The 72,089-nt window shown below is 41.3% G+C and overlaps 2 protein-coding genes across 3 annotated transcripts; both read left to right on the top strand.

Annotated features, from left to right (window-relative positions):
* Positions 1–15,004: 15,004 nt before the first annotated feature.
* On the top strand, positions 15,005–71,661 carry PIWIL4 (piwi like RNA-mediated gene silencing 4). 2 transcript variants are annotated; one of them, XM_043898123.1, is made up of 20 exons: positions 15,005–15,211; positions 16,753–16,831; positions 21,938–22,069; positions 27,389–27,603; positions 32,253–32,374; positions 34,657–34,737; positions 38,115–38,312; positions 40,065–40,176; positions 45,507–45,630; positions 46,919–47,036; positions 47,797–47,908; positions 54,081–54,265; positions 56,188–56,260; positions 60,585–60,785; positions 61,852–61,955; positions 63,777–63,847; positions 65,086–65,239; positions 70,341–70,466; positions 70,573–70,720; positions 71,402–71,661. In XM_043898123.1, exons 1-20 carry the CDS (start codon positions 15,152–15,154, stop codon positions 71,516–71,518), a joined length of 2,532 nt encoding a protein of 843 aa, XP_043754058.1. In that variant the 5' UTR covers positions 15,005–15,151; the 3' UTR covers positions 71,519–71,661. The 2 variants fall into 2 exon arrangements, with proteins under 2 accessions (XP_043754058.1, XP_043754052.1); XM_043898117.1 differs by having other exon boundaries at positions 15,005–15,238.
* On the top strand, positions 29,321–30,312 carry LOC122691551 (V-type proton ATPase subunit D-like). Its single transcript, XM_043898135.1, has one exon. The coding sequence runs from the start codon at positions 29,400–29,402 to the stop codon at positions 30,141–30,143; it is 744 nt and encodes a 247-aa protein (XP_043754070.1). The 5' UTR covers positions 29,321–29,399; the 3' UTR covers positions 30,144–30,312.
* Positions 71,662–72,089: the final 428 nt, after the last annotated feature.

Raw genomic sequence — 72,089 nt, 5'->3', positions numbered from 1 at the left:
GAAACAACTGATAAAGGATTAATTTCCAAAATATACAAGCAGCTCATACAACTCAATACCAGAAAAGCAAACAACCCAAGAAAAAAGTGGGAAAAAGATCTAACCAGACATTTCTACAAAGAAGACATACAGATGGCTAACAAATACATGAAAAGATGTCCAACATCACTCATTACTAGAGAAATGCAAATCAAAACTACAATGAGATGTCACCTCACACTGGTCAGAATGGGCGTCATCAAAAAGTCTACAAACAATAAACACTGGAGAGGCTGTGGAGAAAAGGACACGGTCTTACACTGTTGGTGGGAATGTAAATTGATATAGCCACTATGGAAGACAGTATGGAGATTCCTTAAAAAACTAGGAATAAAACCACCATATGACCCAGCAGAACTGGAAAAAGTCAGTTTTCATTCCAATCCCTAAGAAAGGCAATGCCAAAGAATGCTCAAACTATTGCATATTTGCACTCATCTCACACGCTAGTAAAGTAATGCTCAAAATTCTCCAAGCCAGGCTTCAACAATATGTGAACCATGAACTTCCAGCTGTTCAAGCTGGATTTAGAAAAGGCAGAGGAACCAGAGATCAAATTGCCAACATCCACTGGATCATCGAAAAAGCAAGAGAGTTCCAGAAAAACATATATTTCTGCTTTATTGACTATGTGAAAGACTTTGACTGTGTGGATCACAACAAACCGTGGAAAATTCTGAAAGAGATGGGAATACAAGATCACCTGACCTGCCTCCTGAGAAACCTCTATGCAGGTCAGAAAGCAACAGTTAGAACTGGACATGGAAAACACAGATGGGCTCCAAATAGGAAAAAGAGTACATCAAGGCTGTATATTGCCACCCTGCTTAGAGTACATCATGCAAAATGCCAGGCTGGATGAAGCACAAGCTGGAATCAAGGTTGCCGGGAGAAATATCAATAACCTCAGATGCAGATGACATCACCCTTATGGTAGAAAGCAAAGAATAAGTAAAGAGCCTCTTGATGAAAGTGAAAGAGGAGAGTGAAAAAGTTGGCTTAAAACTCAACATTCAGAAAACTAAGATTATGGCATCTGGTCCCACCACTTCACGGCAAATTGATGGGGAAACAATGGAAACAGTGAGAGACTTTATTTTTCTGGGCTCCAAAATCACTGCAGATGGTGACTGCAGCCATGAAATTAAAAGATGCTTGCTTCTTTGAAAAAAAGTTATGACCAACCTAGACAGCATATTAAAAAGCAGAGACATTACTTTGCTGACAAAGCTTTGTCTAGTCAAAGCTATAGTTTTTCCAGTACTCATGTACGGATGTGAGAATTGGACTATAAAGAAAGCTGAATGCCAAAGAACCGATGTTTTTGAACTGTGGTGTTGGAGAAGAGTCTTGAGAGTCCCTTGGACTGCAAGGAGATCCAACCAGTCAATCCTAAAGGAAATCAATCCTGAATATTCATGGAAGAACTGACACTGAAGTTGAAACTCCTATACTTTGGCCACCTGATGCGAAGAACTGACTCCTTGTTAAAGAACCTGATGCTAAGAAAGATTGAAGGAGAAGGGGACAACAGAGGATGAGATGATTGGATGGCATCACTGACTCAATGGATATGAGCTTGAGCAAGCTCCAGGATTTGGTGATGGACAGGGAAGCCTTGTGTGCTGCAGTCCTTGGGGTCGCAAAGAGTTGGACATGACTGAGTGACTAAAGTGAACTGATAAGACTGCTAAAAAAAAACTGAAGAAGCCACAGATGGGAAACATTCTGTGTTCATGGATCAGAGGAATTATAACTGTTAAAATGTCCATATTTCTCAGAGCCATCTATAGATTCTGGAGTAGGAAATGGCACCCCATTCCAATATTCTTGCCTGAAGAATTTCATGGACAGGAGAGCCTGTGGGCTACAGTCCGGAGGCTCACAAAGAGTTGAACACAACTGAGGTGACTTAGCAGCACATCTATAGATTCAACACAATCCCCATCAAAGTACCAATGGTATTTATCAGAGAGATAGAAAAAGCAATCCTAAAATTTGTATGGAACTACAAAAGACCTTGAATAACCAAAGCACTCTGGTGGAATGAAACAAAACCAGAGGTGTTACACTTCCTGATTTCAAGCAAAATTATCAAGCCATAGTAGTAAAAACTATGATACTGGTCCAAAAGAATATGGGACTACATCAAGTTAAAACATTTTGCATAGCAAAAGAAATAATTAACAAAATTAAAAGGCATCCATGGGAGATTCTTTGCAAAGCATATTCCAATAAGGAGTCAACATCCAAATAGATAAAAAAAAAAACTCATACAATTCAATAATTAAAAAAAGCAAACAATCTGATTTCAAAACGGGCAGAGGACATTTTTCCAAACAAGACACCCACATAATCAACGGGTACATGAAAAAAATGCTCAGCACCATAAATCATCAGAGAAATGCAAATCAAAACCACAAGGAGATATCACTTCATATCTGTTAAAATGGCTATCATCAAGAAGATAAGAGATAACAGATGCTGGTGAAGATATGGAGGAAAGGAAATGCTTGCACTTTGTTGGTGGAAACATAAATTGGTTCAGCCACTATGCAAAGCAATATTGAGGTTCCTCAAAAAGTTGAAAATAGACCTACCACATAATTCAGCAATTCCATTTCTGGGTATATAAACAAAGGAAATTTAAAACAAACAAGATATCAAATATATATATGCATTCCTATGTTTATTGCAACATTATTCACAATAGCTAAGATTTGGAAATAGTCTACTAGCCAATCAATGAGTGTATAGATACAAAATATGTGGTGTATGTGTAATAGTAGTAGCGTTAGTTGCTCAGTCATGTCCAACTCTTTGAGACCCCCATGGACTGTAGCCTGCCAGGCTCCTCTGTCCATGGAATTTTCTAGGCAAGAATACTGGAGTGGATTGCTATTTCCTCCTCCAGGGGTCTTCCAAACCCAGGAATAGAACCAACATCTCTTTCATCTCCTGAATTGACAGGTGGGCTCTTTACCACTGAGCCATCTGGGAAGACTTAAATATACACAGTGTTGCATGTTAAATATATTTCAATAAAAATATGTTAAAACCACAAAAAACACCCCAGAGAAAGTGTAGAAGACAAAGACAGTAACAAAGAATGAGTGCAATAAAAAGAAAACAGTAGATATAATATGGTGGATATTAATCCAACTCTGCCAATAATTACTTTGAACATCAATTATCTAAATGCATCAATTAAAAAGACTTTGAAAAGATTTTAAAAAACGAGATCCAACTATCTATATGTTGTCTTCAAGAAGCCCACTTTAAATATAAAGACACATATAGATTAAATGTTAAATGGTTGGAGGAAATTGTACCTTGCTAACATTAATTTCAAAAAGCAAGAGTAACTGTGTTAATTTCAGACAGTGAAGTGAAGTGAAGTGAAAGTCGCTCAGTCATGTCCGACTCTTTGCGACCCCATGGACTCTACTGTCCATGGAATTTTCCAGGCCAGAATACAGGAATGGATAGAATTTTCCTTCAGACAGAGCAGACTTCAAAGCAAGGAGAGTTATCAGGAATAAAGGAGCACATTACATAATGATAAAAAGGTCAGTTCTACAAGAAGACACAACAATCCTTAACATGTGTGCACCTAACAACAGACCATTAAATTACATGAGGCAAAAACTGATAGAACTGCAAAGAGAAATAAATGAATCCATTTTCATGGTGGGAGACTTCAACATCTATCTCTCAGAAATGGACAGACTGTAGGGAGAAAATTATAAGGCTATAGCTGAACTTAACAGCATTATCAATCAACTGGACATAATTGACATCTATAGACTACTTCATCCAATAACACAAAAATACACATTCTTCTCAAGTTCACTTGGAACATTCACCAAGATGGACCACTTTTTTGGCCATGAAACGCACTTAACACATTAAAAACAATAGAAGTCATACCATGTCTGCTCTCCAACCACAGTGGGAATAAAGAAGAAATCATTAGCAGAAAGATAATTGGAAAATCTCCAAATACATGTAGATTAAACAACACACTTCTAAATACATGGGTAAAGGAACAAATTTCAAGAGAAATTGAAAAATGTTTTGAACTAAATAAAAATGAAAACATAACTTATCAAAATTTGTAGGATGCAGTGAAAACAGTGCTGGAGAGAAATGTATGGCATTGAACACACACATTAGAAAGGAAAAAAGATCTTAAATCAATCACTTAAATTTCCTCCTTGGGAAACTAGAAAACAAATAGCAAATTATATACAAAAGAAGCAGAAGAAATTAGAGCAGAAATCAATGAAATCAAAAGCCAGAAATCAAAAGAGAAAATCAACAAAACTAAAGAGTTGCCATAATTAAAGAAAATAAGTGGACATACAGCTCACACAGAGGGGACTGCTGTAAAGGAAATCGGACCTGGAGGACTCACATCTGCCCTTGACTATTAATCTTTGGCCTGGGATCCACCCTCACCCACCTTCTGTGAACTTCTGGTGGGAAATGGGAGTCGGGGGCCATCCCTAACACTCTAGGGCCCATAATACTTTGGTGGGGGGAGTGCTTGAAAATGTTTCATTTCTTTTAAATTGGAAAAGGAAAAATTTGAGTTCCAAGAAAATATTCTATTATATAATGTTAATATATTCATCTTTATATCACCTAAGTTATAAGATATAATTTTAAATATCTTTTAAGTGAAAAAGGAGCCCACCAAGGTGAAGGTGCTTATAGCCAAGGAAAGTCAAAATGGTGCTCTGAAATCACTGGGGTGCAGTTTTTTGTTGGACGGATTTTCTCAACCAAAACGGGCTTTAGGTGCAGGAAGTCTACAAAGCCTATGGCTAGAGAACTAGGGTAGGAACTAGGGAATAGAGGAGCTCTCTACTGTAAACATTTTCCTTTTTTTTTTTACCTTGTACATGTATAAGTAACCTCAAATCCTTCCTGGAGCACCAGCGGGCACACAGAGATAAAAATACCTCTGCAGCATGGAACACTCAGTGCTAGTCAGTTCATGTCTCCAGAAGGAATTCACTGAATGCAGAGCATTCACTGCAGACCAAAAGGCAGATGAAATGGTTTGGAAAGATTCCCATCACAGTCGCTAAGCAGTTAACACACATAGTGGGAATTTTTCTTTCTCTGGATATTTTAGTAATGACAGTAGTGTATTTTTTACAATTTGCTGAGAGAGGGAGAGAGAGAGGCAGTTCACATCACAAATAAAAGACTGCGACAGGGACTTCCCTGGTGGTCCAGTGGTTAAGACTCCATGTTTCCAACACAAGGGACAAGGGTGGGTTCAATCCCTGGTTGGGGAACTAAGATCCCACATGCCACACGGGCTGGTTAAAAAATGACAATAAAAGGAAAAAACTGAGGCTCTGGAGAAGCAAAAAAAAAAATAAAGTTTTAAAGGACATTTGGGGAATATTGTCTAAATTAAGTATTGATGATACTTGGACAACAGTATTTTATCCATGTTACATTTTGGGATTGGATTGGTGGTTATACAAGAAAATTGGAAGATATTGTTATTCTTAACAAATGCACACTAAAATATGAGGGGGTCAAAGGGTATAATGTCTACAACTACTTTGTAAATGGGTCAGCAACACACACACACACTGATAATGAGCAGGGCCCTTTGGGGCTCCTGGGCACAAAGCTTTTCTGTGTTCCCCCATTTCTTTGATTACAGGAAGTAGTCTTCATTCAGCATGACCTTTCCTGAGTTCCAGTGGGTAGACAGAAGCAGTTGTAAATTAGGGAAGAAGAGGGGATGAGAGACAAAGGAAAAACAAAGTCAAGAGAAACAGTATTGCAGCCTTGGGACAAGGTCCTTGTTCCCCATCAAGGGACTCACACAACAAGATCTTCTGAGCCGTCTTGCAAATACTGAAACCCCTACTAGGTGGGAAAAGTTAATGGCTGAGGGACGGTATGCCGTAGACCCCAGACTGGTTGGAATCAGAAGGTTAATGATGCTGATTCCCACTCAGCTCACCACCAATCAATCAGAAGAATGTCCACCACCTGATCATGCTCTCTTTTTGAATCTTTACTGTGAAACTTCTCACTATCCCCTCCAAGTTGGGGAGACTCACAATTTTGAGGGCATTAGCTCACTGTAGCCCCCTTTGCCTGGCCAAGCACTAAAGCTATTCTTTCAGTTTTGAACTTCACCCAAAACTCTGCCTTCAAGATTTAATTTGACCTTGGAACACGGAGGCCAGATTTAGCTTCAACATGAAGAGAAAAGAATAAAACAAGTATGTCAGAATGTTAACTGGTGAATCTTGTGAAATGTTCTTTGGGCTAGTCTTGCAACTTTTCTGTAAATGTAATACATTTAAAAATAAAAAGTTAAAAAATGAAACTGTTTAAAATTAATCCAGTGTTAATTTTAAAGTGTTAAAATAAGGTCCAAAGATGACAACACCACTAATACACTAATTTCACAGGTATTCAACCATGTGCCTGCACTAGTAGGTTGTCATTGTTTGCAGGGTTTTCCTAATAAAAATCATTTCAAAAATTTAAGCTACAACCACTGGAATGAATAACTGAAAAACTGAAAAATAACTGAAAAACTTTACAGCTGATCTGCAGGATAAAATTCAGATACCAGTGTTTGTGTCCAGGGTGTGTGTGAAACATGTTTTAAATGAGTAAATACTACATTTGCTTTCTGAACGAGGCTAGCCTAGTTTGAATGAAAAAATGTTGCCTAAAAAAAGAGAAAGAAAGAAAAATGCTGCCTGATATATCAGTAAACAAAGACTGTTACAGTCATGAAGTCACTATGTGTGTTCCTTGCTCAGTCGTGTCCAACTCTTTGCAATCTGGTGGAGTCTGCCAGGCTCCTCTGTCCAAGGGATTTTTCCAGTCAAGGATACTGGGGTGTGTAGCCATTCCCTTCTCCAGGGGATATTCCCAACCTAGGGATGGAATCTGGGTGTCCTGCATCCCAGGTGGATTCTTTACTGTTTGAGCCACCAGTGAGGCCCAAAAAAACAGGATAGTGGCCCTAAATATTTGCGGTGCATATCAAAGGAATAGTTTCAATGAACCCAGGCTCTTGAAAAAGCTCACAGATAAAGCAAGAGAGTTCCAGAAAAACATCTATTTCTGCTTTATTGACTATGCCAACGCCTTTGTCTATGTGGATCACAACAAACTGGAAAATTCTTCAAGAGAGGAGACTGCCAGACCACCTTACCTGTCTCCTGAGAAATCTGTATGCAGGTTAAGAAGCAGAAGTTAGAAATAGACATGAAACAACAGACTGGTTCCAAATTGGGAAAGGAGTACGTCAAGCCTGTATATAGTCAACCTGCTTATTTAACTTGTATGCAGAGTACATCATGTGAAACGCTGGGCCAGATGAAGCACAGCTGGAATCAAGACTGCTGGGAGAAATATAACCTCAGATATGTGGATGACACCACCCTTAAGGTAGAAAGCAAAGTGGAATTGAAGAGATTCTTGATGAAAGTGAAAGGGGAGAGTGAAAAAACTGCCTTAAAACTCAACATTCAAAAGACTAAGATCATGGGATCTTGTCCCATCACTTCATGGCAACTAGATGGGGAAACAATGGAAACAGTGAGAGACTTTACTGTTCTGTGCTCCAAAATCACTGCAGATGGTGACTGCAGCCATGAAATTAAAAGACATTTGCTCCTTGGGAGAAAAGTGATGAACAACATGACAGTACATTAAAAAGCAGAGACATTACTTTGCCAACAACGGTTCAATTCAGTTCAGTTCAGTCGCTCAGTCGTGTCCGACTCTTTGTGACCCCATGAGTCGCAGCATGCCAGGCCTCCCTGTCCATCACCAACTCCCGGAGTTCACTTAAACTCATGTCCATTGAGTCAGTGATGCCATCCAGCCATCTCATCCTCTGTCGTCCCCTTCTCCTCCTGCCCCCAATCCCTCCCAGCATCAGGGTCTTTTCTAATGAGTCAACTCTTCGCATGAGGTGGCCAAAGTATTGGAGTTTCAGCTTCAGCATCAGTCCTTCCAATGAACACCCAGGACTGATCTCCTTCAGGATGGACTGGTTGGATCTCTTTGCAGTCCAAGGGACTCTCAAGAGTCTTCTCCAACACCACAGTTCAAAAGCATCAATTCTTCGGCACTCAGCTTTCTTCACAGTCCAACTCTCACATCCATACACGACCACTGGAAAAACCATAGCCTTGACTAGACGGACCTTTGTTGGCAAAGTAATGTTTCTGCTTTTTAATATGCTATCTAGGTTGGTCATAACTTTCCTTCCAAGGAGTAAGTATCTTTTAATTTCACGGCTGCAATCACCATCTGCAGTGATTTTGGAGCCCCCCAAAATAAAGTCAGCCACTGTTTTCACTGTGCTCCATCTATTTCCCATGAAGTGATGGGACCAGATGCCATGATCTTAGTTTTCTGAATGTTGAGCTTTAAGCCAACTTTTTCACTCTCCTCTTTCACTTTCATCAAGAGGCTTTTTAGTTCCTCTTCACTTTCTGCCATAAGGGTGGTGTCATCTGCCTATCTGAGGTTATTGATATTTCTCCCGGCAATCTTGATTCCAGCTTGTACTTCTTCCAGCCCGGCGTGTCTCATGATGTACTCTGCATATAAGTTAAATAAGCAGGGAGAAGGGAATGGCAAACCACTTCAGTATTCTTGCCTTGAGAATCCCATGAATAGTATGAAAGGCAAAATGATAGGATACTGAAAGAGGAATTCCCCAGGTCAGTAGGTGCCCAATATGCTACTGGAGATCAGTGGAGAAATAACTCCAGAAAGGATGAAGGGATGGAGCCAAAGCAAAAACAATACCCAGTTGTGGATATGACTGATGACAGAAGCAAGGTCCAATGCTGTAAGGAGCAATATTGCATAGGAACCTGGAATGTTAGGTCCATGAATCAAGGCAAATTGGAAGTGGTCAAACAGGAGATGGCAAGAGTGAATGTCGACATTCTAGGAATCAGCGAACTAAAATGGACTGGAATGGATGAGTTTAACTCAGATGACCATTATATCTACTACTGTGGGCAGGAATCCCTTAGAAGAAATGGAGTAGCCATCATGGTGAACAAAAGAGTCCGAAATGCAGTACTTGGATGCAATCTCAAAAACGACAGAATGATCTCTGTTGGTTTCCAAGGCAAACCATTCAATATCATGGTAATCCAAGCCTATGCCCCAACCAGTAATGCTGAAGAAGCTGAAGTTGCCAACAAAGGTACATCTAGTCAAAGCTATGGTTTTTCCAGTAATCATATCTGGATGTGAGAGTTGGACCATAAAGAAAGCTGAGCGCCAAAGAATTGATGCTTTTGAACTGTGGTATTAGAGAAGACTATTGAGTCCCTTGGACTGCAAAAAGATCAAATCCGTCAATCTTAAAGGAAATCAGTCCTGAGTATTCATTGGAAGTACTGATGCTAAAGGTTTGGCCACCTGATGTGAAGAACTGACTCATTTGAAAAGACCCTGATGCTGGGAAAGATTGAAGGAGAAGGAGAAGGGGATGACAGAGGATGAGATGGTTGGATGGCATCACTGACTCAGTGGCCATGAGTTTAAGCAAGCTCTGGGAGTTGGTGATGGACAAGGAAGCCTGGCGTGCTGCAGTCCATGGGGTCACGAAGAGTCAGAGATGACTGAGCAACTGAACTGAACTGAACTGAACAGACTCTTGATACATCTCTTAGGAGCAGTCCCTGCTGAGGGACTGCCTCCCAGGCCTGAAGTCCGCAGAAAGACCACTACATAAAACAAATTCTCCTTTAGATTGTACCTTTAGATTGTACCCCTGTTAGATTGCACTTTTTTTTTTGTTTCAACTGATACTAGGTTCCCTCCAAAATAGAACCTGAGATAAGGTTTGCATGCAAGTAGTCTGTTTTTGGGAAGTGATTGCAAGACGCAATAGAGAGGGAGAAGGAAGAGTGAAACAGGGACGATGAAGTCCACACAAGAGTGCATTACCAGGTGAGCACCACTGTGACATTTGATACTTGATCCCACTCGGACCCTCTGTGAAGCCATAGAGTGCACCACAAAGCAGTCTGCCCAATGGGTGGAGAAGGGAGTATTTATCCAGCATTTCCCATGACACACTGGCCAAGTTTAGTGTAAGATGTGAACTTCTTCACACTTCCAGGTTTGCTCCTCTATTGGAATGGCTGAGTGAGTTCCTACGGGTATCCTGCAGTAGCAGAGAAGCCCCAGGATGGAAGCTGGAGAGAGAGAGGTATGGTGCAGCCGAGGTTACACTGTGTGCAGCTGATCACCACAGCAAGGGCTGGAGGTAAAAGGTGGGCAGAGGACAATGTGAAGAGTTGTCCAGCACTAGGAACATTATGAGCCAGTATGTGCACATGAATGGGCTTGACACAAATATGAAACATGACAAAAATTATACTAAGTAAACTTTTGTAAAATGTGTTCATCACACATTCTTATGATAATAATGTCAAAGAAGGCAGTTAGCTAGACATGAGCAGAGAAAGGGGACATGGGCCAAATGGCAAGAACCCACATGCCTTGCAAACAATGGAGGTCAATGGGGATCCTTGGGCGGACAAAGAAGAGCTGGAATCTCTAGACATATTTTGGGTCAATAAATATCCTGGAGGCAAAGAAAGGTGGGAATCTCCAGCTTCCAAAAGTAACCTTTTGTTCATTGTATTCTCATTACAATGGAATTAGCCTTGAAGGTAAGAAGTACCCATCAGGTTCCTACACCGTGACAATTCCAACCAAGACTAAATAAGAACAAAAATTCCTCCACCTCTCAAGAAGGTGGAGCTGGTATGAAAATCAGGGAATATGACTCCCAAAACCTTCCCTCCCCAGTGAATATTTTACCTTTTCATTTCTACATTCCACATAACCAACCTGCCGAAGAAACTCAGGACAGCTGTTCACCTGAGTCTGCCTGCTTTCCCCTAAGAGCATATCACCTATATAAACCCTCATTTTGCTTTCTTGACCTCCTTCTCTTATTTTTGAATTCTTTATGCCATGAGACAAGAACCTACCCTCTGATATCAATAATAACTAATTATACAATTTGTTATTGTTGTTCAGTTGTTCAGTCGTGTCCGACTCTTTGTGACTCCGTGGACTGCAGCACGCCAGACTTCCCTGTCCTTTACCATCTCCCAGAGCTTGCTCAAACTCATGTCCATTGAGTCAGGGATACCATCCAACCATCTCATCCTCTGTCGTCCCCTTCTCCTCCTGCCTTCAATCTTTCCCGGCATCAGGGTCTTTTCCAATGAGTTGATGCTGCATCTGGTGGCCAAAGTACTGGAACTTCAGTTTTTATTACATGCCACACACTACACTGTGTCATTATTATTATTTCATTTAATCCTCAAAACAGTCAAAACAACCTTGAGAGGTAGCCATATCTTGGTGGGTCTTCGTGTTTGTTTTTTTTTTTTTTTAATGTGGACCATTTTCAAAGTCTTTACTGAATTTTTTACAGTAGTGCTTCTGTTTTAGGTTTTCATTTTTCAGCTGTGAGGTATGTGAGATCTTAGCTCTCTGACCAGGGATTGAACTCACACCCTATGCACTGGAAGGCAAAGTCTTTTTTATTTTTTATTTTTTGATTGCTCTGGGTCTTCATTGTTGTGTGTGGGCTTTTCTCTAGTTGTGATAGGTGGGCACTACTCACTAGTTGCAGGGCTCGGAATTCTTACTGCAGTGGCTTCTCTTGTTCCAGAGCATCAGCTCTAGAGAGGCGGCCCAGTAGTTGTGGCACACGGGCTAAGTCCCCCCGTGGCATATGGGATCTTCCTGGACTAGGAATCAAATCCATGTCCCTTGCATTGGCAAGTTGACTCATAACCACTGGACCACCAGGGAAGTCCCTCAGTGGTTCTTTATCTAGGGCAATTTACCTTGCAAAAGACATTTGTCAAAATCTATGGATGTTTTTGGTTCTCACAATGACAAGAGTTACTGGTGTCTAGTGAGTAGAGGCCAAGATTACTGCTAAACATCCTATAATATAGAGGACAGATCCCCCTCCCCCCCAAATAATGCGTTATCTGGGCCAAAATGTGAATAGTGCCAAGGTTGAGAAATCCTGGCCTACCTTTATCTCCATTTTACGGTTGAAGAAACTGAGGCTAAATGAGATTAAGTGCATTTTCTTGAGACAGAAAGCTAGTGGGTTGATGGAGTTAAGATATAAATCCTAATCTTTAGGACTCTAAAGCCCGTGTGTGCTTGTAACCATGCTGTGAATTCCCTAATACAGGGAATACACAAGTGCCTTTAAAAATCATATGTGGAGGTCACAGTGTGAATTTGTATGTCAGTTATTACAATAATTATAGCATAGAGGTGAAAATGCAGATAATGATTGGAAATAATCAATATTTCTGATTTCATAATGAGTCAGTATTTGGAAAATTGAAAGGATTTGACTGACGTTGTCTGTGGTGTTCTCAGTGCTTCTCATCACTGTTAGTGTTCTCACATCAATATAAGTCAAATTCATCTGAGGCGATCAATTTGGAAAACATGACGTAAAGATTATTTTTATATTCACAAACAAAGCTCAGATTTTTCAGAAGTAGATTCCTTGCCCAGATTCTGTTCTCACCTGCCCTACTTTTTAATATGCATTTTATGATCATTCACAACTTTCAGACTCATTCATTTTCAAAGAAACATATTTATTACCGTGGCTTCACTGAGCCAAGTCCAGACTGGTCATCTCTGTCCAAGGCTACTATACCTCTTGCACTGCCAGCCCTTAGGGCTAATGGTTTCCCAAGACAACTGAATAAAAGAATATTCTGATGTGAAATATATAAATAAATAACTTCAATAAACAGCCTATACAATAAGCAGTCTATAACCTCTGCACAAGTTTTCAATACATCCATAGATATATTTACTAAAGTTCTATACATATTCATGATTAAAGTAATCTTTGAAAATTAGGGTTAGAAGAGGAGTTTCCTTAAAATATGAAAGACTATAAACCTGATATTTATGGCAGACTCAGAATGGAAACATTTCAGAGATAGTCTCCTTAAAGTCAGGAAGAAAACAATATCAGCTATCACAGTCACTTTCAATACTATTCAGGAAAACTTGATCAACGTGATAAGACAAGTAAAAGAAGAATAAGAAGGGATGAGACAAAATTACTATTATTTGTATATGACATGATCATCTAAATGCAAACTTAGTGAAATCAAAGGACAAGCTATATGAACTAAGGAGTTCAGCAAATCTGATACCAACTTACAAAAATCAATATCCTGTATCTACATTAATAATAACCAAATAGAAAACATAATAAAAAAAGAGAAGCTTCAAACTACTAATAAGACTATGTTTCTATAAATAATATACAAGGCTTTTGTGAAAAAGTTAAATTTTATTAAAGGATATAAAGAGATACTTGAATAAATGAAGAAATAAAACTGCAAGAGTGACAGTTCTTCTGAAACTAATTTCTATATTCCATACAGTGCCTGTTGGAAATTAATCAGGAAATTTTTTGTCAAGAAGCCTGACAAACTTATTTTAAAAACTTATATGGAAGAATACAGTTTGCAAAAAATAAATCAATCAAAAAATCAAAGAATAAAGACTTTCCCCACCAGATTTTAGGAGTAATACAAAGAAACAATTAAAAGAGGTAAAGTACTGCGACTTCCCTGGCGGTCCGGTGGTTAAGATTCTGTGCTTCCACTGCAGGGGCTGCAGGTCGACCCCTCCTTGGGGTACTAAGATCCCACATGCCATGCAGTGTGGCCAAAAAATAAAAATAAGTAAATGCTAAAGTCATTAAAAATTCTTTTAAAGGGATAAAGTATTGATTCTGAGCAGATATAAATAAGTACAATAGAAACGGAAGACACAAAATCAGATCCAGATACATATGGGAATTTGCTATTTCTTGACAGTGCCTCCAGAAACCATTGTAAGTTTAATAGATGATGTTAAGAGTAAACAGCTTACCAAAGTGATATAAAGTTAGATCCCTACCTCACATCATACATATCATATAAATATATATTTATATGTATATATATGAATAAACTCTTAAAGGATACAAGGTAGCTTATGTGAATAGAAAACATAAAATTAATAAATGTCATATGAAATCGAAAGAAATGAAACTGTTAGTCCCTCAGTCATGTCTGACTCTTTGTGACCCCATGGACTGTCCATGGAATTTTCCAGGCAAGAATAGTGGAGTGGGTTGCCATTCCCTTCTCCAGGGTATATTCCCAATCCAGGGATCAAACCCAGGTCTCCTGCATTGCAGGCAGATCCCTCACCATCTGAGCTACCAGGGAAACACAATGTCCTATGAAGTCCTTGTAAATTCAGGGCAGGGAAAATTTTCTTTCAAGAAAATCTCAAAAGCACAAACAATAAAATAGATTTGACTACATCGAAAGTAAGACTTGATTAGATAAAGAACTTCATAGTTAAAATTAACAAGTGATAAATCAAGAGTAGGTATTTGCTATGTTATGAAAAAAAATTCTTTCAAATGACAAGAAAAACACGAGAAGTACAGTTTAAAACAGCCAAGAATATAAACAGGCAATTCACAGAACAATAACAGAAAAACCCTCACATCTATCACACAGATGAAGATACGGCTACCATTTTTTTAAAGCATTCCTGCACATTTTTATATTAATTTAATTTTAAATGAATCCTCCCAATGCCCCAGTAGATGAATCAGATATTTCTCAGAAACAACACTGACATGACATATTCTAAAACATCCAGAAGCCAGGAGCAGAAGTGAGCAGATAACACAGACAAAAAAGTGTGATGCAACCTTATATACACCTCTGATGGGCAAAAACTAGAAAGCTGGATACATTTGAGGGGGTGCGGATGCAAAGAAAAGTCTGGAGGCAGCCTCCCAACCCCCTCCGGCCCAGGCGCTGGCCCCGCCCCCGCCGCGGGAAGACGGCGGGCTGCGCGCCCGTCTCCACCCACGCGGGAGCCGGGCCTCGATTCTGCGGAGATCCACCTCCTCCGCCCCTGTTGGCTCTATGCGGCCCGGGTGCTGGTGAAGAAGCGCCCTCAGTGAGACTTGGCGGCCTCTGGGCTCCGCGGGGACATGAGCGGCCGCGCCCGCGTGAGGGCGCGAGGCATGGCCCGCAGCCCCGGCGCCGCGGAGGTGGGGCGCCCCCAGGGGCATCCGTCGGTGTGTAGGCCGCTTAGCAGCTGAGCTGTCTCCCTCCTACAACTCCTTCGTGGACACTGCCCTTCTCTGCACATCTCTTTTCCTCTCTAATAGAAAGCAGCGACTTCTCTTCTCTCTTCTCTTTCAACTTTGAGTCTTTCCAGGGTTTCTCATGTTCATATATATATATATATATTTCCCGTTGGGGAGCTTATCAGAGTAAGATATTAATGTAGATGTTTTGGCCGCTGAAAAGGACTGAAAGTGGGAGGCGAGTGGATCACTCTTCTGTTTTCTGAGTTTTAATTACTTCATTCGTTTTTAAGTCTCCTGGTGAAAAGGACTGTACCTTAAAGGTACTATTATTTGGTATGTAACATAATATGATTCATCTTGCTAATTTATATAAAGAGAAATAATTTCAAACACAACGGAAATTTAGAATCAACCGCTGTGCATAGGGCTCCTTATTAAACTTAGGCAGCTAGGTTGAATCGAGAAGCAAATCTGCAATTTCTGAGTGATGTTACACTTAATATTTGGAGCAATACTTAGCAAAAACTTAGTATTTGGAGTAATATCTTAGACCAGAAGTGTTACCTGAGTAGTGTGTCGTCAATATGCCTTTACTCTCATAAAGAGACCTGTTGATTTCCCCCATTTAAAAAAAAAAAAATCAGGCCTCTTCAACAGGGAATTACTGTGAAGAGAAAATATTAATGGTTCTCTTCATCTATTTTGTGAACTAATTTTGGACCAGTTTTTTCAGGAGCCTCATCATCTGGCTGGTGGCCCAGATCCTCTGGGCTCAGTTTATTTTCTTGTATAAACTTGTTCACATCAGAGTCCCTATGTCTGAGAGCTACAGAAGCATAAGGTCTGTGATCATCTGTATGTGTCTTAGTCGCTTTAGTCGTGTCCAACCCTGTGCGATCCCGTGGACTATAGCCCAACAGGGTCCTCTGTCCATGAATTTCTCCAGGCAAGAACACTGGAGTGGGTTGCCAGTTCCTTCTCCAGGGACTGAACCTTCGTCTCCTGCACTGTAGGCAAATTCTTTATCATCGTCACCAGGAAGCTTGTGACCACCTGTACCACCTTCCATTTGATGACCTTCTTGGAGAAGGAAATGGCAACCCACTCCAATATTCTTGCCTGGGAAAATCCCATGGACAGAGGAGCCTGGTAGGCTACAGTCCAGGGGGTCACAAAGAGTCGGACACGACTGAGAGACTTCACTTTTGGGGGCAAGGCTCACACCTTTGCCTCCGGGGTCTAAAGGCTGTATCTGGCTCACAGCATTGAAATCAAAGATTCATGAATGGGGAACACTGTAGCTTGGCCTTATCTATTTTTCTAAAATGGGCAATCTTTCCTCCTCTTTCAAGCATCTTACCTGCTAACATTTTCTTTTCCTAGCTCGTGGTACTCTAATGACACAGGACATGATTTCCGTTCTCCTTCTCATCTCTTGATAATGTTTTGGTTTATGACTTAATATCTTAAATCTGACCAAATATCTTTACTCATTTCAGCCTCCATCTGTTGCACTTATTGATAACGAAGCATCCTCTAGCAGTGACTGTGATAGAACAAGCAGGATTTCACAGAAATGTAAGTGCAGCTCCGTCTGTCCATTCGGTTGCATCCCATCTGAATGAAATAGGAGTGACTCGACCAAGCCTTTGAGCAGAAGACTCACTTCTTTTTTTTTTTTTTTCATTGATTTTAAAATGTACATTCTTTATATTTTGACATTATTATAAGATGTCTTATAATTGATAATGTCTTATAGTTGTTATTGGCCAGGGAACAGTCTTTTTTTTTCTGCAATCTATTTTATTTTTTCATTAATTTTTATTAGTTGGAGGATAATTACTTTACAATATTGTAGTGGTTTTTGCCATACATTGACGTGAATCAGCCATGGATTTACATGTGTTCCCCATCCCAATCCCCCCTCCCGCCTCCCTCCCCATCCCATCCCTCTGGGTCTTCCCAGTGCACCAGCCCTGAGCACTTGTCTCATGCATCCAACCTGGGCTGGTGATCTGTTTCACCCTTGATAGTATACTTGTTTCAATGCTGTTCTCTCAGAACATCCCACCCTCGCCTTCTCCCACAGAGTCCCAAAGTCTGTTCTGTACATCTGTGTCTCTTTTTCTGTTTTGCATATAGGGTTATCGTTACCATCTTTTTAAATTCCATATATATGTGTCAGTATACTGTATTGGTGTTTATCTTTCTGGCTTACTTCACTCTGTTTAATGGGCTCCAGTTTCATCCATCTCATTAGAACTGATTCAAATGAATTCTTTTTAATGGCTGAGTAATATTCCATTGTGTATATGTACCATAGCTTCCTTATCCATTCGTCTGCTGATGGACATCTAGGTTGCTTCCATGTCCTGGCAATTGTAAACAGTGCTGGGATAAACATTGGGGTACACGTGTCTCTTTCACATCTGGTTTTCTCGGTGTGTATGCCCAGGAGTGGGATTGCTGGGTCATGTGGCAGTTCTATTTCCAGTTTTTTAAGAAATCTCCACACTGTTCTCCATAGCAGCTATACTAGTTTGCATTCCCACCAACAGTGTAAGAGGGTTCCCTTTTCTCCACACCCTCTCCAGCATTTATTGCTTGTAGACTTTTGGATAGCAGCCATCCTGACTGGCGTGTAATGGTACCTCATTGAGGTTTTGATTTGCATTTCTCTGATAATGAGTGATGTTGAGCATCTTTTCATGTGTTTGTCAGCCATCTGTATGTCTTCTTTGGAGAAATGTCTGTTTAGTTCTTTGGCCCTTTTTTTGATTGGGTCATTTATTTTTCTGGAATTGAGCTGCAGGAGTTGCTTGTATATTTTTGAGATTAATCCTTTGTCTTTTGCTTCGTTTGCTATTATTTTCTCCCAATCTGAGGGCTGTCTTTTCACCTTGCTTATAGTTTCCTTTGTTGTGCAAAAGCTTTTAAGTTTCATTAGGTTCCATTTGTTTATTTTTGCTTTTATCTCCAATATTCTGGGAGGTGGGTCATAGAGGATCCTGCTGTGATTTATGTCGGAGAGTGTTTTGCCTATGTTTTCCTCTGGGAGTTTTATAGTTTCTGGTCTTACATTTAGATCTTTAATCCATTTTGAGTTTATTTTTGTGTATGTTAGAAAGTGTTCTAGTTTCATTCTTTTACAAGTGGTTAACCAGTTTTCCCAGCACCACTTGTTGAAGAGGTTGTCTTTTTTCCATTGTATATCCTTGCCTCCTTTGTCGAAGATAAGGTGTCCATAGGTACGTGGGTTTATCTCTGGGCTTTCTATTCTGTCCCATTGATCTGTATTTCTTTGTGCCAGTACTGTACTGTCTTGATGACTATGGCTTTGTAGTAGAGTCTGAAGTCAGGCAGGTTGATTCCTCCAGTTCCATTCTTCTTTCTCAAGATTACTTTCGCTATTCGAGGTTTTTTTGTATTTCCATACAAATTGTGAAATTATTTGTTCTAGTTCTGTGAAAAATACCATTGGTAGCTTGATAGGGATTGCATTGAATCTATAGATTGCTTTGGGTAGTATAGTCATTTTCACAATATTGATTCCTCCAATCCATGAACTCGGTATATTTCTCCATCTATTTGTGTCCTCTTTGATTTCTTTCATCAGTGTTTTATAGTTTTCTATATATAGGTCTTTGTTTCTTTAGGTAGATATACTCCTAAGTATTTTATTCTTTTTGTTGCAATGGTGAATGGTATTGTTTCCTTAATTTCTCTTTCTGTTTTCTCATTGTTAGTGTATAGGAATGCAAGGGATTTCTGTGTGTTAATTTTATATCCTGCAACTTTACTATATTCATTGATTAGCTCTAATAATTTTCTGGCAGAGTCTTTTTTTTTTTTTTTTCTTGTAGAGTCTTTAGGGTTTTCTATGTAGAGGATCATGTCATCTGCAAACAGTGAGAGTTTTACTTCTTCTTTTCCTATCTGGATTCCTTTTATTACCCTCTTCCAGAAAATTGCAGAAGAAGGCAAACTTCCAAACTCATTCTATGAGGCCACCATCACCCTAATACCGAAACCAGACAAAGATGCCACAAAAAAAGAAAATTACAGGCCAATATCACTGATGAACATAGATGCAAAAATCCTTAACAAAATTCTAGCAGATAGATTCCAACAACGTATTAAAAAGATCATATATCATGACCAAGTGGGCTTTATCCCAGGAATGCAAGAAATTCTTTAATATCTGCAAATCAATCAATGTAATACACCGCATTAACAAATTGAAAGATAAAAACCATATGATTATCTTAATAGATGCAGAAAAAGCCTTTGACAAAATTCACCATCCATTTATGATAAAAAGTCTCCAGAAAGCAGGCATAGAAGGAACATACCTCAACATAATAAAAGCTATATATGACAAACCCACAGCAAATATTATCCTCAGTGGTGAAAAATTGAAAGCATTTCCCTTAAAGTCAGGAACAAGACAAGGGTGCCCACTCTCACCACTACTATTCAACATAGTTTTGGAAGTGTTGGCCACAGCTGTCAGAGCAGACTCACTTCTTGAGCATCCCGTCTTCCTTTCCTTGAAGCATCCCTCTGTGTTTGTTGTGTTTCTTTGAGACTCCCAAACAGAGACTGCCACTGAATTTCCTGATGGTGTTTGGCCGTTGGGAACCCCCAGACATTAGGAAGCCAATTTTTCTGATTTATTTGTTTCTTACTGAATAAATTTGGGAAAAAAAATTTAAAAATTCTTTATGACATACAAATGTCAACACTGTTGCCTTGCAGAGATGGTAGAAACCTGGTGTGCCTGTTTCCCAGTCTGTTTTCATTTCCCACCTGTAGTAAACATCACCGTTTGGTGGAAGCCCTCTTCCCTGCAAATCCAGATTTGACCTCAAGATACTTGTCGACAGGCTACTCTAAATAGCCCATAGCACACAGTGCGAGTTGGCTGCCCGATGTGCTAGTTTCCTAGGGCCGCTGTGATAGAGTACCGCAGACCCAGTGACTTAGACAATGTAAATGTCTGGTCTCATAATTCCAGCCCCTGTTGCCATCATGCAAGTGCCATTCCAGCTTTTCTTTGAGAATTTCTTCCCACATCTTCTGCACATCCTTGTGACTAGCAAGTGATGGAAACCCTTCATCCTTTGAGGGTAGACTGAATATTTTTACTTTTAAAAATTGTGGTAAAACATGTGGAGTGTAAAATTGACCATTTTAACGATATTGAAGTGCACAGTCCAGTGTGGCCTTAACAATATTCACATTGTTGTGCAACCATTGCCATTATCCATCTCTGGAACCTTTCTCCTCTTGCAAAATTGAAACTTTGTACACATTTAACAGTACCTTTCCATTTGCCCCTCACCCCAAACTCTGGCCGGCTTCCCTGATAGCTCAGTTGGTAAAGAATCTGCCTGCAATGCTGGAGACCTGGGTTCGATCCCTGGGTTGGGAAGATTCCCTGGAGAAGGGAAAGGCTACCCGCTCCAGTATTCTGGCCTGGAGATTCCATGGACTGTATAGTTCATGGGGTCGCAAAGAGTCGGACACGACTGAGCGATTTTCACCAGACTCTGGCAACTACCATTCTATCAGTTCAGTTGCTCAGTCGTGTCCCACTCTTTGCAACCCCATGGACTGCAACGTGCCAGGCCTCCCTGTCCATCACCAACTCCAGGAGCTTGCTCAGACTCATGTCCATCGAGTTGGTGATGCCATCCAACCATCTCATCCTCTGTCATCCCATTCTCCTCCTGCCTTCAATCTTTCCCAGCATCTATGGTAGACTGAATTTTTAGAAACCACCAGACATCATTTGAGCAGTAAGCTATATGGATAATTAGCAGGAATAATCAAATTTTTTAAAATGAAATAAATTTTGTGATTTTCCTGAAAGACTGACTCCACCAAAAAGGGTATGGACAGCAGTTTTGGGTGAGTGGGTAGTGCCATTTGGGGTAATTGCAGATCATGACTATTTCAAAGGAAGGAGATTTGTTTACTATTAGTCATGTTTCTTTGTAGTAATAATTTTGTAATGTAAAATTGATATTTTCACATTATCTTCAAAGTGTCAAAGTTGTATCCGAAATCAGCATCTCTTTATACTCGTTTAAAAAAGAAAATATCCATCTGGAAATAGATTTCAATTTCATGTTTTCTAGAACCTAACACAGTGACATTCCCAAGGTGAAGTGGTGACTTTCATTCTCAGAGGAATGATCTAGCATAAAAACTGATGACAGCCTCTGGGCATTTCTCTTCCTGTGGTTGGGGAAGTTGAGAGATTTTCAGCCTCAATCTGTGCAGAAGTTGACGTGGACAATCTTAATGTGTAATTCTTTAGGTGCTACACAAGGGCTACAGGAGGGAGACCAGCTCTCCATTAGTGGGTGTGGAGCAGAGTGTGGGGAGAGAGAGCCTCCTTCTTAGTCAAGAGGAGAATCAGAGCAGCCCCAAATGTTATATGAGGTGGGACTAACTCAGGGTCTGCTACGTTTAAGAAAAGACCATGCTTCCTTCACGATTTTCAATTTTCAGGCTGCAGACTTCTGTACATTCCCCATTGTTTTCAGTAATGTGGGTCAGTTTTATTAAAAGCCACAAAAATCTGTTTTGGTTCTAGATGCGTTTTTTATATAGAGGTTATAAGCAATATCACTAGCATGAAATATGAGATATTATGGTGTTTTCATCATATTTTAGATGCAGGTGGTATATCTTCGGGTGATTCTGGATGTACCATCAAGGAAAGAGGTGGGAAAGTCAGAGGAGACATCATGGACTTGGCTGTCTGTACCAGGGAGAAACTGGCCCATGTTAGAGACTGCAAAACAGGTACCCACTCTTCATGTTACTTACCTTTCTTTTTTTTTAATATTACCAAATCTTGCCTAAGGAATTTTAATTTCCAGATCTAAAATAAGTTCATATGTTGACTTCAAAGATATGTATTGAACATCTGCTATATTTTAAACATTGTCTAAGGGTGGGAGGGAGGGGACATATGTACACCTACGGTTAATTCATGTTGATGTATGACAGAAATCAAACCAATATTGGAAAGCAATCATCAATCAATTAAAAATAAATATAGAAAAAGAAAGGCAAAAAACCCAAACCAAACAAACAAAAACATTATCTAGACACTCGTTTTAGCCTTAATTCTCTCTTTTATTAATAGGAAGAGTAACATTTTCTGTAAAACTACATTTCATACATTGAAAACATTTTCTCCTTACCTCTGAGGTAGGGGTCCACGAAGATGCTTTGTCCCTTTCTCAACTTTTTCTTATATGGGGAAAAATAACCTTTCTGGACTTAAGCTCTAAAAAGAAAAGTGTAGCCTGTTTGGGGAATTCTTTATGCTGATGCTAGCCTAGGCTTACCCTTGAAATTACAACCTAAAATTTTATGTGTATTTTTGGAAAAGTAGGCCTACTGTTTTCATAGGAGCCTCAAAAGACTTTGTAATTCCCTCTAAAAGTTAAGACTCAGTGATGCAGAAAGCCTGCAGATCAGTCTTTTTCAAACTCTTTCAAACCGTGCAACAAAAATAAGATAAATCCTTATCCATCACACACACACTACACAAACACAATTGAAACAAAGTTTCATGAGGCAGCGTTGCCCTTCCAGTGGCCAGCTCTTGGATCCATTCTGTTGTATCCTAGTCTTTCTATAAAACGTGATGGTTCGCCTCACTTATTTTCATAACTGGAGCACTAACGAGACAAGGATTACAGTTTGAACACACTTGGTTAAGTGATCTCAAAGGGTTGCCTGCCTGCTCGGACATTCTAGATGACTTCTCTTTGTCCATTAATATGAGCAGCTAAAACACGTTGGCATGGCCTTTGGGAGGACAGTGACAAAAAAGCTTTCCTTTGAATAAAATAGCACAATGATTCCTTGTTCCTACTGGGTATGTACACATGTCAATGAAAAAAAGTATCGCCTACCATATCAGTAAATTAAGGGTGTTGTTAATTTATCATATCAGTACATTAAGGATGAGGGCTGCCCACTGCCAAGCCTTTCAGTTACTGCAGCTACTCTCCAACAATGTACCCTAAGGCGACTCGGGGTGGGAAAGAATACGACACTGGCCCCTATAGCTGAGGTGCATGGCAAAGGAATGATTTCAATGAACCCTGACTTTTGCATCTTCCCAGGTAGTAAAGAATCCATCTGCAATGCAGGAAACCCAGGTTTGATCCCTGGGTCAGGAAGATCCCCTGGAGAAGGGAATGGCAACAACCCTCTCCAGTATTCTTACCTGGAGAGTTCCATGGACAGAGGAGCCTGGATGGCTTATAGTCCATGGGGTCTCAAAGAGCTGGACATGACTGAGTGGCTAACACTTTCACTTTCATACATAGCAAAGTGCTAAAGTCATTAATACAGGATGTCTGGCTTTCTTTAATTCCAGTCTTCTTTAGAGGTTCTGACTCCCTGGTCTTTGTTGCAAAAACTCCTGTCTATCCTGCTCTTCCCTTGCCTCCTTGCAGGCAGACTTTCAGAGTTATCTGAGATGCTGTGTTCCAAGCTTAAGCCCTTAGTTTTGTCCTCTGAATAAAACGTAATCCTCATCTTTTAAGTTGTGCATTATTTTTCCATCAATACACATGTCAAAACTGGGGGAATATTTCCTAAGGTACACAGGATACTCTTTCATCCTCATGACCTCAGGGCTCATGCTTCCACTTCCTCCATGAGACATGCAAAACAGTGACTGTTTGATAATTCTGTCCTGTAAGGCAAACACTGGATAATTCCTTCGGAGGAGAGGTGAGAGTACTTCCTTTGTGCCCTCCGAGTCTGTCCTGATGGAGTTTACAGCATCCTGGGCACCGACCAACTGTTTCACGGCCATCTCTGAATTTGTCCTATAAAACAATTTAAAAAATATGTATTTATTTATTCAGCTGTGCCGGGTGTCTTCAGGGTGTCCTGAATGCCTTGCTGCATTTAGGATCTTTGGTTGTGGCCTGCAAACTCTTGGTTGCAGTGTGTGGGATCTGCTTCCCTGACCGGGGATGGAACCCAGGTACCCTGCACTGGGAGCCTGAAATCTTTGCCACTGACCCAGGGAAGTCCCTGTCCTGTAGACTTTGAAGAGGTGAATAAAAGTTCTGTAGGGCCTGGAGTTCCGGGAAGCTCACATGGCCTTCCTGTGCCTGCAAAAAACAGAAGCCCAGAGTCCTGTCTGTTCTCATACAGGGAAGATGTGAAATTTCTTCTTCTGCCCCTTCTCTGGGGCTTACAGAGCCATCTAACCACTGACTGTAGTGTTTCAACATTTTCTGAAATATGATGAACTTTTGATTATCTGAATTTCCGAAAGAATGGCAGGGGTGGGGCGGCGGCCAAATTCATGGTAAAAACTGGAGAGTTTCTTTATAGTCTGAGAGCACCATAATTTCAGAGCAGCATCTGAAGCTCTTATCAAACCAAACAGGTCCCCTCACCCGCACACAGTAAAGTCAATCTACTGACATACCATGTTGTGGTGAAGGGAATTATTGTGAGGCATTGTATAAGGATGCATTGGCTATACAGTCCATTGAACTCTCCAGGCCAGAATGGAGTGGGTAGCCTTTCCATTCTCCAGGGAGTCTTCCCAACCCAGGTCCTGCATTGCAGCAGATTCTTTACCAGATTCTTTATAAGGAAGCCCTATAATTTCAGAGCAGCATCTGAAACTTGTCAAGCCAAGTGGGTCCCCTCACCCATGCACAGTGGTCAGTCTCCTGACACGCCAGGCTGTGGTTAGGGGGAGTGCAGTGTTTACTAGGAGGCCCTGTACAAGGAGTCTAGGACAGCTTGTGCTCAGAAAGCCCAAACTTCCTGATGTGTGTGTATGCTCAGATGTTCAGTTGTGTCTTGACTCTTTGCAGCCACATGGACTATAGCCAGCCAGGCTTCTCTGTCCATGGGCTTTCCCGGGCAAGAATTCTGGAGCAAGCTGACATTTCCTTCTCCAGGGGATCTTTGCGACCCAGGGATTGGACTCAGGTCCCCTACATTGACAGGTGGGTTCTGTACCACTGAGCCACCTGGGAAGCCCTATTGATTCTTAGGTGCCAGTAGGTCTCGAAGCTATGTGATCAAGTAGCTTGGTTGATCGAGACAGCTATGGTTGTCAAGTAGTTAACTTCTTCCATTGGGTGGGGGTTTTAGCATCTGTGAAACAACCCAGGTGCACTAGGTATTATTATCTGTTCACTAGGTATTATTATCTGGGTACTTAGAGAGGAGCGAAAGTAGACGATATGGGAGAGAGGTCTGTCTCAGGAAGGCTCCATGGGGTCTTGCTCATTTACAAAATTATCACTTGAATGATTTGAGTTGCACAGAATCAGCTGGAAGGCAGTCTTTGGAAGAAGTTCTAGGATTGTTGGGGTCCAGCCCCACAGGGTCCAGGAACACCCAAGGGATGAGTGGCATCGACGAAGAAGACAGACACATACAGAAGGTTGCATAGAAGAGGTAGCTTTTTTTTATTTTTAGGATAGCTCAGTTTTTGTAGAATGAATGTTACCTCCCCCTTAAGTCACCACATATTACATCAGATATTGGTTTCATGCTCCTGTCAATATTTTTATTTCTCATGTTTTTCCCCTATGCATTCTTCTGGAACATTTCCGATTACAGGGTTTTTTCTTAAATATCCCGTACATAGTCTTCTTGCCTCAATGGCCTAACATTTTCATTCTAACAAAACAATGTTCTACAAATCTCAGGTATAGTGTAAATTCTTTGGACAATAAAACAATACATGGGAAGGGTCACAGTAACATGTTTGACATTTCTGAGAATAGTACCATGAGAAAAACCTTGATATTTTTCTTTACCTGAAACCACAAAATCTCAATTTACAATGATTAACTATTAAACAGCAAAAACACCTCTAAAGCAGCAAAACACCTCTATTAATAGTGAGATAATGGCAGTGAAGCTGGTTAATTTAAATCTTCTATTAAAATCCTATGTACCCCATTTCCTAACTCTACAAAAATACCCATAATATCCCATGTTGTTTAAAGAAAGGGAAACAATGGACAAATAGCAGCAAGGAAATAGCAATAATGAAAACCCTGTCAACCAAGGAGCAAGTAAACTGAAGCAGTATATCTACTTCTAAATCTAAATGCCTCTACTATTTTCTATTCTAGAACATTATAATCTTTTAAGCAAGCAGCCAAACTGTACCTGTGGCCTTTTCTTTTCTGACCTGATGTTTATGGTCGTGTCCTGAGCCAGAGCAATCATGAGCATTTCCAAAAAGGCTTGGACTTTTCCAGGGAGGCCTTATTACTATATATTATATTTCCAAAAATTAATAGAAAGCCCAACAACAGTAAGACAGAAAGAAGAAAGGGACATACTGGGCCCCCGGGACAACCTCGAGGGGAAGAGCTGCCTTGCAGATTCCTTTCTCATGCCATGACCTTGTCCCCGGGACAACCTCAAGGCGAAGAGCTGCCTTGCAGGTTCCTTTCTCATCCTGGAGGCTCCCAAGGGGACATATTGGGCCCCCGGGGCAGCCCCATGTGAGGAAGAGCTGCCTTTCAGGTTCCTCTCTCATCCCATGACCTTGTCACGGACTGGGCGCATCCTGGTGGCTCCTGACGTATGATAGTTGAATTCAGATGTTTCTCTTCTCCCCAAAGGTCCTTCTCCCAAAGGTCAGTTCCTGCTCTTAGGTTCTTATGAGGCCTGCTTTGCCATTGTAATCCTTTTGTTTGTAGGGCTCTGCTTCCCAGGTGGCGCTAGTGGTAAAGAATCTGCCTGCTGATGCAGGGGACATAAGACACGGTTCGATCCCTGAGGTGGGAAGATCCCCTAGAGGAGGGCATGGCAACCCACTCCAGTATTCTTGCCTGGAGAATCCCATGGACAGAGGAGCCTGGTGGGCTACAGTCCATAAGATCCCAAAGAGTCAGACAGGACTGAAGTGACTTAGAGTGGGGTGCATGCATGCATGTAAGGTTATCAGGCTGCCGGTTACTCGAGCTTACTTTGTGTCACTGAAAAAAAGTTCTTGCTTTCCAGCAACAATTAGCATATGCAAATGAATTTTTGAATGCTGTGATTAATATGAACATGATGTATTTTTTTCATTAAAAAATATTTTTTATTTGTTTTCTTCAGGTTCCAGTGGAATACCTGTGAAACTGGTCACAAATCTCTTTAATTTAGACTTGCCCCAGGACTGGCAGCTATACCAGTATCATGTGACATATAGTCCGGATATAGAATCTAGAAGGCTGAGAATTGCTCTGCTTTATAGTCACAGGGAACTCTCCAACAAAGCAAAAGCATTCGATGGTGTCATCCTTTTTCTCTCACAAAAGCTAGAAGAAAAGGTAAAGTATGATTCATTTTTAAACACACACATACGCATATATTTATACTCCCCCATATAGATTTTAGAGGTTAGCTGATTTTCATGACAGTTGGGATAAGTGTGTTACTCACTCCTTTTCTCTTTCCTATTCCCATGCCTGAGAGCAAAAGACTTCTTAATTAAGACCTCATCAGTAATTGATTTCCTAATTAGGAAGCTGCTGGTCTGGCATTTCAGAAAGAAGAGCTGTAATACAAATACTGCTTTTTTGACAGTTTTTTTCAAGGCAGAGTGTCCTTGAGAGAGGAATTCTTTTTAAACTTTTCCCCAAATAGGCAAGAATTTTAAGAAACAGCATTTAACCTGTGGCCTCAGACCTTTAAATTTATTCTTTTTTTTTTTTTTTTGCTCCTGTGCATTGTGTCCATCTGTCCAAAGAACTTTACATCAATCCTGATTCTAAAACTGTCATTTTTCATGACTTGTTCCATCATATGAAATAGGAGTTACTTATATCAGTCTTGCTCCTTGGAGGAAAAGCTATCACCAACTTAGACAGCATATTAAAAAGCAGAGACATTACTTGCCAATCTAGTCAAGGTCCATCTAGTCAAGGCTATGGTTTTTCCAGTGGTCATGTATGGATGTGAGAGTTGGACTGTAAAGAAAGCTGAGCGCCAAAGAATTAATGCTTTTGAACTGTGGTGTTGGAGAAGACTCTGGAGAGTCCCTTGGACTGTAAGGAGATCCAACCACTCAATCCTAAAGGGTATCAGTCCTGAATAGTCATTGGAAGGACTGATGCTGAAGCTGAAACTGCAATACTTTGGCTACTCGATGCAAAGAACTAACTCATTGGAAAAGACCCTGATACTGGGAAAGATTGAAGGCAGGAGGAGAAGGGGATGGCAGAGAATGAGATGGTTGGATGGCATCACCAACTCAATGGACATGAATTTGAGCACACTCCAGGAGTTGGTGATGGACAGGGAGGCCTGGCGTGCTGCAGTCCGTGGGGTCGCAAAGAGTGAGATGAGACTGAGCGACTGAACTGAACTGATATCAATCTTCCCTGGTAGCTCAGCAGAAAAGAATCTGCCTACAATGCAGGAGATGTAGGTTCCATCCATGGGTTGAGAAGATCCCCTGGAGAAGGGAATGGCGACCCACTCCAATATTCTTGTGTAGAGAACCCCGTGGACAGAGGAGCCTGACAGGCTATAGTCCATAGAGTCACAATGGATTGGACATGGCTGAAGCAACTGAGGCAGATGCACGTGTCAATCTTAAGGATATTTTTGAATGGTTATGACCTTTGGATATGGCAATTGCATGATTCATATCCATTTTTTACACCTTCTCATTTTTAGTCCTAAAATCAAAATATCAATATTGAGGTTTTTATCATATGCTTTGTTCTAAGGCAATATTAAAATTATTGCAAAGAAAAAGAACCAGTTTCTGTATGAAAAACTAAAGCAGAGTATTGAATTAAAACTTGATGCTTCTGTCCCTTGGAAAGTGTAATCATTTTAGTTCCTCATCTTGAACAGGATGACAGCAAGAGCATAAATATAAATTTCTAGATTCCCTGTGAACCTTTGTGAATCTCCTTAAGAAGTGCTTTTCTGAACACTCTTGGAGCCTTTTTATCCTTTTATGAAATTCTAAGATTTATAGGAGCAACCTGAGTGTTTATTTCATCTAAATATGGGATTTTAAAATTATATCATGTGGTAGAGAAAGACTCAGTGGCTGGGTTGTTGCAGCCACGGTTGCCCGACCAGGAACCCGAGCCGAAGAGTCATCGTCAGAATGTCGGGCAAAGACCGAATTGAAATCTTTCCCTCGCGAATGGCACAGACCATCATGAAGGCTCGGTTAAAGGGAGCACAGACAGGTCGAAACCTCCTGAAGAAAAAATCTGATGCCTTAACTCTTCGATTTCGACAGATCCTTAAGAAGATAATAGAGACTAAAATGTTGATGGGTGAAGTGATGAGAGAAGCTGCCTTTTCACTTGCCGAGGCCAAGTTCACAGCCGGGGACTTCAGCACCACAGTTATCCAAAATGTAAATAAGGCCCAAGTGAAGATTAGAGCAAAGAAAGATAATGTAGCAGGTGTTACATTGCCAGTATTTGAACATTATCATGAAGGAACTGACAGTTATGAACTGACTGGTTTAGCCAGAGGTGGGGAACAGTTGGCTAAACTGAAGAGGAATTATGCCAAAGCAGTGGAACTACTGGTGGAACGGGCTTCACTGCAGACTTCCTTTGTTACTTTGGATGAAGCTATTAAGATAACCAACAGGCGTGTAAATGCTATTGAACATGTCATCATTCCCCGGATTGAACGTACCCTTGCTTATATCATCACAGAGCTGGATGAGAGAGAGCGAGAGGAGTTCTACAGGTTAAAGAAAATACAGGAGAAGAAAAAGGTTCTCAAGGAAAAGTCTGAACAGGACTTGGAGCAACGGAGGGCAGCTGGAGAGGTGATGGAGCCTGCTAATCTCCTGGCTGAGGAGAAGGATGAAGATCTTCTGTTTGAATAAGCTTTCCTGCTCTGGTTCTTTCAGAAGGCCTAACATGTCACGATTTTAATTCATGGTGTGTAAGGTTGTTATGTGTGGCTATTTATTTTTTGGCTTAAGAATTTCACCAGTGGTAAAATTTCCCTGGATGTCTGTTTATGGGATCTACCTTTGCAGAATCATAATTAAGCAACAGTTAATCACCAATGAAATTTGTAGAACCTGTCCCGAAACCTATAGAATTTATGCTGCAGAAGTGTCACCCTACTTTAATTATACATCTGTTACAATTCATCTGCTTACCGAACATAAGAAAATCCCTTTAGGAAGCAGCAGTGCTCTCAGGCCAACACACATTCGTAGGCCAGCTACTCTGGAGCACCCTTTGTTCCTACCTCCTCACACACCTTGGCATCATTGTCTGAGATTGCTACAGCCATTCTTGTGTTAGTTACTATGGGACATCTCTCCTTAAGCTTTAGGAAAACCTTCACTTATTTTTCCTTGAATAACAGGTCCCTGGTCTGTCATGGGAACAGTTCTGCCAATTCAAATGTGACTATGGTATAAACAGTAAAATGATTTAAAAAAAAATTATATCATGTGATTAGATTTAAGAACATGTAAGATCTGGATCTGTAAATTTAGAAACATTTTTATTCATCCTAAGTCCTTATTGGTCCCTCAATATTTTGTCCTATGACCAGATGTTGATAGCATGCTAGTATAGTCTCTCATACTTAAATGACATATTTCAAGGGTATTACTATCATTAAAGATCATCTTGTCCTACATACAGGCAGATTCTTAATCACTGGACCACCAGGGAAGTCCCAGACTTTTGTACAGTTATACCTGAGGCAAGAAATACTTCAGTGAAATATTTCATCACTTGTGAAAGGATGCATTGCATTTCTCTTTGTTTCAGTCCCTGCCCTACATTCTTGGTTCAGGCCGAAAGCCGTTAAAACTACACTTTCACTATAGAAAATACATAAATGCCTGCGAATGAACTGACCTCTTCTAATTCCTCACCCTTCTGAAAAATCCTTGACCATTGATTCTTACCGGCTGATCTATTCATTCTTTTATTCCAAAAAATCTGTACTGAGCCTTGCTTGGTCTAAGGAGCTTTACATTTAGTTAGGCACCTGGTATAAAGACCTATTCATGCATTCACTATACTGTTAGCATGTGGTTCCAGATTATAAGATCCCTAGGGCTTTCTCTAGGCCTTTTAAAAATGAAAGCAGATTTCCTGTCTAAACTGTCACCATTTTCTTCTCTCTCTTTCCACATTTACTTTCCCTATGGTCTGTTCCCTATCCTTTCCTTTTTTCTTCTCTTCCGCTCCTCTATTGTTTTTTTTTTAATAAACTTTTGAGAGGCTTCTTTCTGAAATCCATGAACTCAAGGTGGGCAACGTGCAATGTGCATGCGTCCTCAGTTGTGTCCAACTCTATGTGACCCCATGGACCATAGCCTTCCAGGCTCTTCTCTCCATTGTGTTCTCCGGTAAGAATACTGGAGTGGGTTGCCATTACCTACTCCAGGGGATCTTCTTGACCCAGAGATCGAACCCATGTCTCCTGCATCTCCTGCATTGCAGGCAGATTCCTTTCTGCTGAGTCATGGGGGAATCCCCAAGATGGGCAGGACACTTTATTAATAGGTTTTTGGGTATCCATGAAATCCTGTAAATGGGTACAGTATATACCTTGTTGTAGTATTCAAATACGTGACATTTTCTTGGGAGAATGTCTGTAACTTTCATCAGACTCTCAAAGTAGGTTGTGACCTGCTTTCCTATACCTCCCCATTCCCCCAAAAGGTCAAGAGCCCTGCTCCTGAATTCTCTTTGGATTGAATCTTTGAACCCTGAGTCTGGTTTTGATTCTCTGTTAAGAAATTTGAGAGTGGAGAGATGTGTTGCTTTTCTGGGATTAGCAAAATACAGAGGGGAAAAAAACCTTCCAAACGTAACCCGATGATTAGATGATCACTCACATTACTAACAGCTGCATCTTTGTTTTCGTTAGAGCCTGTGAAGCTTTGGCAGCTTTAGCATAGCCACATTCTGTGCACTGGAGGATAAGCTATAGAGTCTGTTTTAAGTACTTCTTTTTCCAGGTCACGGAGTTGTCAAGTGAAACCCAAAGAGGCAAGACTGTAAAGATGACTATCACTCTGACGAGAGAGCTGCCGGCAAGTTCTCCTGTGTGCATCCAGGTCTTCAATATCATCTTCAAAAAGTAAAGTGCCTTAAGTGTGAATTTAGTTTAGGCCGGTGATGCCTCTCCGCATAGAGCCTGGGTGTTAAAAGTACTGACAATTTTGCAGGTGGTGTGCCGGCAGCAGTGTCATCTTGAGGGCAGTTTTCTGTGTACTTCCATGTACTTGCGCAGAAGTGCGCACCACAGCCCATCACAGCCTTGACCTGGCACCTCGGTCACGATTCAGTATCACCTGCGTTGAGAATGACTCAGGGGCCAGGGCAGGTGCCTTTGCCCTTTTCCTGAACCCACTCCCAGCCTCCATCCCCAGACTTAAAAATTGGGTCAATAAACTGAGGGAGTGGCTTTTCTTCTGGCTGATTTGCCTTAGATATGAAAGGTCATCACCCTCTGCGTTCGGTGCTTTCAGATCCCTTCCTTCCCCCGCTTGTCCCAGGGGAGAGGAAGGTTGTCACTGAACTTTTCAGTGTTCTTCAGACTGATCTGAGGATCACTTGCTTCAGCGTCAGCTTGGGTCTTAGGGGCAGCTTGACAAAATGCAGGTTCCCTAACCCCTCACTGGACCTAGTGAACAGAATTTTGTGGGTGGGACCTGAAAAATCCACATTTTTGGCAAGCTTCCCAGATGGGAGCTCAGAAGCTTGAGAACTCCTGTTTTCCATGCTGTTGGTGTGGATCACTAGGGTGATGTGTTAAAAACCTAAGATTTTAGCCCTTTGTTCTGGACAGGATGAGAGGAGCTTGGATTTACTGAGTAGGACACATAGAGGAATTTCCATCACACAGATACATTGATTCCTAATTCTGGTCAGAAGACTAGGCAAGTGTCTTCCGATCTTATCTGGGCCTCAGCTCAGGGCTGTAAAAAACACTCTTCAGAATCCATTTTTGCATGTGCCCCCCTGACTGTTTTAAGTCAGCTGACATTTGGAAGGTGCTTTGCAGTGACAGAGCTCTTTCTCTGGTGCCAGAGTTTCCTTGATCTTTACTCAGTTTCCATGAGGCAGGTATGATTAAACTCCCCATTTTACAGATAAGGAGACTGAGGCTCAGATGACTTTGGGTAGCCAAAAAGCACACAGTTGGAACGTCTGTTTTCAGACTTGCAACTCTTCCGTTTCCCCAGTGCACAGGGCAGCTTCAGACCAGTTATGTGTCACATTCCAAAAGCAGCCAGAGTTAGTTGCTAAAGAGGCAGCCTTGTCATTTGGTAGCAGTGAGGACACTGAACAGACTCATTAAAAACAAACTCCTCGGAATGTAAATTGGTGCAGATACTATAGAGAACAGTATGAAGTTTCCTTAAAAAAACTAAAAATAGAACTACTGTAAGATTAACTCCTGGTATATACCTAGTAAGAACTCTAATTCCAAAAGATACGTGCACCTCAGTGTTCATAGCAGCACTATGTACAATAGCCAAGCCATGGAAGCAACTTAAATGTCCATCAACAGAGAAATGGATAAAGAAGATGTGGTACATATATGCAATGGAATACTATTCAGTCTTAAAAAGAATGAAATAATGCCATTTGCAGCAATATGGATGGACCTAGAGATGACCATACTCATTGAAGTAAGCCAGAGAAAGACAAATATCATATGATATCACTTGTATGTGGAATTTTAAGAAATGATATAAATGAACTTATTTACAAAACAGAAATAGGCTCACAGACAGAAAATAACCTTATCGTTAGCCAAGGGGATGGGGAGTTAGAGGTAAACTAGGAATTTGGGATTAACATATACACAATACCATATATAAAATCAGCAACTAGGACCTACTGAATAGCACAGGGAACCATATTCAGTATCTTGTAATAACCTATAAGGGGAAAGTATCCAAAAAAGAATATACATATAGAACTGAATCACTTTGTTGTACACTAAAACCAATACAACATTGTAAATTAACTATGCAAAAAGAAAGAAAGAAAAAAGGAAGGAAACGGCCTCCTCATTTCAAAATAAGAACGAGGCCAGAAAACCCTGTGGACATGGCTTTTCTCACCTCAGCCTCCCCAGGCAGAATGTTGCAGTCACAGTCACAGTCCCTGCTAAGGGACACTTCCTTTTACAGTTAAACCCAGAAGTATTTTCAATTGTGTCATTCCCAATATGGAGTGATAGTTCTTGTATATACACTCATATGTATATACTGTAGCTAAACTTTCAGCATTATAACAATAAGAATTCTGGACTTTTCTAGTAGTTTTTATTTCAGCATGGGTACAAACTTAGAAGTTTACTGTTATAGACAGATGTTTAACACAGATTTAAAATACGTATACTTTCAGGATCTTAAAAAAGTTGTCCATGTACCAAATTGGACGGAACTTCTATAAGCCTTCTGAGCCAGTGGAAATTCCCCAGCACAAGTAGGTTTATTTATATTTTCTGTTACTCTGAAATTGTTATAATGTGAGCAGTATCATTTACGATGCAATATTATACCATTATGCCTCCTATGAGAGACTCTGTGGTGAAAAAGGTAATGGATTTTTTTAATTTTCAAGTTTTTTAATAGAATGGTGAATGTCAAAAGGTAGCAGTCTGTTTTCTTATATTAGTGTGTTAGATCATTATCATAAATCCTAGAATTCAGAAACTGAGCTTCCTGTGTGTGACAAGTAATAATGAGAGCAGAATAAAGTCTATTATGTTACACCTCATAACTGGGGCTCTGTTTTCTGGCTGACAGAACAGTAACACAGCCAGGGTGGTAGGTAGGAAATCATGATGGGTAAGAAGATGTCAGATACCCAAGCCAACTAAGCTGCCCTAGTGAATGATAGACCCATTAGGAACACTTGCAGAATCTCTATCCTAAATTAGGAAGTAGAGACTGCAGCGAAGGTGATCTTGAACTGGTTGTTACTCAGCTTTCCAAAACATGTGGTTGAGCCAAAAACAGAGGCAACCAGTGACCCAAAGGGAGAAACACAGATGCCCCCTGACTTAGGATGTTTAGACTTAATGGCATTTTGACTTTACGATGATGTGAAAGCTATACACCGTCAGCAGAAACCACACTTGGAATTGTGGATTCTGACCTTTTCCTGCGCTAGCGATACGGAGTATGATACTATCTGGTGATCATGGTTGGCTGCCACAGCCACAGCACCCGGGCAGCCACGAGGGCAAATAACTGATACACTCACAGCCTTTCTGAACCCATACAACCATTCTGTTTTTCACTTTCGGTACAGTATTCAGTAAATGACACAAGATATTCAGCACCTGATTGTAAAATAGGCCTTGTGTTAGATAATTTTGTCCAGTTCAGTTCAGTCGCTCAGTCGTGTCCAACTCTTTGCGACCCCATGAATCGCAGCACGCCAGGCCTCCCTGTCCATCACAACTCCCAGAGTCCACCCAAACCCATGTCCATTGTGTCGGTGACGCCATCCAACCATCTCATCCTCGGTCGTCCCCTTCTCCTCCTGCCCTCGATCTTTCCCAGCGTCAGGGTCTTTTGGCTAATGTAAGTGTTCTGAGCACACCAGGTTGGAGATGCCCTGATGATGTTCAGTAGGTTACTGAAGAAAAGGTTGGGTGTATTAAATGCATTTTTGACTGAGGCTGTTTCAACTTATGATGGGTTTGTGAACATAAAAACCCATTGTCAGTTGAGGAAGATCTGTACATAAAAGATAGAAAATGGATGCAGGGTGTTTGGTTTCTGCTGGGTGGAAGAAAAGGGCAGAGTTTCTGTGTGCTGGTTCAGTGGGTCAGACTGTTCTATATAAAGCACTTGATCATTCACCCTGTCACTTATATCTCCACCTGAATTAGAAATTCTCGTGGCTCCAGTGTTGTGACAAGCTGGCGTTGGTGCTGTTGCCAACCAGGGTTCTTTGTCTCCTTAATCAATAGAAGTTGATCAGAGAACAGACAAGAAATTCAAGCGGGGCTTTATCAGGGACCCTGCTGCAACAGGGAGGAATAAGAACAAGTAATAGGTTCCCTTGCTCGCTTACTCACTGAGGGGGCAGCTGGTTGCTTATGTGGGGTGAAGGTAGGGATATGTCCAGAGGTCGGGCCAGAGGGTTGGCTTAGTTGGTTTGCCCATCCCTTCTGTGGTGTTGAGGGTAGCAGGCATGCACAGTACCCTGCTTTTGCTCCCAGCTCTTCAGAAGTGGCAGTTGGCTTTTTGGTATATTTTTTTCTTTTTTGTATCTTGTTGTCCATAATTTGCCTCAACTGTGTACGCATCCAGTTACTTTTAGTCCTTTATAGTTTCTCTGTGTTTTGTTGCTTGAGGAGATGTTTGTCCAGGTGCCAGTATTGTGGCAAAAGGCCCCAGATCCCAGCCTGTCTCAGTGCTGGTGCACATGCTGGTCCTGAGCTGGTGTTTAGGGCTTCCCCAGTGGTTCAGATGGTAAAGAATCTGCCTGCAATGCAGGAAACTGAGGTTTGATCCCTGGGTTGGGAATATCCCCCGGAGAAGGGAATGGTTACTCACTCCAGTACTCTTGCATTAGTTTCACAGTCAGTGAAGTCCACAAGAATATCAACTGAAATGATTTCTTTAAAAAAATTGTTCTTTCTTGCCAGTTCCTGTAACTTTTTCTAGTTCAAGACTTCAGACTGTGATATTCATAAATGTGGAAAGGAGATGTAGCCATTGCTACAGTTTCTCTTGGGTGTCTATATATGACATCACTTAGATTATTTCTGTCTCGTTGTGAAGTCTCGTTACTGTCTTCACCACTGAGTCATTGTGCGTTTCTGAACCTAGATGTTTGCCTGCTGGGACAGATCCCTCCATAAACACTTCAGTCTTACAGTTGTTTTCTCAGCCAGGGGCGAGTCTGCTCCCCAGGGGACATTTGAAAATGTCGGGAGGTATTTTTGGTTGTCACAGCGTGGGAGTTGCTGCTGGCCTCCAGTGGGTAGAGGCCAGGGGTATGCTGCACATTCTGCAATGCACGGGCTTCCCCGGTGGCTCAGTGGTAAAGAATCTGCCTGTGAAGTAGGAGACGAAAGAGATGAAGGTTTGGATCGAGATGCAAGTTTGGATCAAACCAAGGGATCCTAGGTCGGGAAGATCCTCTCCGGGAGGAAATGGCAACCCACTCTAGTATTCTTGCCTGGAATATCCCACGGACAGAGGAGCCTGGTGAGCTAGAGTCCATGGGGTCACAGAGTCGAACATGACTGAGCACACCACATCACACCACACCACACCACACACACACACACACACACACACACACACACTCACACTCTGCAGTGCCCAGAACAGCCCTTAGCAAAGAATTATCCAGTCCAAATGTCAGTAGTGCCAAGGTTAAGAAACGAAGCTCTATAGAAATGTATTTTATCCTAAATATGTGTTTAAAATTTCCCCTTATTTGCTTCCCTTGTGTCTCAGCTGGTAAAGAATCCACCTGCAATGCGGGAGACCTGGGTTTGATCCCTGGGTTGGGAAGATCCCTTGGAGAAGGGATAAGCTACCCACTCCAGTATTCTGGCCTGGAGAATTCCACATGGGGTTGCAAAGAGTCAGACATGACTGAGCGACTTTCATTTCACTTCACTTCATATGTTTAAAGACACTCCAGCTGGAAATAGCTAAAGTGTTAAGTCAGCTGCTGAAAGAAATCAGATTTAAAGAAAAATTGTTTCATAGAATTGAGAGAATTAGAGTATAAAGTCACCATTTTGAAATGTGTATTGTTCTCCTGATATAACATTTAAAACATTTATTTTTAAAAATATTTATTTATTAAACATTTTTATTTTTTTGAAGATTGTCCCTTTGGCCTGGGTTCGCCATTTCTGTATCACATTTTGAAAGCAAACTCCTGTTGAGTGCTGATGTGAGTTACAAAATCCTCCGGAATGAGACGGTTCTGGAGTTCATGACGGATCTCTGCCACAAAACAAGCGTGTCCTGCTTTACCGAGACGTGTGAGAAACAGCTGATTGGGCTTATTGTCCTGACAAGGTAAAAGCCTGCCTTTAAATAGACTTTCCTCTAGAGATTGCGTTATGTATGCCCCGTAGGAAGAGGGAGAGCTCCGGGCTCCTCCCATACCCTCCCCTACCCAGTGTGGTCTGCAAAAACTGCTCCAGCCCCTCAGCCTGGGTCCCCCGCCTCTATTTCTGTTTCTGCCTTTTAGATTTCTGCTCCCACAAAGTCCACTCAGTTGGAATTATTCACTTCTCTCCTCTATGCTGCTCCGGAAGCCCAGTGCTTATCGTCACCTCTTTAGAGCCCTTTTATTTCTTTTTATTACATCACAGTGTAACTGAGCAGGACTCTGTGGGGCCTCCCCGGGCAGACCCCTGCCCCGTACCCTCTGCTTTAGCTCCTCTCTGAAGTACCCACATAGCAGTACCTGATGCTCTTTCCTTCACCACAGCCTGCTGTCAGGAGGCTGGCTTTACTGTGCTGGGCAAGCCGACCCAGCTTTGGTTCAGTCGCAACAAGACAGAGCATCAGGTTCATGTCTCATCTTCACTGTGAAGTTATGAGGTCCTTATGGCTGAGGACTTGCAGGCCTCTGGCTGTGTCTGTGTGTAATTTGCCCTCAGTGCATACTGAACTGAATGAAGTGTGGACAGTTAGGTGACGTCCTGAGGAACAGAAGCCCACTCTACGCGGCTGCCAGTCCATTGACACCATTTACAGAAGACCCGCTCGCCTTCTCCTAGTCTAGGTTGGAATTTCCACTTGAAGTTGTTTTTCTGGGTTGTGGAGCAGAGACGTGGCGCTGGTTGAATTCCACACTGCCCCTTTATCCTCTTGTCATGAGCTCCGTGAATTAACTTATCACATTATTTCCAAGTCATTTGCAAAGTAGCGAGAGCCCAGGAGAAAAGTGACAAGGAGGTTTCTGTCCCATGGCTGGGTTGGCATGAGAGGGTGTTCCAAGCCACATCTTACCTGATGAAGGGGAGAAAGAGCTTAGAAAGATCTTAGCGGACCTGCTTTGCAGTTTTGCCCAGGGCCAGCCTTAGATGGAAGATGAAGCAAGCTGCCAGAATGGCATGGTTCATCAGCCTCCTTAGGATGCTTTTTTTTTTATCAGAAAGACTAGCTGGGAGTTCAAAAATTCTGAGTGAAAACAGAAGCCAACAGGAAGGTTTGGAGCCAAACTTCAGCCTTTGAATGTTTAAGCATGATTTACCTGAAGCTGCAGTGTCTCCCGGGCATGCCTCAGTGGCTCAGCTGGTACAAAACCTGCGTGTCAACGTAAGAGATACAGGAGATGCCAGTTTGGTCCCTGGGTTGAGAAGATCCCCTGTAGAAGGAAATGGCAACCCACTCCAGTATTCTTGCCTGGAAAATCCCATGGACTGAGGAGCCTGGCGGGCTGCAGTTCATGGGGTCACAAAGAGTCAGGACTGAGTGCATGTGCGCAAACGTGTGCACACACACACGCGTGCGCGTGCACACACACACACACACACACACACACACACAGTGTTTCTCAATGAGAAAAGCAGATGGTGGGCCAGCGATTATTCCTTTGGTTTTGTTGCAATACAGGGGTCCTCCCATGAATGGAAGAGTTCATCAACACTCTTCTTGGGTAAGAGCTATCTTTGTTTTTAAAGTGACTTTTCTTGAGTTATTGTCTTTCATAATATCTGAAATTCTGGAGGATAATACTGTGAATTAAAGTGTAGTGAACTAACCACTTACCTTGTAGCATTTCAGAGAGGAACTGAAAATATTTCTTGCATTTGCCAGATACAATAACAAAACCTACCGCATTGATGACATCGACTGGTCGGTGAAACCCACGCACACCTTCCGGAAGCGGGACGGCACTGAGATCACCTATGTGGATTACTACAAGCAGGTAGCGCTTGTTTCTCCTTTCCGCCTCATCTCCCTCCTGCTTAGCTCGGGGAAGGGCTATGGTCTGACTCCTCCATCCTGTTTCCTTGGAAGGTTCCGCTGTGCTCACGGTTCATAGTTCCTCAAGTCCTTTACTCCCTGTGCGTGTTTTCACACCCTACTCTCCTCTTCCTTGACACCCATTCACCATCGGCCACTTACTGAACACCCTTCGGTCCTCAGCTCAGCAGTCAACTCTTTTTTTAATAAGATTTTTTTTTTTATTTTGATGTGGACCATTTTTAAAGTCTTTATTGAATTCCTTACACTATCACTTCTGTTCTGTGTTTTGAGTTTTTGGCTCTAAAGCATGTGGGATCTTACCTCTCTGACCAGGGATCCAACCTGCACTCCCTGCTTTGGCAGGCGAAGTCTTAACCACTGGACTGCCAGGGAAATTCCCCTAGCTGTCAAGGGAGCCCTAGGACTTTTTCCCGCGGGTCCCCTGTCTGTACTTAACTTCTTGCAGTTTTCACAGGCAGGTTTTGAATGGTCTGACTCTCCCTCTTCAACTTTGAGCTCTTGATTTCTGGACACTCAGGGAATCTAGTAGATGCTCAAACATTTACTGATGAAATCTCCTGTTGACTCTGGGAGCTGGGTTCACAGTGATGACAATTTCCTCATCCCCACTGTCCAACTTCAGTTCCTTTCACAGGCGCCTTCTCTTTATTTCATATTCAGTCATATTTCTGTTTCCAAAATCTCACCACTGTTTTACAAACAAAAAGAGAAAGCAAATGTGTTGACCTTTCTATACCTTCAAGAAGAGTGATCTCCTTTTCATCCTTAGCTAGTTTCTTTAGAAGGTTGTCTAAACGAGCTCCAAGCACCTCTTCCATTCTTCCTCCAGGAAGCCTCAGCTGTCTGGTATCCGGTTCTGCTGCCATGGAACTAGCTCTCCAAGGTCAAAGTCAGCTACTGTGCTTATTCTAAGGGGCTTTTGGACGCTAGTGGCTCTGGATGCTAGTGACCGCTTCTGGTGGGCTGACCTCCTCTTCTTTGGCCCCTTGGCATATCCCTGGTGGTTTTCCCCTGGGCTTCAGGTGGTTCTTTCTCAGCCTCGTTCAACATTCTCCCCCTTCACTTCCCCCAAACATGAAATGCTATAACTCACCACAGCCCCTTTGCAGAGGATCTTTTCTTCATATTCTTAGATCACTTCTAATATATTTTTGTCTTGCCCTCCTTCCTAAATTACATCCTCCTCTCCATTTTCAGGCTGCATTTGCATGAATATCCTGCAGGCATCTCAAACGAACAAAATTCAAACTGAATTCATTGTCTTTCCCATGCCTGTCTCTCCTTGGGAATTTTGCATCTCAGGAAATCATTTTATATTCTTCTTCTTCTCCCTCTCCGCCTCATTCAGTTGTCCTTACAGAACACATATGACTTTGGGCATTTGGCAAAGCATTTTGTGCAAAAAATGTTCTCCATTAGTGTTTATTAAACACAGAATTTGTTAAATGTTTGGGATTTTTCCTGCATGGTTAAATTCATTTTTCTTTAATGTGTTTGAGGACCTGCGACATTCTGAAAATGGAATCATGATAAAAATCCCACTCACTTTCTTTGTAATGAGTTGTGATTCCCTTCATATCTATTGTAATTAGGGAGAAAAAGAAAGAAAATGGCACCAGTTTCTAGAATGCTTTCCTCTTTGTCCCAGGAAAGGAAGGATAAATTATTATATAGTCTACTCTCAAAGTGGAAGACATCCTTTTTTTCACTTCAGCCATAATGTTTTAATTTTTTCTATTATTTTTTGTTTTTTAACTTTTTGTTGTATTGGTTTTTGCCAGCATTTGTTTGTAGATTTTTTGATGACCATTCTGACTGGTGTGAGGTCATACCTCATTGTAATTTTGATTTGCATTTCTCTAATAATGAGTGATGCTGAGCATCGTCTTATGTGTTTATTTGCCATCTGTATGTATTCTTTGGAGAAATGTCGGTTTAGGTCTTCTGCTCATTTTGGACCGGGCTGTTTGTTTTCTTGATATAGAGCTGTGTGAGCTGCTTGTATATTTTGGAGATTATGCCTTTGTCAGTTGAATCATTTGCAGGTATTTCTCCCATTCTGAGGGTTGTCTTTTAATCTTGTTTATTGATTTCTTTGCTGTGCAAAGGTTTGTAAGTTTAATTAGGTCCTATTTGTTTGTTTTTATTTCCATTACTCTAGGAGGTGGGTCAAAGAGGATCTTGTTGTGATGTATGTCAAAGAGTGTACTGCTTATATTTTCCTCCAAGTTTTCTGGCTTTACAATTAAGTCTTTAATCCATTTTGAGTTTATTTTTGTATACAGTGTTAGGAAGTTAGTTTCATTCTTTTACATGTAGCTTTCCAGCTTTCCCAGCACCACTTATTGAAGAGGCTGTCTTTTCTCCATGATATATTCTTGCCTTTGTCAAAGATGAGGTACCCATAGGTGCAGAGGTTTATCTCTGGGCTTTCTACCTTGTTTCACTGGTCTGTATTTCTGTTTCTGTGCCTGTACCGTACTGTCTTGATGACTGTAGCTTTGCATATAATCTGAAGTCAGAAAGGTTGATTCCTCCAGCTCCATTTTTCTTTCTCAAGATCACTTTGGCTACTTAGGGTCTTTTGTGTTTCCATACAAACTATGAAATTCTTTGTTCTAGTTCTGTGAAAAATGCCATTGGTAGTTTCATAGGGATTGCATTGAACCTATAGATTACATTGGGTTGTATGGTCATTTGCACAATACTGATTCTTCCAGTCCAAAAGCATGGTATATCTCTCCATCTGTTTGTGTTGTGTTTGGTTTCTTTCATCAGTGTCTTATAGTTTTCTGCACACAGGTCTTTTGTCTCCTTAGGTCCGTTTATTCATGGGTATTTTTGTTGTTGTTGTTGTTGTTGGAGCGGTGAATGGGATTGTTTCCTTAGTGTCTGTTTCTGGTTTTTCATTGCCAGTGTATAGGAATACAAGTGATGTCTGTGTATTGATTTTATAGCCTGTAATTTTACTGGAAGACATCTTGATATTGACCTTTATACTTCTCTATTTTATCTTATCACGAAAACTATTGCCAAATGCTAAGAAAATTGGGGCATGGGAGAGAGTAAAGTCCACCTGATTACACAACATAGTGGGTAAATTCTTAACCATGCTCCAGGTAAATAGTAGAATACCCTCTTCTTGGACTGTGTCCCCGTTTTGCTTGAGCTGTTCCCAGAACTTCTAATACTCCTGCATTTTCTGCAAGGTGCTGTCTTGGATTCTGCCTCCTTCATGAAGCCTTCCTTGATTTACCAGCCATAAATTGTTTTCCCTACCTTGCTCCCTATTCCTTGTGAGGGACCCAGCCCCGAGTGGTGTAACAAGCGGAGGCTCCCAAGTCTTAAGTGATAAGTCCTGGTTGTGCTAATTTTCAATTACAGGACCTTGGGAAGTTATTTAATTTCTTAACAATGTTTCCTCATCAATGAAGAAGATGATAATAGCATTTGAGTCACAGTTCCGTTGTTAAGAGCTTCCCAGGTGGCTAAGCGGTAAAAAAAATCCACCTGCCAATGCAGGAGTTGCAGGTTCGATCCCTAGGTCAGGAAGATCCTCTGGAGAGGGCATGGCAACCCACTCCAGTATTCTTGCCTGGATAATCCCATGGACAGAGGAGCCTGGCAGGCTGAAGTCCATAGAGTTGCAGAGTCAGACATGACAGAGCACACAACAGTCACACTCTGTTGTTAAGAGTTAGTGAGGAAAGGGTCTTATTTACCAAAGAGAAATAGACTCACAAACATAGAAAACAAATTTATGGTTATGAAAGGAGAAGTAGGGGATAAAACATATACACATGGGATTAACATATACACTACTACTATTAATATATATGTAGTAGGTAACCAACAAGGACCTACTGTATAGCACAGGGAACTATACTAAATATTTTTATATTTAGTATAAAAAAACTATACTAAATAACCTATAAGGGAAAAGAATCTGGAAAGAATATCTATCTAAAACTCCATCACTTTGCTGTACAACAACATGACCTCATAAATCAATTATAGTTTAATTTAAAAAAACACAGTAGTCATCCATTAGAAAAAGACTAAATGAGGAAAAATTAGTGTAGATGTATATTTGTGCTTCTGGTCTACCTTGCTTTGTAGATAATGTGTAGATAATGTGTAAAGGCAGGGACTGTGCCTCTTTTTTATTTGTATTTCCTTCAATCCCCGGAATATAGCAAGCACAAGATGTGAATTAATGAAGTCATGTATAAAAATTCTTTCTACCAATGCTTCTCCAAGCTTTTCAGCCATAGCATTGTTGTAATCACCACTTTAAATTGCTGTTTCCTGAATTGTTTTTTATTTTAATGACTTAAAGTCTTTATTGAGTAGAGAACCCCTCACTGCTGGCTTCCTGCATTATAATTATTGATGTCAGCATCATGTGGTCCCCAGGCATTTTGTAAATTACAATTCCAATTGTTCTGTCATCGGTGTTGAGTAAGCTATACTGGTGTTAATGGAAACTTTGCCTTTGGAAGGTAAATGAACTCATAGCAAGGTAAGAATGTTGAAATTCAAGTTTATGAAGGGAAAGGGAGTGGGGAAGGAACTAATGATTGCTGAGGACTTACTATAAACCAGACACCGTGCTAATGGTTTACATGGGACATCTCTGGGCTCTTCTCCTCATTTCATAGAGAAGGAAAGGTAAGCCCCTTCCCCAGTGTCATGATCCAAGTGGATAGAATATCTGTGGACCAGATTTACATTTGTCAGAGTTCAAAGCGACTTCCCTGTAACATCATACTGTCTTGGAAAGTAAGGACAGTTGTGCTCTTTGGGGAAATCTGAGGTTGACTCAGCATGACCGTTGCCTCCAACTTGTGTTTGATATTTTCATAATGAACACAGGTGCCAGAGCCAGTTAGTTGTATATGGTTCAGTTGGCCTCAGTCTCCAGTGGCAGTGCTGCACCTGGGGTCATGGTACTATGGATTTCATCCAGCTTAGGACTCTGGATGAAACTCAGAAGAGAGCAGGAAAATGATTGGGAAAAAATGGTATTGAATTATATTCAATATATTGAAGGTAGTAATTAAAATCATGAAGCTGATCCTGAGATGTAAGAGATAGGTCCCACGAAGGAAGTAGAAATGAGTAGATTACCATGGGGATTAGTGGGGACTTTTTCCCCCTTCTATTGAGAAGATTTTCTTATCTATTCATTTGTTGCTTATAAGCAAGGATGCTCATTGTATTGTGTTTCCGTATTAACTTTTCCCTCCTTAATCTTGCATTCTGTAGCAATATGATATTACCTTATGTGACCTGAACCAGCCAGTGCTTGTTAGTCTGTTGAAAAACAAGAAAAATGACAACTCCGAGGTTCCGATGGCCCACCTGATTCCCGAGCTCTGCTTTCTAACAGGTAATGTTTGTATTTTATTCTCTCTCAAGTTCTTGATCACAGACTCATGACACGTTGCAGTGGGCAAAACCTCCTTAAGTTAGATGAGTGCCAGAGCTCTAATTTAACCCAGGAAGGATGACTCAGGTAATTTATTTGATCACAGAGGAAGTGGGTGGGTAGAGCACTCTTTGGAAATTGGTCAGCACCGGTGAAGGTTATCTATTTCCTTTATCTCATGTATTCCATTTGTTACTTTGACGTTAAATTGGTTGCCAGATGTTTTCCTAAAACCAAACTATTTCCCCCATTTTTTGAACTTCACTGGGCTAGGTGTTGCTAGTGGTAAAGAACTTGCCTGCCAGTGCGGGAGATGTAAGACACCCGGGTTCAGTCCCTGGATCAGGAAGATACCCTGGAGGAGGACGTGGTGGCCCACTCCAGTATTCATGTTTGAAGAGTCCCATGGACAGAGGACCCTGGAGGGCTTTGGTCCCTGGGGTCGCAAAGAGTTGAACACGACTAAAGCGACTTAGCACGCATGCAGGCTAAGAAGTTGTGTGATTTAATTTTCTTCCGGTGTATTCTTTGAGAGGTGCCAAAATACTCTTTATTTTCTTTTTGCATGAGCTCCAGAAGGTAATCTTCACTCTACACTAGAACCCAAAAAAAAAAAAAAGACTAGCTAAGATTCTTTTAATCATGTTCATCTGATTACTAGGGTGAGACTAAGACGGGAGGACTTTCTACATTTTACGATTATGATGCTCGAATGAGTTTGATGTGCGTGTGTTTATTCTGCAATTAGAGAAGTTAATAAGGATACCATCCTTGCAGAGAGGGATGAACATTCTTAGTGATACTCTGGCATTTCACATCTGCATAGTCGTCTTGGTGGCCTCTAGCCACATGTGGTCACTGAGCACTTGACACATGACTAGTGCAACTGAGGGATTGGATGGAGCTGTAAGTGTAAAAATACAGACTAGATGTCTAAGATGTAGTGTGAAAAAAAGAGAAACTATCTCATGAACTCATTTTTTATATTGGTTATATGTTGAAATGATAATATTTTGGACATATTGAGTTAAATAATATATACTGTTTGAATAATTGCATCTGTTTCCTTCTGGCTCTTTTTAAATGTGACTACTAGAAAAAATTTTAAATTACAATGTGGCTTGCATTGCTGTCAGATGGTGAATCTGGTTCAGTTTAAGTTCAGAGTTTTATTGCTGTGTGCCTGAGATGGGCTGGATTGCATTGAGGACTGTTCATTTTCCACTTTGTTTTCGTTCACAATGTATAGGGATGCCTGGCCAGGCGACATCTGATGTCCAGCTGATGAAGGCTGTGGCTGAAGAAACTCGTCTCAATCCTTTGGTAAGGCAGCAGCACCTGGCCAGGCTTGCAGATGACTTCCAGAGGTATGGGGACATCTCCACATCCAGATGGTCTACAGAATCTCTTTATTGATGTTTGTTATCAGGAATAATATCTCACCCATACTGAGCACCTAGCGTGTGCCAGGCAGGGTAGTGGCACTGTCTGTGTATTGTCATATTTAACCTTTACGTCACCCCTGTGAAATAGCTAGGTTAGTCCTACGTTTTGTCAATAAGGAAACCGTGACTTTAAAAGATTTCAGAGTTTGCTCAAGGTCCATGGTATTCAGTGTTAGAATTTGGATTTGAAGCCTGAGCTGTTTGGCTCAGGGGCTTCTTCAGTGACTCAGTGGTAGAGAACCCACCTGCAATGCAGGAGATGCAGGAGACTCAGGTTCGATCCCTGGGTCTGGAAGATCCCCTGGAGGATGGCATGGCAACCCAGTATTCTTGCCTGGAGAATGCTATGGACAGAGGATCCTGGCAGGCTGTAGTCAATAGGGTCACAGAGTTGGACATGACTGAAGTGACTGAGTACACATGCACACACTGTTTGGCTCAATGGCCCGTTTTGTTTACCAGAAGGCCACGCTGGGAGCCTTTCCATCCCTTTGAGTCCCCCATGGGTCCTCAGTCTTCCTATAACTCCTTTGAGCAGAGGAAAAATGGTGAGTAGAAATAGAATTGAGGAACCCTAAAAAAGTCAGTTTCTGAATAATTAACATTATAGTTTTATCTCTAATGATTAGCATTTTTAGATAGTAAGCATTTTTAATGATATAAGACTCAACTCTATCAACAGAAACAAGGATGCTCGTTTTGAACTGGAGACCTGGGGGCTGCATTTTGGATGCCAGTTGTCTCTGACTGGCCGCATTGCACCTGCAGAAAAAATAATAATGCAAGACCACATGGTAAGTTCTGTGATTTTATTTTCATTTAAAAGTATTTTCTTGAATGTGTGTCAGTTTGATCATAAGTCAGAGTGGGCTTATAATATAATGTTCATTTGGTTTCTCCATGGCCTCTTCCCAGGTGGTACCAGTAGTAAAGAACCCGCCTGCCAATGCAGGAGACGTTAAGAGATGTGGGTTCCATCCCTGGGTTGGGAAGATCCCCTGGAGGAGGGCATGGCAAACCCACTCCAATATTCTTGCCTGGAGAATTCCATGGACAGAAGAGCCTGGCAGTCTACAGTCCATAGGGTCGCAAAGCATTGGACACGACTGAACTGACTTAGCACAACTCATTTCCCCGCCTAAACCCCAAGGGCCCTGTATTTTCCTTTTTAATCCGGGTGTACGAGGATTTAGTGGCACCCAGCAGGTAGGTTAGTGTGATTGATGTCACATTTACAGATGCATTAGAAGACTTCCCTGGTCGTCAGTGGTTAAGAATCCACCTGCCAGTGCAGGGGACACAGGTTTGATCGCTGGTCCAGGGAGATTCCACATGCCACGGGGCAACTAAGCCCACGTACTGCAGTTGCAGAAGCCCATGGGCTGTGGAGCCAGTTCTCTGCAACAAGAGAAGCTGCCTCAATGAGAAGCCTCCACACTGCAACGAAGAGTAGACGCCGCTTGCCACCACGAGAGAAAATCCGCACACAGCAGTGAAGACCCAGTGCAGCCAAAAATAAATAAACAAAAGATGCATTAGAAAATGTTGCTTCACGCCACTGCAGTCAAAACATGTAGCCTATTATTGGGTGTTGTTTTACTCTTACATTGCTTAAAAAAATTTGTGGTACCTGAAAACATTGTTTTAACTGGTGGAGGTTAATTCCAGTAGACTCTGTTTCCTGATACCAGAGTTCTTTCTTTTCCCCAAAATAGAATGCTGCTCAGTTGGCGTAAACATGAAGAAATTCTCCCAGAGCTCACCCCAGCCATAGCAGTTAGGCAGAGAGGCATTCAGAAACCTGGAGAGACAAATCATTGCTTCTCTGGGGTTTCCACTGAAAAAAAAAGAACCAATTTTATGCGAAAACTGTACATTCTCTCTTTTCCCCCCTCTGTTTTGCCCATTTTTTAAGCCAGTTACATTTCATTTCATTTTTAAAGGTACTCTTTTTCCCCTTATTTGATGCAGGTAAGTCAGCATGTTGAAATTAATGATTGAGCAGCGAATGTTTTTTTTTTGGCAGGATGGGGATTCTTTTTTTTCATTATTGCTTTTTGATAATCTCTTCAAATAACCGAAATCCTTGTTGGAGAAGCTAAGGAAAAACTAAACACAAAACGTTGTCAAGTCCTAAAATGTACACCCCCGTTAAGATCTTGGTCAGGAGTCAGTAAAAAGAGGCTCGGTTTTAGTTCCACACGGAAAGTGAGATGTGACATATTTTAAATGGTCTGTTTCATCATCTCTAGGTAAAGTCACACTTGTTAGAGTTTTGTTTGCATATTTTCACCTGGAATCAGATCTCCATAGCAGTACTGAGTGCTCAGTCGTGTCCAGCTCTTTGCAGCCCCATAGACTGTAGCCTCCCTGTCTCCTCTGTTCATGGGATTTCCCAGGCAACAACACTGGAGTGGGTTGCCATTTCCTACTCCAGAGGATCCTCCTACTCCAGGGATCAAACCCGCATCTCTTCCATCTCTTGCATTGGCAGGTAGGTTCTTTATGACTAGCACCACCTTGGAATCCCCCTCCATCGGAAAAGTGGCACTAAAGTGGAGAACCCATGGCCCCTAGGTTAGGGGTAGGTTAGAAGTGGCTGTGTCAGCGACTTCTCAGCTGATCCTGCTTTTTTGAAACTGGGTTTGAGAAACTGGGGCTTCCCTGATAGCTCAGTTGGTAAAGAATCCACCTGCAATGCAATTGATCTGGAGACCCCAGATCAATTCCTGGGTCACGAAGATCCCCTGGAGAAGGGATAAATTACCCACTCCAATATTCTTGGGCTTCCCTTGTGGCTCAGCTGGTAAGGAATCTGCCCGCAATGCGGAAGACCTGGGTTCAATCCCTGGGTTGGGAAGATCCCGTGGAGAAGGGAATGGCTACCCACTCCAGTATTCTGGCCTGGAGAATTCCATGGACAGTGTAGTTCAGTTCAGTTCAGTCACTCAGTCTTGTCTGACTCTTTGTGACCCCATGGACTACAGCACACCAGTCTTCCCTGTCCATCACCAACTCCCAGAGCTTGTTCAAAGTCATGTCCATTGAGTCGGTGATACCATCCAACCATCTCATCCTCTGTCATTTCCTTCTCCTCCCGCCTTCCATCTTTCCCAGCATCAGGGTCTTTTACACTGAGTCAGTTCTTCACATCAGGTGGCCAAAGTACTGTAGTTTCAGCTTCAGCATCAGTGCTTCCAAGGAATATTCAAGAGTGATTTCCTTTAGGATGGACTGGTTGGATCTCCTTGTAGTCTGAGGGACTCTCAAGAGTCTTCTCCAACACCACAGTTCAAAAGCATCAATTCTTCGACACTCAGCTTTCTTTATAATCCAACTCTCACATCCATACATGACTACTGGAAAAACCATAGCTTTGACTAGGTGGACCTTTGTTGGCAAAGTAATGTCTCTGCTTTTTAATATGGTGTCTAGGTTGGTCATAGCTTTTCTTCCAAGGAGCAAGCATCTTTTAATTTCATGGCTGCAACCACCATCTGCAGTGATTTTGGAGCCCCTCAAAATAAAGTCTGTCACTGTTTCCATTGTTTCCCCATCTTTTTGCCATAAAGTGATGGGAACAGATGCCATGATCTTAATTTTCTGAATGTCGAGCTTTAAGCCAACTTTTTCACTCTCCTCTTTCACTTTCATCAAGAGGCTCGTCAGTTCTACTTTGCTTTCGGCTATAAGGGTGGTGTCATCTGCCTATCTGAGGTTATTGCTATTTCTCCCGGCAACCTTGATTCCAGCTTGTGCTTCATCCAGCCCTGCAATTTGCATGATGTACACTGCATATAAGTTAAATAAGCAGGGTGACAATATACAGCCTTGACAAGTTCTCCTTTCCCAGTTTGGAACCAGTCTGTTGTTCCATGTCCAGTTCTAACTGTTGCTTCCTGACCTGCATACAGATTTCTCAGGAGGCAGGTAAGATGGTCTGGTATTCCTATCTCTTTCAGAATTTTCCAGTTTGTTGTGATCCACACAGTCAAAGGCTTTGACATAGTCAATACAGCAGAAGTAGATGTTTTTCTGGAACTCTCTTGCTTTTTCAATGATCCAGCCGATGTTGGCAATTTGATCTCTGGTTCCTCTGCCTTTTCTAAATCCACTTTGAACATTTGGAAGTTCACGGTTCACATTCTGTTGAAGCCTGGCTTGGAGAATTTTGAGCATTACTTTACTATCATGTGAGATGAGTGCAGTCGTGCAGTAGTTTGAGCATTCTTTGGCTTTGCCTTTCTTTGGGATTGGAATGAAAACTGACCTTTTCCAGTCCTGTGGCCACTGCTGAGTTTTCCAAATTTGCTGGCATATTGAGTGCAGCACTTTCACAGCATCATCTTCTGGGACTTGAAATAGCTCAACTGGAATTACATCACCTCCATTAGCTTTGTTTGTAATGATGCTTCCTAAGGCCCACTTGACTTCACATTTCAAGATGTCTGGCTCTAGGTGATTGATCACACCATCATGGTTATCTGGATCTGAAGATCTGTTTTGTATAGTTCTTCTGTGTATTCTTGCCATCTCTTCTTAATATCTTCTGCTGTTGTTAGATCCATACCATTTCTGTCCTTTATTGTGCCCATCTTTGCATGTAATGTTCCCTTGCTATCTCTCATTTTCTTGAAGAGTTCTCTAGTCTTTCCCAGTCTATTGTTTTCCTCTATTTCTTCGCACTGATCACTGAGGAAGGCTTTCTTATCTCTCCTTGCTGTTCTTTGGAACTCTGCATTCAAATGGGTATATCTTTCCTTTTCTGCTTTGCCTTTAGCTTCTCTTCTTTTTCAGCTATTTCTAAGCCCTTGTCAGACAACCATTTTGCCTCTTTGTATTTCTTTTTCTTGGGGATTGTCTTGATCACTGCCTCTTGTACAATGTCATGAACCTCCATCCATAGTTCTTCAGGCACTCTGTCTATCAGATCTAATCCCTTGAATCTATTTCTCACTTCTACTGTATAATCATAAGGGATTTGATTTAGGTCATACCTGAAGGGTCTGGTGGTTTTCCTTACTTTCTTCAATTTAAGTCTGAATTTTGCAATAAGGAGTTGATGATCTGAGCCACAGTCAGCTCCCAGTCTTGTTTTTGCTGACTGTATAGAGCTTCTGCATCTTCGGCTGTAAAGAATATAATCAATCTGATTTTGGTATTGACCGTCTGGTGATGTCCATGTGTAGAGTCTTCTCTTGTGTTGTTGGAAGAGAGTGTTTGCTATGACCAGTGTGATCTCTTGGCAAAACTCTGTTAACCTTTGCCCTGCTTCGTTTTGTACCCAAGGCCAAATTTGCTTGTTACTCCAGGTAGCTCTTTACTCCCTACTTTTGCATTCCAGTGCCCTGTAATGAAGAGGACATCTTTTTTGGTGTTAGTTCTAGAAGGTCTTGTAGGTCTTCATAGAACCATTCGACTTTACCATTCTTCAGCATTACTGATTGGGGCATAAACTTGGATTACTGTGATACTGAATTGCTTTTCTTGGAAATGAACAGAGATCATTCTGTCGTTTTTGAGATTGCATCCAAGTACTGCATTTTGGACTCTTTGGTTGACTATGACGGTTGCAAAGAGTCGGACACGACTGAGCGACTTTCACTTTGAGAAGCTGAGTACACAAAATGTTCACAGGCCTTGGAGTGGCCTTGGGTGTGTGTCCTGGGTCACCTGCCAGCCAGTAAAGCTGGGAGTGTGGGTGAGAGGGCTGTGGTCCTCCTCACACTGGCTGTAATGGGAAAGAATGAATCCTGGCTCCAGACAGAACCTTTCTGGAGGCTGTACCCTTCCCCTGGGTTCTTAGGTGAAGGTTGCCCCTGAGGCTGAGCCCCTGCCTGGCCTCCTGTGTCACAGCCCTGGGAGCATGGCTGGGGCCTGGAGTGCTTGTGGGAAATGCCCTGACTGCAAAGTCAAGTCCAGGGCCACCAGCTGGCTCCATAACCGCTTTCAGCCGTCGCTTTTCAGTCTGTGAAACAGGGGGATAGAAATGCTTCTTAAACAGTACTGTATGAGCGAATCACTGGGGAACTCGTTAAGACGCAGAGTCTGGTTCAGTGGGTCTGGGATGGGGCCCAGGACTGCATTTCTAACGAGCTCTCAGGAGACAGCGCTGCTACAAGACAGCACTCTGAGCAGCAAGGAATTAGCTTATAGTGTCCTTGTAAATTCTACCGTGGTTCTTCCTGCCTCACACACCAGGGGCTTTTGATTTGATTTCAGAAGGCTGGGGACTAGTCTGAAGTCTGCCTTCTTCAATGTCGGGAGCTTGTTTTTCCTGGTCTCCTGGGGAACCGTCCAAGAATAAGAAAGGAGCCTGTGTCTTGGCTTCATCTTTGCTTCTGGATGTAGCTACTCCTAGTGTAATGTGGAGTCTTAACTGTAGGGTTTGTTCATCTCAGTATGGTGACCTGGAAGATCAGTCATCAGCATTTCCCACTTACGATTTCTAGATGCCTAAAGCAAAGAGACCAAACTGGACAGTCACTCACGTGAGTCTCTGTAGTAAAGATCTTAGGTTTTTAGAGCTGGAAGGAAACTTAGAGATTTGTGGGGTTTGTTTTTGGGTTTTTTTTTTTTTTCCTCTTGGTCACACTATACAGCTTATTCCCCCACCAGGGATTGAACCTGTGTCCTCGGCAGTGAAAGCCTGGAGTCCTAACCACTGGACCACTAGGGAATTCCTGGGAACCTAGAGATTTGAACCAGACACTTGCCTTTGCCCATGGCAGAGCCCCATGAGGTAAAGGACTTACCAGGGATCTACAGGCAAGGAAGGGTGGACCTGGGATATCATTCACTTGCGTCCACTCCCAGGCAGTGTGTGTGGTGTTCAGATGTGAAGCACTTCTATCTGTGTTTTAAGTCTATGAGTAGCAAACTGTACTGAAACTCATTTTATTATGACAAATATGAAGTATTTCCACATTGTCTTTTTTAAAAATTATTCTCTGTTATTTTTCTCAGTGTCAACCTGCCTCTGCAGCTGACTGGTCCAAGGATATACGAACTTGCAAGGTTTTAAGTGCACAGTCTTTGAATAAATGGTTGGTTATATGTAGTAACAGAGCTGAAAGTGTGACAGAGAACTTTCTGAACTGCTTGAGAAGAGTTGGAAGTCCCGTGGGATTTAATGTGGATCGCCCCAAAATGTGAGAAGATGCTGAAAGTCCTCATTTTTTTCATATGTTAATATGGTTTGGTTAGAAAGGTAATAGGAGGTAATGGCTGAAAGAGCTACAAATGTTTCTTTATGTCAATAAAATTTCCTGCTATAGAGTGCCGAGATAATAGTTATAAGTAGATAGAGTTGGCAATGATTAAAATTTTATCCGGTTAAGATGTATCTTATGTTGGTCTTTGTAAAACTTTATTTTCATAATTCTTCCTAGGCGTTAGTCTGATTACCTCAATGTCTTTCCAGTACTAGTTGAGGTATGAATTTTTAATAAGTTCATATATTGCCTTCTCAACTTTTTTCTGAATTCCTCCATATCACTTGTTTATAAAACTTAACAGCAGTCAGGATATTAACAAAACTTGCATTTCCTGACTTATTTGATAGATTTTATGATTTAAAATTTATTGTAAAAATAGATCTGAAAGAAGTTTTTATTCTTCTGGTCCTGTGGCATAAGATTAGTCATCTAAATAGTTTTCTGATAGAACCAGGTCTTTCATTTAGCCTTTGAACATTTATTGAGTATCTACTACTACATAGTAAATGATTTGCTATTTGCATGGGATGAGATAAATATGATGCTTTCAATTTAGTAAGAGATCCATTCATATACAATCACACTCAAAGCTGAGTATTGTTTTAATTTAGAAAAGCCACAAAGTTGGTCATGTCTTACTTCATTGCTTAAAAAAAGATCAACAGATGCTTCTTTTTCTTTGCTGTAGTGGAGGTGCAAATGTCCTAATTGCCAGGGTGGGGAGTTATTCTTTAAATACACGGTTACTAATTAAATACATCATCAGTGCAAGAATTATTGTAAACCATAGCTGTTCCCGAAGTCTCATTTTACAGTCGTCTAGAATTCTCTTCTTATCAAATCTGTTAACAAGTCTCCTGGTTTAAGTTTCACCTGCTCTAATTTCTCTTAACCCATGGGGTAAGAAGACAGGAAATGAAGGAAGCTACAGTCTCAGACCTGAACTCCATCAGAGGCTCTTTTTCACCCACATTCCAACAAGTCCATGCTCTTGTTCTGTTCTTGGCCTGTTTTGTTTGCAAGCTCATATTTTATTCCATCCTTTTTCTCTCCTGTGACATATCTGTTTACTTATTAGATTTATATTCGTGGTTTCTCCCATCAGAAACAACATTGCTGATCACTCCTGTTGTAACCAACGAGAGGCAGATAGTGGTCTTGCCAACTGGCGGGCAAGCTTTAAAAGGCCCCCGGGCATTGGGACCGAGAGATTCCCATGTCAAGAAAACAGATCTATAAATTCCTCTGAGTGGAATTACTTTCTGTAACCTCTGGCCCCTAGTATACTGTAGCCACAGAACAAATAATTGATAAGTACTTGTCCACTGATTGATTGATTAATTAAGGCTAGATATTCCAGGCTCCATGCAAGGTGCCACTAAGGAAAAAAATCTTTTAGTTTGAATTATACAGATTAGCTGGATATCTTGATCTCATTAATCTAATGATTTTTATTTTAGAGTTCCCATGGAGATTCAGAATTACAGAATTTTTACTCCCAATTTAACTTGAACTCTGTTTCAAATGTTTGATATTGTGACTTGTGGTTTCAAAAGTACACTTTCAATTTCATTTTGAACAACAGACTTGTTTAGATAGAGTCTGTGGGAACTCTGTACAATGGAGAAAACTTTAGTTTTCACTAATCTGTTTTTTATGTTAATAAAAATAGTAATTAAATGTTTCTGGCATACCTTGTTTGGGAGAAGCAATTTTAGACTCAAAAGGTTTCAGTTTAATGATTTTTTTCCCTCAAATTATAGTCTGTTATAAAAATCGACTGCTATTATTTTTAACACTATATGATTATGTGCTACTAAAATTTATACATTTTCAAAATTAATCTTTTTATGTAGCATAAAAGTACAAGAAAATCCAGCTGCATTTATTCACGCTATACAGAAACATGTTAAATATGAGGTTCAGTTGGTAAGTATAGGATATTTTGTGTGTTTTAAGATATAATTTTTATTTTTCTTCATATCAGCCTTGAAAGAAGGAATTTGAACATATTCTTCCACATGTTTTCAAATAGCTGTGCATTTCCCCAAACACCCAATAAAGTATTGATCTTGGTATTTTAATCAGATATTTTATTTTCCTTTCATATTTCTAATATTAATTTTTAACCCAGGTGGCGCTAGTGGTAAATCTGCCTGTGAATGCAGGAGTCACAAGAGATGTGGGTTTAATCCCAGGGTTGGGAAAATCCCCTGGAGAGGGAAACGGCAACCCACTCCAGTATTGTTTCCTGGAGAATCCCATGGACAGAGGAACCTGGTGGGCCACAGTCCTTGGGAACCAAAAAGATTTGGACATGGCTGAGCACCCACCCCTTTATCAGCTTATTGGATATCTGCATATTTTTCAGCTTATTGGTGGGAGTCATCTTTTACTTAAGATTTAAGATAGATTGACTCCTATCTTATCCCATAAATGCTGGGGCACCCAGTTTTCTTCTCAGTGTTTCAGGGGGTTCTTGGAAGGTGTAAGTTTTCCATGTCACCTATGGTTCCATGTTCCTCTTCCTCTGAATTCTTGTCTCCCTTCATGGGTGCTCTTTCCTTCTGCTTTGTAACACCCTGAGGGACACCCACAATTGCTTCATTTCCCAAAGTATCGTGTGTGTGTGAGTGCATGTTGTGTGTGGAGAGGGTGTGTGTGTGTGTGTAGTAAGTGCATGTGTGTATGATGTGTGTATATGTGTGTGTAGTGTGTGTGTAGTGTGTGCATGTGTGTGTGGTGTGTGTGTGTGTGGTGTGTGTATGTGTGTATGTGTGTGTATAGTGTGTGCATATGTGTGTGGTGTGTGTATCTGTGTAGTGTGTGGTGAGTGTGTGTGTGTGTGTGTGGTGTGGTGTGTGTGTGTAGTGAGTGTGTGTGTGGTGTGGTGTGTGTGTGGTGTGTGGTGAGTGTGTGAGTGTGGTGTGGGATGTGTGTGTGTGTGTAGTGAGTGTGTTTGTGTGTGTGGTGAGTGTGTGGGGGTGTGTGTGTGAGTGTCTGTGTGTGTGTGGTGAGTGTATATGTGTGGTGTGTGTGTGTGGTGAGTGTATATGTATGGTGTGTGTGTGTATGGGAGTGTATATGTGTGGTGTGTGGTGTGTGTGTGTGGTGTGATGTGTGTGTGTAGTGTGTGGTGAGTGTGTGTGTGTGGTGTGGGGGGTGTGTGTGTATGTATGTGTGTGGTGAGTGTGTGTGTGGGGTGTGGGGGTGTGTGTGAGTGTGTGTGTGTGTGGTGTGGGGGGTGTGTGTGTGTAGTGAGTGTGTATGTGTGTGTGTGGTGAGTGTGTGTGTGTGAGTGTGTATGTGTGTGTGTGGTGAGTGTGTGTGTATGTGTGTGTGTTGCATAGCTGACTTTGCTGAGGGTTTGGGGCCAGGGCACGATCACATCACATACCACCATTCCAGACAAGTGAAAATTGACTCACATTTTGGTAAAGGATTTCTCAGCCCTTCCTGTGTCTTGGAAATGTTCGCTCAGCCTCTCACTGTACTGCAGGGCTTCTCTGCCCCAGCTCCTATCTTATTCCCCTGGTTCATTCATCCCAGCTCCCAACCTTGCTATTCATATCTCACACAAAGCAGTTTAGTTAGGTACCTCTTTCTTTCCACAAAAATTTGCCCATAAGGATGTTATAATAAACCAAGGAAATCTCACTCTAAGAGCATTTATTTTTCACTTAAAAATGTAAAATTGAACTTACAGAAAAGTTGCAAGAATAGTACAAAGAACTCTAATATACCATTCACTCAGATTCCCCGATTGTTTGATTATGTTTACTATCATTTTCATTTTCTGTCATTTCCTCTCCTTCTTCTCTCCCTCCCTCTTTCCCTTCCTCCCTCCGTATCTTATTTTTTTCCTGAACATTTGAGAGTAAGTTACAGGCATGATGCCCATTACCCTTTTCATACAGTTACGCACATTTCCTACGAACAGGGTCACTGTCCTACGGAACCACAGAACAACCATCAAAACCAAGGAGCAGTACCACCAGCTAATCTACCAACTCCATCCACAGTTCTCCATTTGTCCCCAGAATGTTTTCTCTTGTGAAAAAATCTGCTATATTGCATTTAGTTGCCTTGTCTCTTTAATCTCTCCTTCAGTCCATAACAGTTCCATAGTTTCCGTTGACTTGGATGACCTTCCAGTTTTTAAGGGTATAATAGACCAGTTATTTTATACAGTGTCTCTCAACTTGGGTTTTTCTAATGTTTCTTTATCATTAAATTCAGGTTATACACTTTGGACAGCAATATCACAGGAATGATTTTGTCTTCTTACCAGGGGTTACTCCATTAGGTGGTTTCTGTCAAGCTTCTTCTTTATAAAGTTACACTTTTTGGTAATTAGGGGTTTTTTGATAGGAGATACTTTGAGACTGTGTAAATATCTTGTTTCTCATCAAACTTCACCCACTAGTGTTAAAATCCGTGGATAATTCTTGTCTGAATCCATTGCTACAACATCTGTGCGTGTGCTCAGAAGCTCCGTCGTGTCTGAGTCTTTGAGGCCCCATGTCCAAACTGTCCTTGGTTTTGCCAGGAGGAACTCCATTCAAGATGGCTTCTGTGTCTTTTTGATGTGTTCTTATCTTTCTTGGAACACTTCCTTACTGTCTGACACATTAAGATATTCCAGGTTAAGTTAAGTTTTGCTGCCCAGCTCTAGAGTTGTATATTTCTCCAACGAGCCCTGATTCCTTCTGGAAGAGATGAGTATCACTAACCAAGATCTGGGCACTGGGTGTGCTTACTTGCTGCTGGGATGTCACGGCCCCTAGGCCTTCCCAATGGGAAAAGCTAGGAAATATGTATATGTGTGTGTGTGCATGGGCTTCCCTAGTGGCTCAGTGGTGAAATGTTTGCCTGCAGTGCAGGAAACGTGGGTTCAGTCCCTGAGTGGAGAAGATCCCCTGGAGAAGGAAATGGCAATCCACTCCAGTATTCTTGCCTGGGAAATCCAATGGACAAAGGATCCTGGTGGGCTAGTCTGTGGGTCACAAGAGTTGGACATGACTTAGAGACTAAACTACCACCGCCACATGGGTGTGCATATATATACATGCACACTTGCGTCTATATTATTGCTGTATGTGTCTATGTATATATTAAAATATTTTATCAAAATTTTAAATATGAAATGTGTTCAGGTCCCCAGTTGCCACCCAGTGCCACAGGAGATGGTTCTCCCTTTCCATATCTGTAGCCCTTATCTCTGAGAGTGAGAAGCATGGCCCTTATTATTCTCCACATACTTCCTTATTTCTCCATCCCGGGTGTGTAACCAGTCTCACTTGGCTCCCACCTTCTTAGGTCCTGGTTCCCATTGGGCCACTCCTTGCCTAGCGCCAAATTCACAGGATGCAAGGCAGGAAGGCCCCTAAGATAATTTTTCTGGTACTTTAAAAATATTTTCTTCTGCTTTATATGATTCAGTGTAAATTTTAGCTTTTGATGTTATGATTTGGAACAATTCTATAGGTGAAAAAAGTCACTGTATTTGTTTTCTGTTGATTATGGCAGTGCTTATATTTTCTATAATTTGGGAGAGGGTGGTTGAAAGTAGAGAATAAAAGATAGGAAGGAGATGGAGTTAGGCCAAGAGAGGTCCTTCTGTGAGGGAAATACCTGACGGGAAGTGTAGGCAGTAACAGAGAAGACTGGAATTTACCAGGGCATCTGAAGCTTCTTTCTCTTTATTTTCCTTCCCGTCATACCCTACACTCAAGTCTGAGTAAACAAACAAACAAAAAGTGTTGTTTCTTCTTTAATTTCAGATGTCCAGTGCCTAATGGGGAAAAAGACTACAGTTTAAGCTAATTCTCCACTTTGCTTGTCTGTGGATGCAGTTGGGGAGTGGGGAGTGGGGAGCTGGAGAGCCACAGGGAAGGGTCACTGCAAAGAAGAGAGGTAGCTGGAGAAAAAGCTAGGTTGGAAGGGAATTGGAGGAAACTGACCGAATCAAATCAGGAGAGTAGCAGAGAGGAAGGAGGAGCCCAAGGATATGGTAGGATTGGAGGGGGCTTTGCAGAGCAGATGGCTGATGAGAAGGCATTTCAAAAGGCTTAGATTCATTGTCTTCTCTTTAAAGGCCATTTAAGAAAAGAATTGTCGGTGTGCTGTTTGCTTCTTGGGAGTGTAAGGATGAAAGATGTTTTGGAAATTCATTGTTTTTTAAAGCATCCTCTCAACATAAGTAAATTGACTTTCTTCTTTTTGTCGTTGCTGCTGTCTGTTTTGTTTTTAGGTGCTGTGTGTTCTGCCTTCTATGCAGACGAGCTATTATGATTCCATTAAAAAATATTTGAGCTCCGACTGCCCCGTGCCCAGCCAGTGTGTCCTTGCTCAGACGTTGAATAAGCAGGGGATGATGATGAGTGTCACCACCAAGATTGCCATGCAAATGATCTGTAAACTCGGGGGTGAGCTCTGGGCGGTGGAGATCCCGGTGAGGAACTGCCTGTCTTTTCCTTTTAGTGACCGATCAGTTATGAATTTTAAAAAGTGAATCAAAGTAGGAGATAATTTTCATGTGATTCTAGAAATATTTGCACTGTTTGTTTATTGGGTCGGTTTGTTGTTTACCTGTCTGCTCTGGGTTCCATTATACACCAGCCACTGGGAAGGTCTGGAGGGTGAGTTGTGGCCCCTGTTCCGTGGAGCTTTAGTCAAGCTGGTAACAGAATATTTCATGAAAGAGAATCTAGTTTGGCATTGACTTGGAGGGACTTGATTGGAGCCATCATTTAAAATCTGCGTTCTGTGGCTCCTGCCTTTCCCTGCTTTCAGCAGGGCCCCTTGCAGAGGCCCCTTGTACCCTGGATGGAACACCTGCCCCCCACACTCCGAGAGCTTGGGGAAAGAGCTGAGCCTGTGAGGTAAAGCTCCAGTTTGTGTTGGGAACTGAAAAAATCCCATTCTTTTTCCTGAACTATGGCCACCATGGAAGGAAGTGAGGAGCCTCAGGAATGAGGGCCCATTGCCTGTTCCCTTAATCAGGATATACAGGTTACCCCCAGCTGCTCCTCCCGGAGGCACGGAGGCACGCAGACAAGGGAGGATTCCTTAGAGAGCTAAAGTCCAACTAATAAAAATAAATGAAAAAAAAATAATAATAAAAATAAATAAAAACAGAAAAAAAAAATGAAAAAAAAGAATGGGGAATGGAATTTCCCTTCAGATTCCTTCAGCCCTGAGGCAAGGGATAAATGGACCCACCGCTTTACCGGAACTCTTAAGCCACTGATGGCCCTTGCCCACCCCAACAGTGGCTGGTGGCCATTTTGGATTACACTGTCTCTCTTAATCAAAGTATGTACTATATTCCTCTCTCTGTCTTTAAGTTTCTCTGGTTTCTGGTTTAATAATCTGCCTCAACTGGACCTTGATCTCTCTGGCGCAGAGTTTAAATAATTTCATAACTACGGAGAGTCTTTTAAAAACTTCATATTAAGTCATTGCTTGGGAAAATAATACCTCATTCCATTAAATCATGAAAAAATCTAATTTTACAGTTAAAATCCCTGATGGTGGTTGGTATCAATGTCTGTAAAGATGCATTCAGCAAGGAAACGGTGGTGGTTGGATTTGTGGCCAGTATTAACCCCAGAATCACCAGGTACTTGTAAAATTACCCTAACATAGTCTTCGGCTGTTTAGACTTTTACTTGTGATTTAACTAATAGCTATACAGCAAGGAATAGTTTGTATTCTTCACTCATTTTTAAAATATGAACACTTATGGTCACAAATTATACTCACATGTATAAATGTGATGGGTAATATTGGGGTAAAATTTAGCTTCAATAAAATACTATTTTTATACATACATTAGGACAGGCTATTTCTTATATGCTCTGTACTAGGAAGTTTACATTCATGATGTCAAGCAGTTGAGAATCAGGTTGCCTGGATTTATATCCTGATCTGCAACTTATCTATGCTGTGTAAATGTTCAAGACATGCTTGTTAATATTTTTAATAGTCACAGAAACTTGATGTGGTGGTTGTTTACTTACACAGCTTTGGGACTTCCCTGGCGGTCCAGTGGTTGAGACTCTGCTCTTTCACTGCAGGGGACATGGGTTTGACCCCTTGTTGGGGGACTAAGATCCCATATGCTGAGACACACAGCCAAAAATAAATAAACAAATAAAAATAAAATGCATCATCTTAAAAAAAAAAAAAAGCAAACATAGGCAGGATGAAGGATAACACATTAAACATTGACTTATAGTACATATTAAATTGTAGTTCTTAGAATCGTTTCAATATTTATAACTAAACAGTGTATTTTGAGGCTGTTTGCAACAGGTTTTCTTCCTAGAATTAAGCTCTTTGATTTACTCCATTAAATTTGTGATCAGGAATATATTTGGAATTGTGGGAAATGGATGAAGCAGCAGTTTGCATGCCTCCAACTTCATTCCAGGTTGTATGAGATCCCTGTTCTCTGCGTCACTTCTTAATCAAACACTCAAGGGACTTCTGGCTTCTTAGCAGCATTTCTAATTGCATCATGATTACTGCACATTTTTAGAGAACTAGAGAAATGGAGGTATTAGGTATCACTAAGTCATGATCTTCATTTTATAAGTGCTTTTAATTAATAATTTTAGCAAGAGAACTTGCTTCTGAAGTCTAGATTAAGTTAATCATGTTAAGATATTAATTCCCCAAAGCTTACCTATAGAAATGAAGTTTATACTTGAGAAATCTTTGAATAATTTGAAAGTGGAAGGTCTACTGCTAAACTAATACATTTCCTTATAATAATGTAGTGGCCTGTATTTATCGGTGCTTATTATGTACCAAGTGCTGAACCAAGTACTTTGCATATTTTACCTAATTTTTACAACAACCCTATGAGATACTAACTACTTTGCATGCCAAGTCAGTTCAGTCGTGTCTGACTCTTTGCAATCCCATGGACTATAGCCTGCCAGGCTCCTCTGTTCATGGGATTGTCCAGGTAGGAGTACTGGAGTGGGTTGCTGTTTCCTCCTCCAGGGTATCTTCTGACCCAGGGACTGAACCCGAGTTTTCTGTGGCTCCAGCATTGGCAGGCAGATTCTTTACCGCTGAGCTACCTGGGGAGCCCACTAGCTACATTACTATTTTGTAAATTTCCTTTGCACAAATGAGGAAACTGAGGCTTAGGTTCATAAAATAAAGTCACACAGTTGGTGAATTTACCAGCCAAGACTTGAACCCAGAGATATCTGATGCTAACACTGTGCTTTAGTTTCTAGTATCAGTAAATTTTATTGAATGGGAGGGGGGTGAGGGAGAGCATTTTAATATAATAGTGATCCTATAGTGTAGACAAAGTTATGAACATTGATGTAGTTATAATGTCTACTTCTTAATTTAATACTTATGCATGTTTATAGCAGAACTTTCAAAGGTGAGCTTTACTTTGGTTCTCTGCTTTCTTTAGATGGTTTTCCCGCTGTATTCTTCAGAGAACAACAGCTCATGTTGCAGATTGCTTAAAAGTGTTCATGATCGGTACTAAACTCAAGCAGTGGGGGTGGGCTCCAAGGACTGCTCCTTCAGACCCAAAGTCCATAAGCTGCTAGCAGAGCAGACAGGTGGAAACAGACTCCTTAAGTCTCCCTGAGTCGATTGGCTCCAACCTAGTTGGAGACCCCAAAGCTGCGGCCTGACTCAGGCTGACGGATAGGCGCTGTGGAATTTGCATTTGTGTCTCTGTGTGAAAACCTGAAAGCCAGAAAAAAAAAAAAGAAAGAAAAATTGAAAGCCAGGAGGAAAGAAAGTTTGTTGCTGCTGGTGGCTCTGGCAAGCAGTTTGAAGGAGAAGGATGCAGTGGAAAGAGGGCTCTGGGGCTCCCATATCTGTTCCAACCCAGGTCCGAAGCTGGCTGGGCCACTGCCTAGCAATGTGACTTGTACAACTCCCCATGCCCCTAATCTGCTTCATCACAACTATAAACTTTGAGGGGTTGTAAATATTTGTTTCCCAAAAAGGTGCATTTGGTGATAGGTACTGGTAGTGGACTTATACATATGGTCATCTTCTACAAACTAAAGTGAATCTCCGGGACCATAAACTCTCCTAATACAATGGTGCCATATATGCAGGAAAAGAAATATTTTATCATATTACTTTCCCTTCACTTCAAAACCTGGTCATTTTTTTAGCAGTAGTTATGAAAAGTTTCTGTTGGGTAGGAGTCTCTGCTCTTTAGGCAGTTTCTTAAAGTGAGTGGAAATTTTTCAGAGTTCATATTGTCAGCAAGACTTATGGGTGAGTCAGTGTGAAGAGATGTTTTTTAGAGGAACAGCCAAGACTTTTCCTTATGTTTTCATATTTATGCTCATTAGAGAAGAAAATTACGTAATATTATCCAGTCTTTCCTTATTGAGAGGATTTAAAGATTTAAATAAACTAAATCAGTATTAATTTGGTTTGAGGGAATTTGTCTATTGCATAAATTAAATTTTAATTTTTTGCTTAGATATTAAAATTTTACTAAAGATATATGCTGAGTTTGAGTATATATTATGCCACAGAAGCCATTATGATTCCTTAAATAGGAGAAATGCAGCAATGTTCCAGAAATTTATCCAATTTTATATTATTGCAAATACAACCCAGATTAGGTATTACCCTATATCACTGTGGTCTGAAATAGCAGGCTATTTAAACATTGAAATATGTGGGAATGTTATTCTTTGTTGGCATCGGACAAGTCATCCTTTTCTTACTAACATCAAATCCTGCAGGGGCACTGAACAGGTGGTATAAGCATAACCACGGTTTGCCAGCACGGATAATTGTGTACCGTGACGGTGTCGGCGATGGTCAGCTCAAGACACTCGTTGACTATGAAGTCCCACAACTGCTGAGCAGTGTGACCGAAGCAAGTTCAAATACCAGGTATCAAATGAGTATTCTTTTCCCACTTCCAATTCTAGGACATTCATTGTAACTATTAAAATTATTATGTGCATCTGTCTCTTATTTTTCATGCAGTTAAATTGTTCTCCATTTCTCCTTTATGCGAGTACAACCACCCCTAGCTTGGAGGGTGGTTGGGATGGTCTTACGCAAATCGTCTGGGTGCTGTGAGCTTTGGGGGGCCCTGGGTGGGGTACCAGAAGAAGGCAGGAATCTCCAGAGCAGCTGACACTGAGATTCAGCAGGAAGCCTGCAGGGCTGCTGGCAGCTAAAGATGCTTCATACATATTAACATGCTGGGGGAAGAAAAATAAGCTCTGGTTTCAAATTTGAGGCCCAGATCAACACACAGGGTGAAAGGCTCTGACATGCAGGCACTGAGGTGCAGCTCAGGTGTGTGAAAGATGCTGAGAGTGCTGTGGGTGCTGTGAAATCAAGGCTGCATTTGGAAATCAGACCATGCTAAACACCAAGAACCTTCCTTTACTGTCAGATTTGTAGATTCGATGTCTTGGTTCATTATCGTCCATGATTATATCCAGTGGTAAGTGCAAGAAAAATGTTAGAACCGGAAAAATGGAGGAGGATTATGATCTTAAGATGGCTCCTTATAATCCTCAGGAGGATTATGATCTTAAGATGGCTCCTTATAATCTTCAGAAAGCTTTATATTCCAAGTTGTGCATAGCACTCCCTCTCCTCTGTAGGGTTATACCATCATCACTACTGTCGAGGCTCAAAGGAGCCAAACCTTGACCTCATCAGTGACCATCAGAGAGGAGGGAGAGCATCATAGTGGAGTGGCAAAACCACCTTTAGCTGCATTCAAACTATCAGAGCCAAACTTTCTCATTCCCCACTGACCTTGGGTCACTTCAGTTCAGTCGCTCAGTTGTGTGTGACTTTTTGTGACCCCATGGTCTGGAGCACGCCAGGCCTTCTTGTCCATCACCAACTCCCGGAGCTTGCTCAAACTCATGTCCATCCAACCCATGATGCCATCCAACCATCTCACCCTCTGTTGTCCCGTTCACCTCCTGCCTTCAATCTTTCCCAGCATCAGGGTCTTTTCCAATGAGTCAGTTCTTCATAATAGATAGCCAAAGTATTGGAGCTTCAGCTTCAGCATCAGTCCTTCCAATGAATATTCAGGACTGATTTCCTTTAGGGTGGACTGGTTGGATCTCCTTGCAGTCCAGGGGGCTCTCAAGAGTCTTCTCCAACACCACAGTTCAAAAGCATCAATTCTTCAGCACTCAGCCTTCCTATGGTCCAACTCTCACATCCATACATGACTCCTGGAAAAAACCATAGCTTTGACTAGATAGACCTTTGTCGGCAAAGTGATACCTCTGATTTTTAATATGCTGTCTAGGTTGATCGTAGCTTTTCTTCCAAGGACCAAGCATTTTTTAATATCATGGCTGCAGTCACCATCTGCAACAATTTTGGAGCCCCCCAAAATAAAGTCTGTCACTATTTCCATTGTTTCCCCATCCATTTGCCATGAAGTGGGGGGACCAGATGCCATGATCTTCATTTTTTGAATGTTGAGCTTGAAACCAGGTTTTCACTCTCCTCTATCACTTTCATCAAGAAGCTCTTCAGTTCCACTTCACTTTCTGCTCTAACAGTGGTGTCATCTGCATATCTGAGGTTGTTGATATTTCTACCAGCAACCTTGATTCGAGCTTGTGCTTCATCCAGCTGTGCATTTCATATGATGTATTCTGCATATAAATTAGATAAGCAGGGTGACAATACACAGCCTTGACATATTCCTTTCCCAATTTGGAACCAGTCCATTGGTCCATGTCCGGTTCTAACAGTTGTTTCTTGACCTGTATGCAAATTTCTCAGGAGGCAGGTCAGCTGGTCTGGTATTCCTATCTCCTGAAGAATTTTCCGCAGTTTGTTGTGATCCACACAGTCAAAGGCTTTAACATAGTCAATGAAGCAGATGTTTTTCTGGAACTCTCATGCTTTTCTATGATCCAACAGATGTTGGCAATTTGATCTCTGGTTCCTCTGCTTTTTCTAAATCCAGCTTAAACATCTGGAATTTCTTCGTTCATGTACTATTGAAGCTTGGCTTGGGGAATTTTGAACATTACTTTCCTGGTATGCAAAATGAGTGCAATTGTGTGGTAGTTTGAACATTCTTTGACATTGCCTTTCTTTGGGATTGGAATGAAAACTGATCTTTTCCAGTCCCATGGTCACTACTGAGTTTTCCAAATTTGCTGGCATGTTGACTGCAGCACTTTCACAGCATCATCTTTTAGGATTTGAAATAGCTCAACTGGAATTCCATCACCTCCACTAGCTTTGTTCGTAGTGATGCTTCCTCAGGCCACTTAATTTCGGACTCCAGGATGTCTGGCTCTAGGTGAGTGATCACACCATCGTGGTTATCTGGGTCATTAAGATACTTTTTTGTATAGTTCTTCTCTGTATTCTTGCCATCTTTTAATATCTTCTGTTTCTGTGAGGTCCATACTGTTTATGTCCTTTATTGTACCCATCTTTGCATGAAATGTTCCCTTGGTATCTTTAATTTTCTTGAAGAGATCTCTAGTCTTTCCCATTCTACTGTTTTCCTCCATTTCTTTGCATTGATCACTGAGGAAGGCTTCTTATTTCTCCTTGCCATTCTTTGGAGCTCTGCATTCAGATTGATATATCTTTCCTTTTCTCCCTTGACTTCATCATCTCTTCTTTTCTCAGCTATTTGTTAGGCCTCTTCAGACAACCATTTTGCCTTTTTGTGTTTCTTTTTCTTGGGGATTGTCCTGATCACTGCCTCTTGTACAGTGTCACGAACCTCTGTCCATAGTTCTTCAGCCACTCTATGAGATCTAATCCCTTTAATCTATTTGTCTCTTCCACTGTATAATTGTAAAGGAGCTGGTTTTGGTCATACCTGAATGGTCTAGTGGTTTTCCCTACTTTCTGCAAGTTAAGTCTGAATTTGGCAATAAGAAGTTCATGATATGAGCAACAGTCAGCTCCCGGCCATGTTTTTGCTGATTATATAGTGCTTCTCCATCTTTAGCTGCAAAGAGTATAATCAGTCTGATCTCAGTATTCACCATCTGGTGATTTCCACATGTAGAGTCTTCTCTTGTGTTGTTGGAAGAGGGTGTTTGCTGTGACCAGTGCATTCTCTTGGCAAAACTCTGTTAACCTTTGCCCTGTTTCATTTTGTACTCCAAGACCAAACTTGTCTGTTACTTCACTTCCTATGTTTGCATTCCAGTCCCCTATGATGAAAAGAACATCTTTTTTTGGTCACTTTTTTTGGTTAGTTCTAGAAGGTCCTGTAGGTCTTCATAGAACCATTCAGCTTCAACTTCTTTGGCATTAGTGTTTGGGGCATAGACTTCGATTACTGTGATATTGAATGGTTTGCCTTGGAAACAGAGATCATTCTGTCATTTTTGAGACTGCATCCAAGTACTGCATTTTGGAATCTTTTGTTGACCCTGAGGGCCACTCTGTTTCTTCTAAGGGATTCTTGCCCACAGTAGTAGATATAATGGTCATCTGAATTAAATTCAACCATCCCAGTCCATTTTAGTTCACTGATTCCTAGAATGTAAATGACCACTCTTGCCATCTCCTGTTTGACCACTTCAAATTTGCCTTGATTCATGGATCTAACATTCCAGGTTCCTGTGAAATACTGCTCTTTATAGCATCGGACTTTACTTCCATCATCAGTCACATCCACAACTGGGCACTGTGTTTGCTTTGGCTCCATCTCTTCATTCTTTCTGGAGTTATTTCTCCACTCTTCTCCAGTAGCATATTGGGCACCTACCAACCTGGGGTGTTCATCTTTCAGTGCCTGTCTTTTTGCTTTTCCATTCTGTTCATGGGGTTCTCAAGGCAAGAATACTGAAGTGGTTTGTGTTGGATCAATTTAACTGACCCAAGTCACCAGCATGCAATTTGGGGATCATAGGATACACTTTAGTAGCTGACAATGCTAAAGAGTTAATTCTCCTGCACCATGACATCAACTTTTAAAAAGTTTTGAGATTGAAAACATTAATATTTTTAAGATAAAGTGCCTAAAGTGAATTTTCAGTGATCTGGAGGTTTCTCCCATAATGGCAAATATTTGTTGTTGTTTAGCCGCCCAGTCATGTCTGACTCTTTTGAGACTCCATGGGCTGTAGCTCACCAGGCTGCTCTGTCTCTGGGATTTCGCAGGCAAGAATACTGCAGTGGGTTTGCATTTCCTTCTCCAGGAAATCTTCCTGATGCAGGGATTGAACCTGTTTCCTGCATTGCAGGTGGATTCTTAACCACTACCGGGGGTGAATATTTGGACTTTATCTATTAACACTTAACACCTGGTCATTCAGCATTTGACCCCAAGGTGTATGTGGTCTGTCCATCCACCCTCCCAGGCATGTGCTTCCCATTCAGAAGCAATGACTGGAGGAGTAAGGGGAGCTTCTAGTTCTCCATTTTTTATTCAGAAATTGAGAAGAAGAGTGAAGGTGAAACAGGGAGATGATTGCTAATGGAAAAAAGAATCGTGTCTCTGTGTATAATTCTACAAATGCTTTCTTTAGAAGTGCTAATTGTAATTTATTGTCCCGTGAACCATTCTTTCCCATCCCCTTTCAGTGATGGAAATTGGTCAAGTGATTGGACATACCACACTTTTGCAACAAATGAAGATGATCCTTAATTTAAAGATTGTTTATATTTCAGGGAGGAGGGGAGATTAGGGGTAATTTTAATTTTCTTTGTTTTGCAGAATTTTGTGAATGAATTAATTTATTTCATTTTAAAATTACCAAAAATATATAAATAAATAGAAATGGCTGCATGACTTGGTTTTAGTTCTCTCCATTTTCTTCTTCTTATTATTATTACTATTATTTTTTACTTTGCTTGTCTGGTTTTAAGCCCCAAACTGTCAGTGATTGTGGTCAGGAAGAAGGGCATTACCAAAAATATACAAATAAATAGAAATGGCTGCATGGCTTGGTTTTAGTTCTCTCCATCTTCTTCTTATTATTATTATTACTATTATTTTTTATTTTGCTTGTCTGGTTTTAAGCCCCAAACTGTCAGTGATTGTGGTCAGGAAGAAGGGCATGCCACGATTCTTGGCGGAAACCGGCCGAACTCTGCAGAACCCACCACTTGGCACTTTCGTGGATTCGGAAGCAACACGGCCAGAATGGCAAGTTTGTTAGAAAATCTGTTGTTAACAAAGCTTTGAACGTGTGTGGTCAAGTTTGGCCCTTTTCTGCATGCCTTCTTTCTCACAATCCTTCCTTTCCCCTCAGGTATGACTTTTACTTGATCAGCCAGGTGGCCTTTCGGGGAACTGTTAATCCCACCTACTACAACGTCATTTATGATGACAATGGCCTGAAACCTGACCACATGCAGAGACTCACGTTCAAACTGTGTCACCTCTACTACAACTGGATGGTGAGTGACGGCTCTGTGCTTAGTTGCAGAGTAGAACTCAGGGTATCCACCCGGAAGTTGTCCCCCAATTCACGTTTGGCACAATGCCTGTATTTCCACAGAGGAGGGATGAATGGATGGATGGGTGGATGGATGGCTTCTTAGTCCACACTGGATGAAACCCGGTCTATCATAGACATAAAACACCAGTAACTATTAGAATTCATTAGCTCTGATAATTTCTCAAAGACTTTACAATATACATTATTTTATACTGGTCTGGGAGGAAACCAGGGTATTGTTATTTCCAAGTGACAGATGAGACAGTTGAAGGCAACTCAAATATTGTGTCTGGTGGGAGGGCAACAGGCATGACTCCGTTCCACAGCTGCTGTCAAGGTCCAAAGCCAAGATTTGCTCTCAGCCCCTCAGAGCATCAAGTTGTAGGAAGCGTAGGTCAGCCCTCAGTGTGTGGTTCACAGGTCCGGGCGTCGTGAAACCAGACTGGCCCTCTCTGCTCCTGCATCCTGCCCAGTGAATTTAAGTTCTCAGTGAGCAAGGTCGCCCTTTGTTGCTGAGTTCTTACTGATTTACACACATTCTAACATATGTATAACTGGTAGATGAAAAAAACTCAGAAGAAATACCGCTTTGAAGAGTAAGTTTTCCTCTTAATTACTATCAATACGTTTTCCTCCTCAGGGCCTAATCAGTATTCCGGCTCCCTGTCAGTATGCACGCAAGCTGACCTTCCTAGTGGCACAAAGCCTTCATAAAGAACCAAGTTTGGAATTAGCCAATTCTCTCTTCTACCTGTGATAACGTGAACGGGAGGCATCACTGGTGGAGGATTCTGAGGAGCCCATGGTGTACTCTGTACAAATCTGCTATAAGCTCAAGGCTGTGGCTCCGGGAAGCAGATTGAGTGTAGTTTTAACTTCTGAGGGGAAAAAAAAAAAACATAGCAACTGAACCTGAAATGGTTCAGAAGAAATAATGTTTTATTTTATTTTTTTAATTTTTTTTAATTGAAGGATGATATTGCTGCCCAATATTGTGCTTATCTCTGCCTTTCATCAACATGAATCAGCCGCATGGTATACACATGTGTTGTTTTATTTTAAAGAGCTTTGTGCTCAGGGTGAATTCTCGTTGTGGTGTATAGAATTAAAATGTACCATCACCTGTAAGGAATACCACAAAGTTAAATATCCCCTCAGAAAATAAGTGCTTGTGTGATGTTTTAATGGTAGGGTCTAATTTCCACCCTAAAATTTGCAAAAGTTTTCTTAAATTATGTTGTAGAGTGTTTTGTTGAGTGGTTTAAGTAGTTGTTAGAAAATAAAGAAAATTGAGAGCATCACATACGTGTTTATTGTTATTTGAATTT

The sequence above is a fragment of the Cervus elaphus genome, chromosome 1 (genome assembly GCF_910594005.1).
Source record: "Cervus elaphus chromosome 1, mCerEla1.1, whole genome shotgun sequence".
Classification (NCBI taxonomy): Eukaryota; Metazoa; Chordata; class Mammalia; order Artiodactyla; family Cervidae; genus Cervus; species Cervus elaphus.
Note: the sequence above shows the minus strand (reverse complement) of the source record. Positions and strands in the feature narration are given on the sequence as shown.

Bases quoted from the DNA above. Each gene is read 5' to 3' on its own strand.
- PIWIL4 (XM_043898117.1), top strand. From the start codon at position 15,152: ATGAGCGGCCGCGCCCGCGTGAGGGCGCGAGGCATGGCCCGCAGCCCC. The intron at 38,313-40,064 runs GTAAAAGCCTGC...TGCATTTGCCAG, and splicing joins GGGCTTATTGTCCTGACAAG to ATACAATAACAAAACCTACC. The intron at 70,721-71,401 runs GTGAGTGACGGC...TTTCCTCCTCAG, and splicing joins ACCTCTACTACAACTGGATG to GGCCTAATCAGTATTCCGGC.
- LOC122691551 (XM_043898135.1), top strand. From the start codon at position 29,400: ATGTCGGGCAAAGACCGAATTGAAATCTTTCCCTCGCGAATGGCACAG.